Raw genomic sequence first — 72089 nt, 5'->3', positions numbered from 1 at the left:
TTATACATAATCAGTTATTAATGGAAACAGCTAAGGCAGGAGGGGTTGAGAAAAACCAACCCAGGGAGGGCCAGAGATAGAAAAGTAAGGACTGATAGGGACACACAGGGGTTGGGAGATACACAGAGAGACCCAGACTAAAACCAAAGTTAAGTCATGGTACAAAGATGGGAGGACAGGTAAGTGTGTGTGTGTGTGTGTGTGTGTGTTGGGGGGGTGGGGGGGAACAAGGGCAAGGGAAATATTCTAAGCCATGTCCTTTAAGCCCAAGGTCAATAAACTTTTTCTGTAAGCAGCCAGATGGTAAATATTTTGGGCTTTATGGACCATATGGTTCCTGTAGCAACTATTCAACACTGCTATTATAGGGCAAAAGCAGCCATAGACAATATGTAAAAGCTGGGGCATACTGTGTTCCAATAAAACTTTATTTACAAGAACAAATGGCAGGCCAGATTTGGCCCAGTGGCCATAGTTTGTGACTCCTGCTCTAAGCAGTCAATAAACAGTGATGTCTCTTCTGAGTCTTCACCATGTGTTTCTCTTAGGTACCTCTAAATATAGCTCTGTAAGTCCTACAAGGATCGGGGTAGGTCATCATGGGTAGATGGCTGCTGGGAAGTCTCTACCCTTAGGTCCTTTTGTCCAGACAACAAAAGCCAGCACCACTTCTACCAGAAGGAGGAGCCGGGAAGGACTGTTTTATCTTGGATAGGTGGTGGGTGAGGGGGTGGTGAATGCACACAGGCCACCCAGACCCAGGTAGCCAGCAAAGTGCAGGGCTGAAGCCCATGTCCAGAACTCACCGGGACTTCCAGTGCAAGTCTACTTTAGCCTCTGGCCCTGTCTTTTGTTGCAACATGTAACGATTCTGACCTCTGGCATTTCAAGAGTTGCTGTCTAAAAATGTGGTGCTCCAATCCATCCATTGTTGAAATGCTAGAAAGAGAAATAAATAATTTGAGGCACATGGTGTATACATCAAGTAAAGCCCTGAGAGAGAAGAGGCAGAAAGACAACAGAAGTGGAGAAGGGAAGAATGCTCTCAAGGAGTTATTTATCTCTTTGCCCTTCTTCCTGAGAGGGCCGGGGTGGGGGTGGGATCCATGGGTAGCCTGCTCCTGGAGGCTCTGAGACAGACCAGATGTGGGCTGACCTCATGGTTGTTTCTAGCTCCAGCTGTCTAAGATGTTTAACATTCCTGACATTTAGATTTATATAATGCTCTTCCCCTGCTGAGTTTAAGGCATTCAGTGTGATACACTGGAAAACACTGCGTTAATTGTTGGGGGATCTGGGACGTTATTGTGGTTCTGCTGGGCATTAGAGGCTGGGCTAGATCAGTGTTTCTGAATGTGCTCCGAGAATCTTGTAAGGAGAATACTGTGTCCAGTGAGCTTGGACAAAGGGGTGCTAAACCAATCAAACAAGTTTCTTTACTGCAGAACCTACCAGTCTTTAGGATGCCAATGTACTTGTGAATGACTGGTCATAACCACAGCAGTGTGCCTGTGATGCTGTCTCCCATCTCATCCTTTCCTGTACCTGTCATCTTTCCAGTGCCAGTGGCATCCCATTTCCTCTCCTCTTAGGCCATATTTTGCATCTTCTTTTTCTCTACTCGCCTTCTATTTATGGGAGTGACTAAGGTCCTGTGCTCTTCTCTGTATGCACTCTGTGCGTTTATCATTCTTGAGGTTTAAACAATGACTTCCACACAGTTTAGTTTATGTTGCTAGCCTTGACTTCTTACCAGGTCCTAGAATTCCAGGGGACATGTCCCTGTGTACATCCTTTTATCTTTCAATGATGAAATACCCAAACCCATCAACAATGAGATGCCAAAACCTGACTCAGCCTGTGCTCCTCTTCCTCTCCCTCCTCTCTGAAGACTCAGTCCCAAGCTCTGACTGCGTCATACCACACGTCCGCCCTTCCCCAGATGAGCCCCTTAGTTTAAGGCTTCCTAGTACATGGCTCCTACACTTACCCTTATTGAAATTTCCTTCCTAACGTTTCTTTAAAATATACCATGTCTTCCTTTTGCCTATGGAACCAAGGGTAAATTTCATGCTTGGCTTCTCCTAGTCTAGGACTCACATCATCTGAATCTCCATGTGGCCTCCAGACTGAGATAAGATCCCTCATTTTAGGACTTCAAAGCCCATTGTAAATCCCTCTTCCTTGAAGGATTTACATATGGGGTTACCCCTTCCCTGACCTTCCTGAGCGGGTTAGCACCACTACACAGTTGGACATGTCCATTGTCATCCGTGATGCTCCCAGCCCCTAACTACCTAATCAGTGAATAAGTATTTTGGTGGGGGATAAGGGCATCATAACTTCCACAGAGCCTTCATGTCCTTTATGGGGTCTAGCAAAGACAGAAACATCTTGGGCATCCAGTACATATTTTGAGTTTGAGTGATATGTTATTATGTCTAAGCAGCAGCAAGAGCTGCAGAATTAACAGACATCACCAATAGCATTCTGAGCATAAAAAATAGCCTGGCAAAGTTACTGCTGTGTCCCCTTAGGAAGGGCACTGTGTTAGGATAGATAGATAGATAAATAGATAGATATAGATATATTTTAAGGAATTGGCTTATGCGATTGTGGGGGCTGGTAAGTCTGAAATCCATGGGATAGGCCTGCAGACTAGAAATTCAGGGAAGAGCTGATGTACACTTGAGTTCAAGTTCCATAGAGCAGTTGGCTGGAAATTCAAGTAGAGTTCCTATGTTGCAGGTTTTTTTTTTTTTTTTTTTTTCCAGGAAACCTCAGTCTTTGCTCTTATGGCCTTCAATGATTACATGAGACCCATGCACATTATGGAGGGTAATCTGCTTTATTCACAGTCTACTGATTTAAATGTTAATAACATTAAAAAAAAATACCTTCACAGCAACACTTAGGCTGGTATTTGACCAAACAATTAGAACAAGAGCCTAGCCAAGATGAAGCATACAATTAACCATTGCAGGTACTTTGGGGAGTCCATTTGCTAATTGAAGCCATGTTATATGGCTTCCTTTTGGCTCAGACTGAACTGAGGAACACTTGATCAGAGGGAGCAGACTGGGGATCTAGGCCTGCTGCTTGTCACCCTGAGGAGTAAAGCACTGGCCTGGACTGTACCCCTGATGAATGGTGTGCCCCAATTTCTTTGTCCATAAAGGATGATAACTAAGATTCCTTTAGCTCTAACATTCCACACTGAGAATCAAGTAGTCCCTATGTCTGTAAAACGGGAGTCATAATACTAACACATAGCAAAATTTGACTGTACCAGGCACTGTTGAACCTGAATTTTTTTGTTTAGAGAGGGAGAGAGAGAGAGAGAGAGAGAGAGAATGAGAGAGGTGTGGGGGGGGGAGGGGCAGAGGGAGAGGCAGAGAGAGAATCTCAAGCAGGCTCCATGCCCAATGTGGAGCCCAATGTGGGGCTTGATCCCATGACCATGAGATCATGACTTGAGCCTAAATCAAGAGTTGGACGCTTAACCTACTGAGCCACCCAGGTGCCCTGAACGTGTTTTATTATCCCAATAATCCTATTAGATAGCAATTGTTTCTCTTCCCATTTTACAGATGAGGAAACTGAGGCTTAGAGAGATTAACTTTGCCTAAGGTCACACTGCTAGTCAGTGGCAGAGCCAGGCTTTGACTCTGTACAGTGTGGATCCACCACATGATGCTATCTCTTCAGACCACTTCACAGGGCTTTGGTGCCAAATGAATGAGGTACTGGATTTGCAAACACTCTGTGTACACTAAGGACCTAAGGGATCAAAACTATTAATGGTTTGTCCCTTGGGTACTTCCATGAACAACCCCTTTAGGATGGAGTCTCATAACTGAATTCCATCTGGCAGCCCTTAGCCTATTGTCAAGTACACAGCAAACCCAGTTTATGTGCAACTAGCACTGGGACAGGGTTGAATGAATCTAGGCTGTGCAAACAAACCACTCTGTGCTGAGATCTCAGTTTTGAGTCCATTTCCTGGTGAGTGTGGATGGAAGAAGTCAACCCTGTGCCCCTCTTACCTCTGTGAAAAGAATCAGAAGAACATCTCCCTGAAGTTCATATTTACCTGTTACGCTTCTCTGTCAATTTCTTGAAAAATAAAGCACTACTCGTGTTTTCTTTTCCCAGTGCACAAATACTTAAGGTGGTTCAGGAAGCAAGTCTCCCTAGTGACAGGAAGCCCAAATGCTGTTTGAGCCACTGGGCATGAGAATAGTAGGCTGTACAGTTGCTCCCACAACAAGAGAGAAGATGAGAGATGTAGGCTCCTCGACAAGACCTCCCACTGCGGCCCTTCCAGCCCCAAGATTGCCATGAGGAGCCCATTCCTGGACTTGCAGGCCTTTGCTTCAGACCTTATCCCAGCCACATAAGCGCTTTTGGTGCAAGGGTCTGAGGAGGCTAAGGGGAGGTTGGGGGGAATTTGAAGATCTGTTTAATGATCCTTTCACTTTGGTTTCTCTGTCTTTTTACTGTCTGTCATTCATGTCTTCCAAGGTGATGCACTTCCAGACCTGAAGCCCAACCCCGAGGACTTTCTCTAGGGAAAGAGGAAGTCTTATTGCCATGATATGCCAGCTCAGTCAGAATCTTCACCAGCTCTGCTTTCTTTCACTGGGACAAAAAAGGCCTCTATATGCTACTACAGCTGGGTTGGGGATACGACGTCCAGGATACAGTCTATGTTGCTTGCAGCCAGGGAAGATCTGTATGCTAAGATGTATAGATCTAAGCTTCTGGAATGCAGGGTTTATATCACGGCCTTGGTTGCTTCATTGCTCATTCCTTGCTGCTCATAGGCAACTGCACTAGATGCCTACCTATGCCTTGGCTGACATATTCTATTGGTTTTCTTATTTCTCATTTCTCTTGGCACTCTTGACTACTAGTTAACTAGTAGTCAAGATAACTAGACACTGCTAGTTATCTGCTCAACGTCCATCCTCTTCTTTTTCCTTACTGACAGGATCCCCATTTAGTGCAAGGCAGCAATGTGTCTAATTAGATATATCCCTTGTAGTTAGAGGTGGCCACGGACCCAGTTCTGGTAGATGAGATGTAAGCAGAGCCTATAGGTTGGGACTTTCAGGAAAGCTATTTTATTCCCAATCAATGGAGAAAACAATTCACCTTTCCCCTGTGCCATTTCCCTTCTTTCTGTCTGGAACACAGAGGTTGGGCTATTTCTTGTGACTATGAGGATGAAAATCACAAGCTGAAAGTAGAAGAGTAGAGAGCTGGAAGGAGCCTGAGTCCTTGAAAGCATCCTCAAGCTGTCACAGTAGCATTGGATCGCCTACTTTTGGACTCCTTGTTGCGTGAGAGGAGGGTTTCCATTGCATGCAGCCAAATGTAATCCAGACTGATACAATTTCTTAAGAAAGACAGTCTAAGAAAATCTCTCATCTTTCTTGTTCATAATGATGAATTCCTACCTGTCTGTCCTTGGCTAGCTCCTTTTCCTCCCGCTGCACTGTCTTCCCACTAGCATTGAGTGGGCCAAGTTAAGGCATCCCTGTTGCCCCAGCAGGCAGGCTGTCCCTTATTACCACAGTCACTTTTCCAGGCTTATATGTCTTGCCCTAATCTAGGAGGTGGTTTGTGGTGGCTCAAATATGTAGGAGACGACTGCATTCTATGAAGAGAAATAGCATCTCAGTCACGTGGATACCAGGAACCTCTGCACAGTTTGGCTACCTTGCTTTACCCAGAAAAGCAATCTTTTTTGAATTAGCTAAACTTCGAATTTTGAAGACACCTGTTCCGTGTCACTCTTCAGTGGTTTTGCATACTAGATTTGGTCACAATCTCTGGCTGTCCTAGGGCAAAAATGGCAAATACATGATTCTTTTGACACCATTCTTCCTTCTACTCCCTTGGTGGAAATTGTGACTCGATCACATTATTCTTTTATTTGCACATGTGTTTTGAGCCCAAAGCATTTCAGAATCTTGCTAGAAACCTTGCTTAAGAAAGCCATTCCTCTATCTCTGAGTCAACATGGAAAAAAAGACACTTGAATGCAGATTTCTGTTCCTCTTCAAAAGGATCTTAGGATTTCCTTAGGTCTGGAATGCCAGGATGCTAAGCCTTTGGGATGCTTCTTTTGGGATAAGACCCAAAAGTTGCTAGGCAGACCAAAGGAAATGAAGGGATAATGATATTCTCTTTTCCAACCATCCCTTTTAATCTTTATATCTAATCCTCCTAACCCCCCAGATTAAAGCATCTGTGTCCACTGTCCTGAGCAGAGGTAGGGAGACGAGCAGGACTGGAGCAGAGGGGGAGCTCGTCAGAGACAGCACATTCTGAAGATTGGCAAAAAAGAAGTGTGACAGCCAACTTCTTGGAAGGGGACTGAAGAACTGTAATTAAATTTTCTGATCTTGTTAGCCAATTTCTTCACTCACTGCCCCTGAACCAGAGAACGGGGAGGGAGGAAGGACACTGTTGCATCAGTGGCGGCGGGGAGGGAAATGAGCTTTTCACGGATTATTGGGTTAGTTCCACTTCTCCCACTTTTTAATTTATTTGTCTGCATGTTCTCTAGAGCTGAAAAGGCTCCAAGTCCTTTTCCATTTTCTTTTAATTAGATCTGATTTTGGAGTCTGAAAACTTGGGAGGGGTTCAGGTCACAATAGCAGGATGACAACAGTTGGAAGGCCCTCTTCTTCCCGTTAGATCTTTCTGAACTCTTTCTTCAGAATTTACGATTCCTAGTGATGAGTTCCTTTTTTCTTTGCATTTCGTTCTTTCTTTTCTTCTTTAACAGGTATGGTACTGTTTGCATTGTTTATCACCGTATCCCATTTTGCCATCTTATGGTTAAAAGTCATGAACATTTCTTACAAATTTGAAAAAAAAAGTATGCATGTATTTTTACAGGTCATTCCTTCACACCCCTTTTCTGTGCAATGGAACACAGGTGAGGGAGGCTTGTTCTGGTCCCTGTGGGTTTCCAAGAGGAGTAATACCAGCCCTACATTCTCTCTTCTTTGAAGCACAAAGAAAGAAAGGAAAAAAAAAAAAAAAAAACCTGACCAGAAAAAAGAGCCAAATGAGTCCATGGTGGGTAACTTGGTTTGCCACTTAAAATCACTAGTGACAACGTCCTGGGATTATGAGCACCTCAGGCCCCGAGAGGGAAACTGAAATGGAATACTTGGTGGCCTGTGAAGTAACAAGAACCCATTTATTGGCTGCAGCCTGAATATGCTGTATGGCAGCAGGTTTTCTTTCAGGTGGTTTGATGCCAAGATAGTACGTATGCCTGCGATCCACGGAGGCCTTCTGTGGGCCCTCAGCACCGGGAGCTCATTCACAATTCACCCAGGGCAAGAGGCATGCTCTCAAGTTCTGCATGGTGGCTTGGAATTTATGTTGCTACAGGGCATGTTTGGGATGGTTTAACCTAACATGTAGGCTACAGAATATATGCAGAGAGCACTTTGTGAAGCCAGATTTGGGCTCTTCGAATCGATGGGTAGCCGTCCTCCAGAGAAGCTGACATTGAGGTTCCAAAGAGGCCCCCACCACTGTCGACCAGGAGAGACAAGACCTATGTATTCAGCAATCGTGCACCAAGAGAAAGGATCCAAATAGGGGGCCAAATTGAAAGCCACAAAGGCCAAAACTGAATTATAGGTTTTATTTTGAAGTCAAGCTGCTTTGTAAATGGACGACACAAAGGGCCCTGCTATAAGACTAGTGGAGCAGGGGTTTAAAAAATTTTTTATTTTACAGATATTTCACAGGCTCCTGAGAACCCAGCTGGTATTCTTTGTAGCCTGTCATGCAAATGCCTACATGTCACATGTGAGGACAGCATGCAATTTAGCTCTGAGTCCACCAACCCAGCATCGGGCCTGACATGTATTGAAAGCAGAGCTTTCCCCAGGGAGTCTGGCAGAATCACAGGTGGTCTATGGAAGACAAAGCATTGACTTGGACCTTGAGGGATGAACAAAGTTGGGACTTGAGGATATGGGGCAGGAAGAAGGGCATTTTCAGCAGAAGGCACTCTGTAAGTAATGGCATGGAAGAACAAAAATATGATAGGTACCTGAAAAATCATAGGGAGAAAGAAAGTTAGCCAGAGAAACAGAAGGGTGCATGATGGGATGTAGTCGGGGGGATGTATTCGGGGGAGGGGCTGGAAAGGTAGGTCAGAGCTGAGTCACAGGGAACCCCAAATGTGACTTGCATTTGTCCTTTACTGCATTTGTAGGAAATGTGGATGTGGAAGGCTGGTTAGCAGGGAAGGATGGGAACAGTGCTTAAGGAAGAATAAACTCTCTGAACCTCAGTGTCTTTGTGAAATGAGGGTGCTGCTCCTATTTTTCTCTCTGATTCTTTTCTCTAAGCTTTACCTTAGCTGCTACAGAGAGAATGAATTCTGGCTACCCCTGTTCTAGACAACTCTCTGTCTTTCTCATTTTCCTTGGAATGGTGAGGTGTTGGGGAGAGGGGAGGCAGAGAGAGAGAACAAAGCAAAGGGGTTCTAGAATTCATAGTTTCATAGGTAAAGGACAAAAAGGTCAAACCTTAAAAAATTCTGTGGAAAACAAATCCTTAATTATTGTTGTTATTACTTTTGTTCATAAAACTCTTGCTGCTTCAGTGCTCTTGCTGAAAGAAAGCTAAATGAATCCTGGTATTTTGAAGGGAACTTTTGGAGAGCTGTATCTCCTGAAGCCCTGATCCAGAGGAACATCTGATGTGGTTGGGTTAAGATGCACAGGGAGGAACACAGTAAAGTGCCCACTGACGTAGAGCTCCTCCCTTCTCTTCTCACTAGAGCCACCCCTGCAGGCTCTCCAGGGGGGCTGCCTCCGCCCCAGCCTGCCCTCTCTTTCCTGAGAGGGAGAAGCGACAGAGAAACCTCTTCATCTCCCCTCGAATCACCAAGGCACAGCATTTTAAGGCTAAGAGGAAACTTAGAGAAAGCCTTCAGCTATTTTACAGATAACAAAATAGTCCCATGAATTCAAACTACGCTAGGAAAACTGGAACAGTGAGACCCATATAAGTGGGTCATATAACCATTGTGTGAGGCAGGAGGAATGCCTGGATGCTAATAAAAATGGATAAACCTTCCCCAAAGTGTTTTTCCATGGGATGCTGACCCTAACCCCCCTGCTTCCCCCACCACCAACCTCATGGTACAAATGGGCTTTGGGACTTGGAAACTGAGTGGATCTGAGACTCCGGCATGAAATACTGAAGGGAGATGTCACGTGGTCTCTCAAATCTGTCCAGTCCCTCCCTTAGACATGGACTACTGTGAGGGCAGTGAACTTGAAGGAGGGCATCCCTCCTCCTTTCTCAGAGCCTTCTCTCAGAGTGCCATGCTCCTCCAGGCAGGTGGCCTCATTGGCCTTGACCCACTTTGCTCTACCTGCCCCTAGACCTTGGCTGCCACTAATAGACAAAAGATCAAGGAGGCAAGGGCTAGAATCTCCTGACAGATCAGACCTGGCAATGGAGAGATGGCTCAACAAAGTTCCATGGCCTCCTGCCTGTGGCTACAACCCTTCACAACACCAGCCGAAGAACAGTAGAGAAAAACTTACTGAAACAAATGTGTGATATTGCCTATTGTTGGTATCAATCATTTATTATGCACATTAAACTGAATGAAAGCACAAGTGAAGGCAACAATGATTTTTGAACAAATATTAAATATGTAGTTTCTGATTTCAGATTGATATATTACAAAAGCAGTGCTCAGACCCTTCAGAGTTAATAAAGACATATCAGGCTTTCATTAGATCAGATATTAGAATAGAAGGAGAGCTCCACCACATTTTTATACAGTGAAATATAGTATGAGCAGTTCTTTCATTAGGGATGGGGAAATCAAATTTTAAAACCAATGTCTACTTAGAAGTTTTTCTACTGATCATCAATTCAGCACTCATTTCCAATATTAATAACTCAGCTAAGCACCTGGCAGGAGGCTTTTCTCTGTGGAGTTAATAAATTTTTCTGTGAGTCTTCATTTGATTGATTACATCATAGTAAGTGTGACCACCTAAGAAATTGCCCTGGAAATATGATTCTCTGAAGCAACAGTTAAAGAACAAAGAATTACTGCAGATGAACAAATTTTATTTTAGAATTGTGTATGACAGTTCTAAGAAGAAATCCAAATAGATTCAGGAAAAGTGGGGTTGGTGGTCATGTTTAACAAAAAATGGAAATTTTGAGGGTGAATATTACATATGTATTTTGGGGAGAATATTTTGACCTTAAAAATTCCAATAGGATATTATTATTTAGAAGGGAAAATAATTATAATAAGTTTAAGCAGCAAAGTTGAAGGTTAGGTAGATCAACTTCTTAGTTCTCCTTTCAGACCTATGGGTTTAGGAGTCAGATGCTGAAAATGACTCTGGGGTTCAAGCCTGAGGGAGGCAGGTGGTACCTAGCTGAAGATGTCCCCTGGAGGACGCCTGTATTTGTTCTTAGGAAATCAGTGAGGGCAACAGAGTTTTGGAATGTCCTTGTTGGGAGGAACCTTAGCATTTATTACTCCTCATTTTTCACTTCCCTGTATTATAATATAAACAGACTAGAGCCATATAATTTATAAGACTTCCAGAATGAAAATGCAGGGCAGGACTCCATATTCAAAAATTATTATGAGTTCAAGAAGGCAACATCGAGCATGAAACCAAGTGTGGGAGCCTTCTGACCATGGGGTCCTGCCAACTGCTCTGGTCACAAGCCCAAGAAACCAGCCCTGACTATAAATGGGGAAGCAGCGACCACAGTGGCTCGAAGCCGTCCTCCCATAGACTTCTTTACTCTTCCTACTGGTTATTATCAGCTCTTGGCGACAGGGGAAAGGAGGAGGAAGCGCATACAGAAATCACATCATGCCCGGTGGTCAGTCATGTCCTTCTTCCCTCTGGTTCTCCCTTAACTACTCATGCAGGAATCTCCTGTGACCCTGGGATCCTTTATTTATTTACATAATCTCCAACATCAAATGTATACAGTGCCAGGCATTGTGCCAAGGACCGAAGACCCAGAAATGAATAAGATGAGGTTATTTGTCCTTGGGAAGCTCCATTCGGTGATGAGATAACTTGACTTTTATCTGAGAAATGGCAGAGCTGCCTCTCATGAGAGGAAGTTGGGGAATGTGAGCTGTCATTTCCAGATCGAAGAAAATATCAGCTTGGTTGGCATCAGCTTATCAACTTTCCAGAGAGCAAGATCACATGGAAAGGCAAAATTCTTTAACAAATGAGCTGTGTTTATTTGCCAGTGGTTTGGGCTGGAAAGGGAAGAGTGAATTGATTTTAACAGGTCAAGACTATAGGTGGAATCTGCTGAGGAATGGGCTTGGTGACTTCCAGAACTTACTAGGTTAACTACCTTGACTGCTAACATTTTTACATGATGCTACTTGTGATATGATGCAAAGTGGACTGTTTAGTGTGGCCTGTCCCTCAGGGCAGTTGTCCTGGCACCGTGGGAAGGGATGTGAGGAAGGTGTTTGTATGTACACAGGTCTGCACGGAGAAATGGCCCAGTAAACTTGATCTCACTGTGTATGTCTGATAAGACATCTCAGAAGAGAACATCAGTCCATTTAATACCTTTAATCATGGGGCGCGTGGGTGATTCAGTTGGTTAAGTGTCTGACTTCGGTTCAGGTCATGATCTCACAGCTCGTGAGTTCAAGCCCCTCATTGGGCTTCCTGCTGTCAGCACAGAACCTGCTGTGGATCCTCTGTCTCCCTCTCTCTGCCCCTCCCCTTCTCTCTCTCTCTCTCTCTCTCTCTCTCTCTCTCTCAAAAATAAACATTAAGAAAATACCTTTAATCATGCCTTCAGTTCCTTTTATCCTAGGAAAGCTTTCCCGAGGAGGGGATGTTTCCTCAAGTCCATGAGGAATGAACTCAGGCTTGCTGGCTTCCGAACAGTATGTTTTTTGCTTTGTATTTAATTGTGACAGACTTTCTTTCCCCTTCTGTGAATCTTAACTAGAGCACAACAGATTTCTTTTGGGTACAGTTGAAACATTCTGATTTTCATCTTTTCTGTAAATATTTTGAAGGTGGGTAAAGACAATCTTTAAATGCTTCTCTTGGAAATACTAGTTTTCAAACTGTATTTACAACATATTAAGCAAAATAAACATTCTAAAGGCAAAGGTGTTTGTTTTTTCTATCTGAATAATGTCAAATAAATGGGCAAGTTGTAGGTTGGCAAAAAGCATATAGAGTTGGTTTGCTGCATGAGCTGGACTCAGTGGGGGTTCTAGAAGTAGACTCATCCTTCTACCTACAGGGCATCTCAATGCGGCATGCAGATGTGTTCTTCCTGGTCTTAGATGGAATTTGGGGTAAATTCATACATTTTTTTTTTAAGTTTATTTATTTTTGTGTGTGAGAGAGAAAGCATAAGCCAGGGAGGGGCAGGGAGGGAAAGAGAGATAATCCCAATAGGCTCCACACCACCACCACGGTGCCCAATGTGGGGCTCAAACTCACAAAGTGAGATTGTGACCTGAGCCAAAATCAAGAGTTGGATGCTTAACCGACTGAGCCACCCAGGTGCCCCAATTCATAACCTTTTTTAGGTCACTCTTAGGCAACAAAGTGTCTCCTGACCAGTTCTAGTTTCAAGAAAGTTCTCATTTTGACAAAATGTCCCATCCAGTGCTATAACTGTATCACTCCACGCTCTTACCAAGTTTAAAGCATTTCCTCTCTGTGAGTATTCCCAGGCGGTTTTGGGCTGGGAAGCCTGGCGTGGCAGAGGGGATATCAACTGCTTCTTTTCTCTTTGAATTATTGGATTGTTATTGTGATTTTTTGGATTGGTTATTGACCATAATTCTTTACTACCTCCCTGTGTCATGTGCTACTTCAATGCATTAGAATCGGTGAGGTGCACTTTGCTACCCCATTGATTTTGGACTTGGCCAATAAAAGATAGTACTTATTACACAAACAGAGCTTGATGAGTGCCTGCGTGGTTTGGCCTGGTCTCTTGTACTCATGTGATTGCAGGGAGAAGGTCATGCCTCAGGTAGCCACTGTCCCTTCAGCCAGAATGCAGGTAGGCCCCACTTAATGATACCTTACTACATCCTGTAAAAGCACTGGATGCCATCCTTTGGAGTGTGGGAATAACTGGCATTAAATGCTTTTATTTTTCATCTTTGGGACCTCAGAAGGAATTGAGACAAAAATAGTTCCATTTTTATATCCTGATACATGATATATATTTTCTATTGTGAAACTGAAAAAAAACCCACAGAGCCACACTGCATTGCAATTTATGTGAACCACTTTACATGCAAGCATTTTGCTTGGCATATGGTAGGCACTCAATGAATAGAAACTTATTGGTTATTAGTATTATTATTCAACATTTTTTTTTCTGCAGGAACTGATTCAACTTTTTTTTTTTCCTTTTCCTGTTGGAATCTAAGTACCCAAGGACTTCAAAATTACTGTTTGTGAGTAAAGAGGATGCCTAGGAGTTTCCTAGCTTTAGAAATTATTCTGGGCAACTCAAATGCTGCTGATTGCATTGCTCACTGGATATTAATCCAAGGCTTAGGACTGGAGAGATGGAAGGTATACAACCTACCTGTGGTCGATGCTACTACTCTAAGGGTTTATGTGTTATATCTGCGGGCTCTTCATTTATTCCCAAAACATTCATTAAGTGCTTGAGCTGGATATCTTCCATTTGCTTCTTCAAATTCACTCTCAATCCTTTTTAGCCTTTCTCTGGGCCCAGGGAGCCTGACTGGCATGGGCTGCATCAACTAGGCTCCCTCATCATTTGGCTATCAGTTGGGCTCAGCCAATGTGGATCACTAACGGGGGATCAAAGGCAGGAGGAGGGAGACATCTGAATGTTGAGTTTACTTCATCCTTCTACAAGAGACCACTGTCCTTGCCAGGCAGTTCTCTTTTCAGAGCTACTCTCACTATCTTCGTATAATCACCTGCTGTTGGTAGTCACAGGCTACTGCATTATGTCTTATGATTTCTCTGAACCAGTGATTCTCAATTTTGGTTGCACATTAGAACCATCTGGGGAGTTGTTAAAAAAAATCCAATATGATGCCAGGCTGTGCTCTGGACCAGTGCTGTCTGTCAGAATTAATTTAGCCATATATGTAATCTCAAATTTTCTAGTAGTCACATTATATTAAAAGTAAAAAAAAAAAAACAGATGAAGTTAATTTCTATATTTTGTCTATCCCAGTATTAAAATATTACCATTTCAATAAGAAATCACTCTGAAATATGATGAGTAAGATATTTCACATTCTTGTTTTTGGTACTAAGCCTTCAAAATCTGCTTGTCTTACATTTAAAACATCTCAATTTGGACCATCCACATTGCAAATGCACAGTAACCACATGTGGTTACCTTATGGGACAATACAACTCTAGACTAATTGCATCATATTCTCTGGGGAGGAGACCCAAGAAGCAGTGATTTCTAAGACTCTCTAGGACACTTAATGTGTAACAAGGTAGAGAGTCATCATCCTAAACCTTGCCCGTATCTTTGTGAATAGCCCTTTATCAGACGCTCTTCAAATTGCCTACTTTGAGAATGCCATCTATTTGGTGCTTGTGCTCAACCCTGGCTGGGAGTATGGAGATGCTTTGGGCAAAATGTCTGCCCTCTGGGAGCTTCCAGATCAGCAGGGAATAGCCATGTGAGGAGCCGGATGACCCCATAGCCAGATCAGGCGCACCGTTAGAATAGCAACAGAGGAGGTTATCAACAAAGTGAGAAAGCAGGATGCGAATTATATTGGAATTCCCTACATTTTATTTTTTGGAATTATATATGGTGTATATGTGTGCATTGCGGGGCAGAGGGGTGGATATCGTAATCATTTTAGTGCCTAAATCGTCTGACAGCTGTCAGAGCTCTGAAGGAGAGAAACTTATGGGAACTTAAAGGAGCAAAGGAAGACACTTTATCTCCATTTTCTCATTCACACCAGTCATCAGCTAGTTTTGGTTTATGGATTTCTTTCAGCCCCACCTGACCTCTGTGCTTCAAATGTATTCAATACAGAAAGAACCTCTCTGTCCCTCCCTGCAATCTTGCTATGTACTTTCTGGGCCTATCAGTTTCTTTTTTCTTTTTCTTTTTTTTAATGTCTATTTATTTTTGAGAGAGAGCACAAGCAGGGGAGGGGCAGAGAGAGAAAGGGAGACACAGAATCTGAAGCAGGCTCCAGGCTCTAAGCTGTCAGTACAGAGCCCGACACGGGGCTCAAATCCATGAACGGTGAGATCATGACCTGAGCTAAAGTTGGATGCTCAACCAACTGAGCCACCCAGGTGGCCCTGGGCTTATCAGTTTCTTAAAAATTTTTTTTAATGTTTATTTATTTTTGAGAGACCGAGAGAGACAGAGCGTGAGCGGGGGAGGGGCAGAGAGAGAGGGAGACACAGAATCCGAAGCAGCTCCAGGCTCTGAGCTGTCAGCATAGAGCCCAAGGCGGGGCTCGAACCCACAAGTCGTGAAATCATGACCTGAGCTGGAGTCGAACGCTTCACCGACTAAGTCAACCAGGTGCCCCTCAGTTTTTTAAAGATCAGTCTTGTTAGGATGTCCCTGGAAGGGGACGGCCCTCTCACCAGCGCACCGGAACAAACTGAAGGTCAGCCAATCACCGAGCAACAGCACAACATGGCACGAGAGAAAGACCCACCTGAGCCTAAACCCGGAACTGCTACAGCTTAAGAACCCTACCCCACCATACCCGGGGGCGACTTCCCTGACTCCCCCCTTGAGTCATGGAACCTCTCCTGGAACCTTAGTTCCCAATAAAGCCTTAAACTGCAGAAATTCTTTTTGACTCTAACTCCTATCTTTACCCCGCACAATGCCTGACACTAACAAGTCTGAGTCCTCCCAATCTCTTAGGTCTGTTATTTTCAACCTGACTTTTTGGATCACTTCTGGGTATAGTCCTTGGTTATTGAGTAGCAGGTATGTCTAAGCTATAGTGGCTTGTTAGGGTAGTCAACTTATCCTTGTTTGTCTGGGACTTTCCTATTTTAGCTCCGAAAGTCCTGTGTCCAGGGCATCTCATCAGTCCTAGGTGAGCTAGGACAGTTGGTTACCCTACGTGGAACCCACCTTCCGGCTGCACTTTCCTGCTTCATCTGCTGCAGTCAGAGGGGCCTGAGGTCTTGAGGTACGGTGAGAAGTGAGCAGAGAACAGAGGGCCTCTTGTGCAGTAGGTCAGACTTGAATGAGGAAGCATCCCAGGCTAAGAGCCATTGGGCCAGAGCTGCTGTAGACTCTGCTCAGTGTTGATTCTGCCCTCCCTGGATGGTTCCGATACTACCCCCACCTCCACTCCCACTCCCTTCTCCATGCTCCCTCACCTCATGCATGGCCACAGTGGGCAGGCAATGCTGCCATAGCTTGTTTCCCTCTGAGGCCCACACTGAGCAGCGAGTCCTGTGGAAAGACTGTGTGGTATCTCTTTCTCCTAGTTTTAAAAGACCAAGGATGAGGGAAGCTCCAGAGAATGTTCTCAGCCCTGGCTGCACATCTGACTTAGCTGGAAATTGTTAAAAAAAAATAAATAAATAAAAACAACTGTCAAAACTAGGGGGTGAAATTTTGATAGGATATTAACATAATCTTTAAGTATCTCCACAAGATACTTAGGATGATAAATGGAAAAATAGAAATGTTACATTGGAGATGCCTGGCAAACATCGTCTTAATGAGGTGATCAAAGTTAACATCTTGGAATGGGACACATTGACATCATGGGCCTCTTGATATGACACACTGAGCAGGACACAGAATCACTTCTGTAGTGTCTCTGCCCAAAATGTGTGATTTGGACTTAACGTTGGAGAACATTGAACCGGCCTTATTTTGAGGTATGTTCTGCAAGATAACTGGCCCATGGGTCTTAAAAATGTCAATGTCATGACAGACAGAAACAAGAAAATTGGGACTAAAGCATCTCTGGCTTAATCTATATGAGAAAGAGTGAAACTGGATGACTGATCCACAGTCCCCTGTGCAGGAGGGTGTCTCTGAATGTACAGGAGCAAAGAGTCCATGAGACTACCCTACTCCTGCCTCAGGGACTTTGCACTGGCTCTTCCTTCTGGTTGAAATGCACTTCTCTAGGCATCTGCACAGTCCTGTGTTTGATCCGTACTTCTCAGTGATGTCTTCTTTGGCCACCTCAGTGATATTTGAGCCCCTACTCTGACATTTCCTGTTCTCCTTTTGTGCTGTATTTTTTCCCCATGATACTAATCACCATCTGACATACTTCAGTTCTTGTTTATTTTATTTATTGTCAGTCTATCCTCATGAGGCTAGGGAATATCACTTTCTCCACCCACAGTGATCGGTTTAGAGATGGCCAAGTGACCCACACAGAGTCAGTAAGAAGAAACAAGATTTTGCTGGAATATTGGGGGAATCCACATTCTCTTTTTCAATTGGTCTTGAGCCTGTGAGGATGTCAGCCTGGGTTTGCTGAGTATTCTAATGCAGCTGTGTAGCAGAAGGCAGAGCCAAAAGGCGGAGAGGACCAGTCTGAAGGTATTATTTAAGCTCCTGGATCAAGATGGGCCTATAGCCAGACTTACACAAATGTGTGAACTTGCTCTCTTTGCTTTAGTCAGTTGAGTTGATTTTTGTCAGTGACAACTGAAAACATCCTACCTGATACATAGAGCAAACTTCTGGTTCTGATTTATCTTCTCATGTCCCTGCTTATAGAAAAAGAATGCTGACCCAAATGTCTGGGCCGTTGGTTCTATGCCAATGAATCAGTTGACTTTTGGTTAGTAAGAACTGAGGCTTTTGTAAGTTGGGTGGGGTCAGCCAGGCCCAAGATTACCTTTGCAGTGCTGACAAGATTGAGGTTGTGGTCCCACTAACAAAGCACAGACTCTGGGATGTGAGAATTATTTAAGCCCCATGGATGAATGTCACAATGGGAGGCCTTGAGTGGCCTTCTCTGTAGGCATCTTGAGATAACACCATTTATCCCTGGAATACACAGATGGTCTGTAGATGGATGCCAGGCTGCCTGTATTAGGCTCACCAGGGGACATATGTGGCAGATTGATTGCAAAAATGTTCTCAATTTTCATTTCTCCCAGTACCCATGCTTCTTGCTGTGGGACTTTGCAGCTTCTCCCATGAAGAGGTAGAGTCTGTTCCCTTTCCCCCCATGAATCTGGACTGGCCTTATGACTTGGTTTGGTCAGTGGAATGAGGTGAAAGTAACAATGTACCTATTCCAAGCTTAGGCAAGAAGTCTTGCTTGCTTTAGCTCTCTCTCAGAACTCCTATGAACAAGCCAGGCTAGCCTCCTGGAGGAGGAAAGACCATGTGGTTGGGGGCCCAGCAATCCCAGCCAAGCTCATCACAAACTAGCCTTCAGCCAGCTGACCCCCACACCCACTGGCAAAAGGGAGGGAGCCCAGCCTGGGTCAGTAGAATGGCCTACCCAAACTACAGGTGACCACAGATGCATGAATGAACCCAGCTGAGACCAGGAAAACTGCTCAGATGACCCATGGATTCATGGGAAATAATAAATGCTTACTGCTTTAAGCCACGGGTTTTGGGGTGGTTTGTTATGTAGTAATAGCTGACTAATATTACTTGGTTAAAAACCTCACATTTCCAGACCCTATTATCTGAGATTCTAATTCCATTAGCCCAGGGTGGGACTTTCGAATCTGTGTTTTTAAAAAGTTTTAGTTTTGTGGCCCACGCAGGCCCTAGAAGCAATTATTAATACTGCTCCTGCCCAGAAGTTCTGTAGCTGTGTTATCTACGCAGGCCCCCAGATTTTCAGCCAGCCCTTCAGTAACTCATCTTGGGCACTGCTTTAGAACAACTGGGAAGCTGCAGTAGCAGCAGACTTCACGGGTGAGGAGGTCCTGAGATGTGGGCGGGATGGGGGCCCAGGGAATCCCTTCAGCTGCTGCAGAAGGCATTGAAGAAATAAAAAAGCATCAAGGTTTCTGGACAGTCAATTTGAACTCTATTAAATGAAACACAGGCCCTTTGAGAGAAGTGTTTGTTCTGGATTCAGCTGTGCTCTGCTCAGAGAATGGCCTGTGGGGACAGATCTGTCACAGGCACACAGGTGTCTGGTTTGAGACGGAGGACTCCCTCCAGCCTGTTTGTGAGCCAGCCAATTCTGTAATTGAAGCTAAGCCCGACCTGAGCACTCCGGGAAGCTGCTCTGCCTGGCCTCTGTGTGAGCTCACCAGTGACAGTCTATCCCCTCTCCTGCATTCAGGCAGTGCTCCTTCCACTTTGGCCTCTTCCACTTGGCCCCATGGAGGGCCATGGGGTGATGTCAGTGTCCCCACATTCTGTGCAGTGACAAACAACCAACGGAGCGAAACACTAGTTTACAGAGGTTCACTGCTTGTCTCTCTGTGTGGCCTGGCATCCTGAAACAGTTCTGATCATGCAAAAGCTCTTTGTCCATTTGGTGGTAAAACACTGCAGAAGGTGATCCACGAAAGGTGTGAGGAAAAAAGATTCTCTGTGTTATTTTAGCATTGATCTAGAAGCAACAGCCAATGCAATTATAAGAAAAAAGAAATAAGTTCAATATTGGAGAGAATAAAACAAAATTAGCAGTATATGCAGTTGATACTTTCACATACAAACCAAGAGAATTGATGGAAAAAATATTAGAAACAATGAAAGAATAAGGTGGCTAGTTCTAAAATCAATATATAAAAATCAATAGCTTTTTTATCTTTAACTTCTTATTGTGAAATGCGTCATACATGCAAAAGTATATTTGTGTGTGTACATGTAATTAAAATGTATATATACAATTTAAAATTAAGGGCGTAACCAATGCTCTCTGATCACATCCCCTTATTCCCTCCAGAAATAATAATTAATAGTTAATAATATCCTTGCTTTATTTACTTCACAGTGTTGCCACAATTGCATGTATCCCTGATTAATATATTGCTAGTTTTGCTATTTTTGATTTGTTCCTTTCACTTATCATTATGTTCCTGAATCATCCATGCTGATGATGTTACTGTAGTTTATTCATTTTCTTTGCCCTGTAGTGTTTCATCAGGTGAATGTGTGTCGTCCTTTCTCTGAAATTCTGAAAGTAAAAAAATTTTGACTTGAACTGATGTTTACAGTATTTATTGATCCAGTTTAGTGTAACAACTTGTGCTTTTACTTCTGAAAATGTTACATGTTTGAATTTGGGGTGTTACATCATAGATATGTGTATGTATATACATGTAAACATACGTATATATGTGTGTGTTTATTCTTTGTATTTCTAAAATTAAAAAAAGAAAACCTGTCCTGAGTGTTTTGGATAAAAGGTGAATGGGTGATGGGCATTGAGGAGGGTGCTTTTTGGGATGAGCACTGGGTGTCATGTGTGAGCACTGAATCACTGGGTTGTACTCCTGAAGTCAAGACTACACTGTATGTTGACTAACTTGAATTCAAATTAAAAAAAATATTATTGATCTGTACTGTAGTTTATTCAGCCATTCCCAAACTAGTGCACATTTGCATGGTATACCAGCTGCGATGAATGTTCTTGCACATGGCTTCTGGTGCACATGTGCAAGAGTTTCTCTGGGGTACAGGTGTAGGAGGGGCACTGCTGGGTCATGAGATATGTACATGTTCAGTTTTACAAAAAAAATCCAGTTGTCAAAGATGGCTAAACAAATTTTATGTCTACTGAAAATATATGAGTGTTCCCTTTGTGTCGTATCCTCACCAGCATTTAGTGCTGTTAGACTTTGAAATTTTGTCAGTATGTCGAATGGATATTTGGGTACCCTTTTGGCTTAAAATTTTATTTCTCTTGTCACTAATGAGGTTGGGAATTTTCCACATGTTCATGGACTGTTCAGATTTCATTCTTTGTGAAGTGAAAGATGCATCTATTGCTCATTTTTCCATTAGGGTTTTTATTTTTTCTTAGTGATTTATAAGAGTATTTTATACATTGAATATACAAATCCTTTATTGGTGTATATATATTGCAAATATCTTTTTTCGTTTGTGGCTTATCATTTTCTCAATGCTGTATTTTGATTAACAGAATTTTGTATTTTAATTTAGTTGCATTTATTTCACTTTTTGTCTTTTCTTTCTTTTAATAAATCCATGCCTACCCTGAGGTCATAAAGACATTTTTCTAATAAAGTTTTATAGTTGAAACTTTTACATTTGGGATTTTAATTTACCTAGAAAATAAGTTTTGTATATGGTGTGAACTAGGTGTTACATTTCTTTCCTTTTTTTCTGTAAGGATAACCCATTGATCCAGCTCTATCGAAAAATCTTTACTTTCTCTGTCGATTTACAGTACCACCTCTGTCACAAAGTAAACATATATGAATGGGTCTATTTCCAGGTTTCTGTATTGTTTCATTAATCTGTCTTTTCCTGCGTCAGTACCATATTGTTATAATCATAGTTCCATAATAAATCTTGACGTTTGATTCTTCTTTATGTCTGTCGTGGATGTTCTTGGTTATTTGTACTTTTGTATACACTTTAGAGTCATTTGTTGATTTGCATACACACACAATGTGGAGAACTGACTTCTCTGCAGTGAGTCTTCCAACCTATGACAAAGTATCTGTCTTTGTTTATTTAAATCTTACTTACTGTCTTTCAGTAAAGTTTTGTAATTTTTAACACAGGTCCTACAATATTTTGTGATGTACCTGACTTTTTTATTGTTATTATAAGTGGTTGGTATTATTTAAAAATTTTGGTTTCTGTTTTCTGTAATTGCTGATGTACAGAAATGCAGTTGAGTTTGTAAATTATTTTTAAAACAAGTTTTATACTTGTTATACGTATTATAGATGTAGTTAGAATATACTTTTATACTTAGTATAGATGTAGTTAGAAACCTTTACCAATGAATGACAGACTGCATACTTTTCTCAAGCACACAGCATTTACAAATATTAACCATATTTTAGGTTGCAAAAAAAACTCTGAAATACCAAATAATATATGTCATACACTCTACATTATGTGTCCACAGTTTAAGGACAATTACAACCCCTCCACACATACCTACACACAAAACTTGGGATACAAACTCAAGTCTTTGGAAAACCTAAGGTATTTCTAAATTGATCAGAGGAAATACCATAAAGGGCAAGAAAATCAATACTCAGAATTAAATAGTAATGAAAACTGTATACCAAAATTGTGAGATAGCTCAGATGGTACTTAAAGAGGAATTACGTAAGTATTCTTTTTTTTTTTTTTTTCAACGTTTATTTATTTTTGGGACAGACAGAGACAGAGCATGAACGGGGGAGGGGCAGAGAGAGAGGGAGACACAGAATCAGAAACAGGCTCCAGGCTCTGAGCCATCAGCCCAGAGCCCGACGCGGGGCGCGAACTCACGGACCGCGACATCATGACCTGGCTGAAGTCGGACGCTTAACCGACTGCGCCACCCAGGTGCCCCGTAAGTATTCTTAAAAATTTAGAGGGGTTACTGGGTGGCTCAGTTGGTTAAGCACCTTGATTTTGGCTCAGGTCATGATCTCACTGTTCATGAGATTGAGTCCTTTGTTAGGCTCTGCACTGCCAGCATGGAGCCTGCTTTGGATTCTCTCTCCCTCTCTCTCTGCCCCTCCCCCACTCACATGCACATGCTCTGGCTCTCTCTCTCTCTCTCTCTCTCTCTCTCAAAATAAATAAACATTAAAAAGAAACCAATATTAGAAAAAAGGGCTGACATTTAATGGTCTAAGTGTTAAAGTTAAGGACTTAGAAAAAGAACAAAAGAAGAAATACAAAAAAACAAGTAATGAGTTAATAAAAATAAGAGCAGAAACTAAAGAAACAAAAAAGAAATATGTGATAAAGAAGATAAACATAACCAAGAATTGGTTCTTTGAAATGGACCCAAAAAATGATAAAGCTCAAGACACACACAAAGCATAGTTTTATAATATCATAATATTTTATGAAAATTATATTAATATTAATTAATAATATAATAATTATATTAATATTACATGTCATAATATTAAAAGATTTCTAAAAACATCTAGAAATATAAAAAAAACTAGATCAATGAAAACAGAAATAATCTTTCCACAAAATGTACAAACACATGTAGTTTTATAACCTTTAAAGTAACAGATGAGATTAATTTTATACAAAGCCTTCTAGATAATTGAAAACAATAGAATACTCCCCCATTCAATTTATAATACTGAAATAACCATAGTTCCAAAGTTAGAGTGAGTAAAAGAATAGTAAATTACAGGCAATTGCCTCATGAACCCAAAGTGCAAAAAATAAAACAAACTCCTCAACCAAAATATTGGCCACCTGAATCTAGACAATGTAAAATATCATAAAATAGATGATAACCAAATGTTATCTTCCAGGCATTCAAGGTTGGTTTAATGTTATAAATTCTATTGATGAATTCCCTACATTAATGATTCAGGGGGTAAAAACAAGAAGTGCCCCCTTCTTCACGGTTTCTCTTTCCACACTTGCAGTTACCTGTAGTCATCTGCAGTCTACAAGCAGATGATCCTCCTTTTGAGGTATGGTTAGGTCAGTAGTAATGCTCCAACACAAGGCCTATGTCACTCATGTCACTCCATCTCATCACGTGGGCATTTTATCATCTCACATCATCACAAGAAGAAGGATAAGTCCGTACAATAAAATATTTTGAGAGAGGGAAAGAGACCACATTCACTTAACTTTTATTAGATTATATTGTCATAGACATTCTATTTTATTATTAGTTATTGTTGGTGATCTCTTACTGTGCCCAATTTATAAACTAAACTTTATCTTAGGGATGTATGTATAGGAAAAAACAGCATGTATAGGGTTTGGAACTATCCATGGATTCAGGCCTCCACTGGGGGTCTTGGAATGTATCCCCTGCAGACAAGGGGGCACTATTGTAGTCTCAAAAGATGCAGAAAAATCATTTGATAGAATTCAAAATCCATTTATCATAAAAACTAAGTTAGGAATAGAGGGATAGTTCTCGTAGATACTGCAACTTCCATCTTTAAGACTTTTTAAATGTTTGTTTTTGAAAGGGTGGGGGAGAGGCAGAGAGAGGGGAGACTGACAACAGAAAGCCCAACATGGGGCTCGAACTCACGAACCCGTGAGACCATGACTTGAGCTAAAGTCAGACACTCAGCCAACTGAGCCATCCAGGCGGCCTGCAGCTTGAATCTTTAATTTACAAAAACCTAATATTAATTGGCACCCTTCTTTGTAAAATAGTGAAAGGAACTTAGGATACTTTAATTTTCATTTACCCTCTCTGACTTATAAATATGTTTTAATTTAAATGTACTTAAAGCCTCTTTGGACTTTAGTATCTGGTTTTATACTCAACATTCATATAGATTTATCCCCATTTTTGTTGATACTCATTCTCTGCTACATTTTTAACCTTCCACTAGAGATCATTCTTCTTCTGCCTCTAGGGCACTCATAATATTTTCATTTTTGAGAGTCTGCTGGTGATGAATTCTCCCAGATTTTTTTTTCTGTAAATATTTTATTATTTATTTTTATTTTTATTTTTGAAGGGTATTTTCACTGAAATTCTAGGTTGACAGTTTTTTCCTTACAGCACTTTTAAGAAAACATTCAGCTGAAGTTTGGCTTACACTGTTTCTGTTGAGAAATTAACTTGAGTTTTATTATTGCTCTTTAGAAGCTTATCTAACATTTTTCTCCAGCTGCTTTTAAGACTTCTTATTGTTTTTGCTTTGAGGTAGTTTTATGATGATGTGTCTAGTGTTTTCTTTTTGCTTCCTTTAGTTTGTGGTTCATAGGGCTTCTGGAACTTACTGATTGATGCCTTTCATATGTTTCACAAAGTTCTCAGCCACTTTTGCTTCAAATATTATGGTCTTTTGGAGTCTGGCCTCCTTCTGAGAATCCATTTTAACATAAATTAGGCTTTACACAATCTTCAATATCTTTCATCTTCTCTTCTGTTTTTTCCCCCCCATCCTTGGAGAGAATGGAGAGAAATCTCCATTCTTTATTCTGAATATTTTCTTCTAACTTATTACTTCCAAGTCACAAATTCACTCTTTAGCTGTTTACAGTCTTCACTTAAATCCATTGGGTAATTCATTATTTTTTATTGTATTATATTTTTTGGTGTTAGGATTTCCATCTGGTTACTTCTTATGGTTTCTAGTCCTCTTCTGAAATTCTCAATTTTGCCTTTTATTTCTTTGAGCATAAGTACAATTATCTCAAAGTCACTGTCCAATAACCCCCATGTTTGGAATCCTTATTATTCTGTCAGGAAAAAATCAGTGCCCAGGACTGGGCTAGCCTCCCTGGGCTTCTGTTCTCCAACCCCCATCCTAACTTGGTAATTATTCACTATTTTGTTAGTTTTCTAGTTGTAAGCAGGAGTTTTTTCATTAAAAAAGTTGGTTCAATTCTTTATTTTTTAAAAATTTTTATTTATTTATTTTATTGATTTGTTTTGAGAAAGAGTGTGCATGTGTGCACATGAGCAGGGGAGGGGTAGAAGGAAAGGGATAGAGAGAGAATCTTAAGCAGGCTCCACTATGTGGAGCCTGAGGTGGCATTTGGTCTCATGGCCATGTGATCATGACCTGAGCAGAAATCAAAATTTGGATGCTTAACCTACTGAGCCATCCAGGCAACCAGGTCCCAATTCTTATAGTATCTTAAGGGATGATTGATCTGAGTTACCTAATCTACCATTTTAGAAAGTGAAAGTAAGCTGATTTTGACTTTTTTTTTTAACCATGTGCACATATTACTTTTATAATTTCAAAATGTTACATTTTGAAAATGAGGTAGTTCTATATGCTCTGACATGGAAAGCTTTCTAAGACAAGAAGTGCAAAATAGGCCACAGAACAGTATGCATACAATATTAATAACAATAACTAACATTTATTGAGTGCTTATTATGTACCAGGAACTGTTCTAAGGACTTAACATGTGTTGGTTAATTCTCAGTAGATCCCTAAAGGGTATTAGCGCTGTTTTACGGATGAGGAAACTGAGAGGTTAATGAGCTTGCTTAAGATCACACATCTAGTATGCTTCAGACTCAGGGTTTGAATTCAGGCTATCTGATTCTACAGCCCATGCTGTAAGCCACTGATGCATTTATACATGATATATAGTGTACCTCCCCGAAATTATGCAAAGAATATTCCAAACTATTAACAATAGTTTCTTATAGGCTTTGAAGATGAATGTGATATTACTTTTTTATTCTGTATCTGTGCTATCCAATATGTTGCCACTAGCCACATGTGAGTGTTTAGACTCAAGTTAATTGAAATTAAATAAAAATGAAAATTAGTTCCTCAGTTTCAGTAGCTGCCTTTCTGGTGCGCTCAATAGCCACAGGTGGCTAATGGCTACTTTATTGAACAGTGTAGATATAGAACATTTCCATCATCACAGAAAGTTCTATTGGACAGTGTGCTCTGTAGAGTTCAATAGTGTTTGAATTTTTTATAATACGTATGTATTCATGATTTACTTTTTTAATTAAATAAGTAGGATCAATGATAGAAAAAGAAAACTGTTTATTCAAAGTGGAAGTCTCTCCCCCACCCCTGCCCTTTATTTGACCATACTGTTTTTTCTTCTACCCTCTGGAGTTCCTCATAATTTACTTCTCCTAATGATTGTCTCTTTGGGTATTTAAAAGCAACACAGTGCATAAATCAGTGAAAAGCTCATTAGAATAGAACCATGATGGGTTTCCTGGAAATGCAGTGGCATCTACAAAGGACTTCATTCCTCTTGACTGTTTGGAAGCATTTAAAATATTCATTGTTTTCAAGATATGTTAACCAAATCATGTGCATTTTAAGAAGTCTTTCTTGGAAGCATGTTGGCAAAATATTGCTAATTTATTTTACTAAGGGTCAAGCTCATTGATTGTGTGTTTCTGTGAATTTTAAAGCTGTAAAATGGGAAAACTTGTTTAAGAAGTGCCATTTCCATTTGCAGAATATATGAAGAGTCATGGTATTTTTGGACTATAAAGAGTACCTTCATTTGTTGTAAAGAGTCAGAATAGCTTCAGTGTCAACTTCTAAGAATTCCCACAATGTAAGAACTGGTAGTGTTTAGTGTGGACATGACTAAACTTCTAATAACTCAAGTTTAGTCCTGTGGAATCCAGAGTGCATTGATCTGGGTGGCTACAGGTGGCAGGAGTAGAACCAGTGGGGGAGAACCAAATGAAAAATATTTTAACAATTTGAATTCCAGCAATGAAGGGCACCTGGGTGGCTCAGTTGATTGAGCGTCCAACTTTGGCTCAGGTCATGATCTTGTTGTTTGTGAGTTTGAGCCCTGTGTTGGGCTCTGTGCTGACAGCTCAGATCCTGGAGCCTGCTTTGGATTCTGTGTCTCCCTCTCTCTCTGCCCCTTCCCTACTTTCTCTCTCTCTCTCTCAGAAATAAATAAACATTAAAAAATTGTTGAATTCCAGCAATGAAATAAACTCACACACAATCTGATGAGCTTCCTACCCTGGCACTAAGGAAGTTCAGACAAAATTTCAAAGGCCCAGGGTGCTGCTCAGAGGATTTCTCTGTGGAGAGGAGGCTAATAGGATGATGTTCTAACTGATGTATGCTCAAATCCTATGGCTTTTCTCGCATTGTATACCCATGGGACCATCCCCAGTCATATCTGTATGTCATTCAGCTTAGGCTAAATTACTGCCCAATAATAAGCAACCCTTGACTGGTGGTTTACAATAACAAGGTTTATTTCTCCATACATGGAGGTCAGTTCAATTGCAAGCTAACTCTAGCTCTGCTCCATGTTGCCTTCTTTTTCAGGAAGAAGAATCACCTTCTATCCAGGACATCACTGATCCTGTGGCAGAAAAAAAAAAAAAAAAAAAAAAGTGGAAATATGGCTGAACCACACAACAGCTTTGAGGCTTCAGCTCTAAAGTGTCATATGTCTCTTCCACTCACATTTAAGTGGACAAGGGAAGTCACACGGCCAAATCTGATGTCAGTGGCATGGGAACTATAAACCTCCTATAATGACGGGCAGCATATACTTGAGAGCTGTTATAAAATCTACCACACAAGTTAAAGGAAAGAAGTCAAATGGTAGCAGAAATGAACTGTGATGTAGGCTCAGAACAAATGAAACTGAATGCCAGGATCGTTCCCTCCCATTCTTCCTACCTTCCTCCTTCTCTTTCTCTTTCTTTCTTCCTTTCTTTCATGCTTCCTCTCTCATTCTTTACTCCCCCAAAGAGTATCTAGACACTGAGGTTGGTCTTCAGGATACAGAGATAAATAATATGAATACTTATCCTAGATGAATTCATAGTCTAGTGCAGAAAAAATAAGTAAACATATATTTATAACAAACTGTGTCAAGTGCTATAAAAGGCTAAATTCATAGTTCTCTAAGTATGCAGAAGAAAGGAATCTAATCCAGAATTTTGGAGAGGGATGAGTGGTTTATAGAAGGCTTCCCAGAAAAGACCTTAAGCTCAAACTGAGAGCAAAGAAGATCACATTCCATATGGAAGGAAGAGCAATGTAAAAGTACAGATGTGGGAGAGGGCGGGACTTTATCTGGAGATGTATCACTGGACACATGTAGCTAGTGACTATCGTAGTGGGCAGCATGGTACAAACTCAGTGTGGATAGAGCCTGGACAGAAGGAAGGAAGATTGAAGAAAGATGAGAACAGATGACGCTTTAAATTATGACAGTGTGAGGAGACATCAGCCATTGCACAAATGTTCCTAAATGTTCATTTGGGGTCAACCTGCTATTTACTAAGTAGCTGCTACGAGCACTGTGTGCAGTAAGGTCTGTTGGAAACACCAGTGATATAGACAATGAGGTGGTATTCATAAATGTTATATTGAGAAACTTCTTTGAAAGATGGCAGATTAAACATAAACACTGAGTTTTTATCTATACTGAAGTATCAGTTAAAAGACACTAAAGGGATCCTCAAAAGAAGAAAATATCCTTATAAGAACAAAGAGAACAGGAAAACTGCCTACAACAATAAGGCAGTTGGGAATCCGACTATGTTAGTGATAACTGATTTAGCAGCCAGGTCACAATATAGCTAAATCCTAAATCACAGTAGGGAAAGTCAAGAAATAACTCAATTTTTGTCCCAAAACTCTCCAAGTCTTTATAGTTGGTGGTACCATGTACCCTTGGAAGTGTGGCTGCCGGTAGAGTTAAAATAGAACTGGTTGAAAGTCTACTGTAATATGAGATTAGAAGCTGTATCCCTTGCCCTCCTCAATCCTCTCCACTATGGTGCACAGCCAGACAGCAGATTAGAGGGTTATGGATTTTCTCTTTGGACAGATGAAAAGCACAAAGTCTCTGACCTGGGATAACACCAGGCACAGTTGAATGTGGAGGTACCACTGTGAATGCAGGGTGATTAAGTGAATATTTGCATGTTGAATTTAGATATATCCCGGTATTCCCTCCCCCTGGAAGCCAGATTTATCCCTGCCCTCTCTGTTGATTCTCCTCATTCCAAGAGGAATGACCACAGACAGAAACATAAGAGGTACCCCAAAGAGTGGTCCGGCCAAGCTGTCATGGCTGGCTGGGCCCTCCCAGAACTTCCATTTGATTTCTGAGTGTTCCACTTCTGCTGAAATTTTAGTTTTGCTATCATTATGCTGTTACTGTGTTTTCCGAATGTCACTTTTTCACAGCTTCCTATTCTTCTTCTTGTCTCTGTGAGCATATTAGTAATAATTTTCCCCAAGTTTTCATTTTCCCAAATATTCTGTTCCCTCCTAGTAGTTTTAGGTTTATGTACTTTGGTCCTAGTCTGTCATGTTAGCTGCTTCCTCAGTTAACTGATATTTCTTAGCTGTCTGTTCATATTCATATCCCAGAACATAGAGCAAAAACACAACAGGATAGAAAATAAGAAAGAAAAAATAATAAGGTTAGAGGATAGTTCATAAGATACACCACCCAGACAACTAGAATTTCAGAAAGGAAGAATAGAGAATTGGCTGGAAAGAAATCATCAGAGGAATAATTTGAAAGTTTCCCAGAATGGATGGAGGTGAGTTTCCAGACTGAAAGGGCCTGCCTAGTGCCCTACCTATAGGATAGAAATTGATCCAAGTCAAGACACATGGTGAAATTTGAAAACACTAAGGAAAATGAAGATCATTTATCCTCCTGGGAGAAAAACATACAAACCCCCAAAATGATCAGGAATTAAAGTGGTGTCAGACTTTTCAACAGTAAGACTGACTGAAGAATGATAAAAGAAAATGACCTCAGACTTCCGAAGTAAAATAGTTTCCATCTATTAGTTCTACTCCTAGCCTAACACTAAATTATTGTCAGGATAGAATAAAGATATTTTCTGACATCCAGAGTCTCAAAAAATGTACCCCTTCTGTATTTTTTTTTCCTTGGGATGATAGTGGACTACATGACCCTTTAAAATTAAGAGTAAATAAGGAAACTGAATGACCTGGATCCTGGAAGTGGGGGATTGAGCATAGGATAGAGGCAAAGGACCGCTCTTACAGCAGCATGATGGCTGTGCAGCAGGCCTCGAGAGTGACCAGTTCAGATTGGAGCAGGTCAGCAGGTTCTTTTTTTTTTTTTTTTTTTTTTCAACGTTTTTTTTTTATTTTTATTTTTGGGACAGAGAGAGACAGAGCATGAACGGGGGAGGGGCAGAGAGAGAGGGAGACACAGAATCGGAAACAGGCTCCAGGCTCTGAGCCATCAGCCCAGAGCCCGACGCGGGGCTCGAACTCACGGACCGCGAGATCGTGACCTGGCTGAAGTCGGACGCTTAACCGACTGCGCCACCCAGGCGCCCCAAGGTCAGCAGGTTCTTAAAGCAGTATCTCCAAGTGGATAAACTTGATACTTTAACATGTTCAAGCAGATTTACACATCTGGTGAAGAATTTGTTAAGTTACACTAAGTACAAAGACATCGAAACAAACAAAAAAGGCAGTTGTAAATGCAAGTGAAGGCAAAGGTACGGGAAAGAAAAAGTACTCATAGTATACTATGTGGCTCAGTTGAGCATTGTGTTTAGATAGTGATAATAACGGACACCCTGGGGTTTGATCTGTCACCAAAATTCAGTGGAACTGTGTGGATAGGACGTGAAGACTGACACAGGTTGGCAAGATTTTTTGAAAAGAGCCAGATAGTGAATATTTTAGGCTTTGTGGGCCATATGGTCTCTGTCCCAAGTATTCACCTCTGCTGTTATAGCACTAAAGCAGCCATGGTCAACACATAAACAAGTGGCTGTGACTGTATTCCAATAACACTTTGTTTACAAACGCAGGTGGCAGCCAAGGGCCATTGTTGCTCCATTTGGACTGTAAGCATGTGTGGGTAGAGGAGGAGGTGAGGTGAAACAGAATGAAGCCTTCATATTTTATACAGGGAAGCCAAGAGTTAATGCCTGAAATTGAAAATAAAAAACCCCAAAGTCATAATCTAAACATATTTTTTCAAGACAGGGAGATACATACCAAAGGAAAATGGGAATGGTGAGGGGGGACTGTTTATTCTATGAATACAAGCTTTGTGGAACTGTTTGTCTCTTTCACCCATGTGTTTGTGTAATGGGTAAAAATAGCTAAATTAAAAAATAAAAATAATTAAAATTCATGCGGGCAGCAAACTGAAATCCATGTTTGCTTAGATAATAAAGATGTGGTCACTGAGTATATTGGGAGGAGGGGACTTGGGGAGAGTTTTTATTGTCTGCAGCTGCCCCCAGCACCCCAGCCGAGCACCCTAATGCATGTGGACAGAGTACACGTCTGCTCAGCTAGAAAACATCTATGCCTGTTAGCTTCCTAGAATTGGACTGTGTCAGCAGCTTCCAGGTCTGTGACCTGTCTTGGTGCTGTGGCACCTTGCATAAACCTCAGGATGGCCATCACTTGTGGGTGGGGTGGGCATCTGTGGTCCCTCGGAGCCCTCACAGTGCCCGGCCTTGGGATACCCTTCTGTTGTTGTATACAGGTAGGCCAGTTGCACAGCGGGTTGGGGAGGTTCCTACAGAGCAGAGCTGGGCGACCCAGAGGCAGGAAGTGGGGTGACCACAAGGCGTGGCTAGGTGGGAAGGCAGGGATGCAAGCTGGTCCTGCTGGAGCTTCATGTTGGCTAGGCTCAGGCAGGAGCAACAGTGATGCTGAGATTTGTGGGTCTGGGTACTCCTGAGGCTCTAAATCAAGCAGAGGGCTCACAGCAAATTAATGAAGCTAATTTCTGACTGAAACCAGCTTTGTGAATCATCATGTCTGTGCTCATTAAATAAATTATCAGTGTCTTCCCAGGCATTATGGATGCATTGTAAATGAGGGCTCTTCATAAATAATTTGTTTCTGCTTATGTTTAAAGGGATCTGGGATAGAGATGAAAGGGTGACCAATGACGAGAGGGGCCTGGAGGCCAGAGCTGAGGTGGGAGGGAGCAGGAGTGAGGGGTCAGGACTGAGGAGAAGGTGGTCTGCCTCTGGCCTGGCCTCCAGGTGAGCAGCTTCCCCTCCCCATACCCCAGAGCCCCTGCCACTGAATTCAGTATGTGGGGTACATTAGGTCTTCTAGATCTGCCACCTGCCACCAAGCAGGCAAAGACCCCCCTCAAGACTGGGCATAAGACCCCACACCCACCTCTTCCTGATCCCTCTATCCCAGGCCTTTGCTTCAAGCCCACTGGCAGCTAGGACCTATGAAGTAAGGATACCCTGGCTGACCTGCCAACCCCAGGGGTCTTAGAGGGGCTGCAAAAAACACCAGAGGAGGGCCGAGGGAGAATGAATAGGAGGCATAAAAAGTAAGTCAAAGCAAGGAGGGGCAGAGGATGAGGAAGCAAAGTCTCCTAGATTGGTTCTGGTCACGTGAAGAAAACCCCTTCGAATGGGGTCATTACTACTGGATATGTAGTGACAGGTGGCCCTCAAGACAGGCAAGATCCCTAGCGATGGAGAGACGGGCACTGGAGGCCACAGGTGCAGGATGACGTTCCTCACTTTGTTTTGCAGTCTCCTCTCATGTGGCCTCCTCCTCCTCCTCTTGTTACTCCAGGGGCCATTCCAGTAAATAGAAGATAATCATGAAAAGAGGGGGAAGAGTCAGGGGCTATGCAGACACTCCCCAAACTATTATGCTTCATAAGACAGAGCCTGAAAGGCAGAAAGGTCTGTAGGAAGGAAAAGCGGATTGTCCACACTCTTTATGACAAAGGTAAAATATGAAAATAGAGGACGTGAAGGATACTCAATGGGAAAGAAGGAAGGAGCCCCACAGCACTTCCTCCTCTGAGATGCATTATTAACAGGTATGGTGAGAAGACAGCAGCCCCTCAGTTGTCCTGTCAACGGGTTTTTGTGAGCCCAGAGTACTTGTTCCCATAAAAACAAAGTGGAGGATGGGTTCTAATGGCATCCTGCAAAAGACCAGTGGTCCCACCGTGGCCCAGGTAGCTGGTCTTTGGGAGCCACAGAAGATGTCTCTAGGCACCTAGAAAAGGGGCCACTGAGGCTATCTTGGAGAGATGTCTGAGGTCCACAGGGAGACCTGTGTAGGAAACAGAGTTGGCAAAGAAACTTCCTGGTCTTGACTGAACGTGTGGAACCCATGTCTAGAAAATGACCCAGCACTTAGGCTGGTTCCTGGTTAACAGTGCAGATGAAGAGGAGTGACAGACACCCACCCACCAGGGCCTATCCTGCTGCTGCCCTGCCTCCCCGACAGTCATCCTATCTGCCTCGTGTGTAGGGGTGCATGTATTGGGGCCAGGCACTGCATCCATAAAGCCTTCTTACTTAGACTTCCCACTTATCAAGCCAGCTTTTAGTAATGTGGCTTTCCACAGAAGGCTCTGCCCTGACCAGGGGTTCATGAGTATCTAGAGTTTAACAAGTTGACATCTGGCAACTTTATGAGTTTCTGGAGGTGTGGTTGGCATTCCCCAGGTCAGACCCAGGACCTGCCACTGGTGGGGTTTCCAAGCCCTCAGACAAGCTTGACTTCATGGGCCCTCTGTAAACTTCTTCACACTTGAACACCCACAGTACCAATGGCAAGGCTGTGTCCTGGAAGGGAGAGGGGGACAGGCCACAGAGTATAGGGAGCAGAATAAGGGAGATGGACCAGTTTCTTCTCCTTCTCAGGGTACAGGGCTGGTCTTGGTGGTGGCGGTGGATGGTGGAGCACCTTGCCCTGCAGTCACCTTCATTCACACCTGCATCTGCCCCACAATGTTTATTGAGCACTTACTGTGTGCTGGTAGCATTCTAGGTGGGGACATCATCCTTGTTCTCATGGAGTTTGCATCTAGTGCAGGTCTGTGAATGAGTGTGTGTGTGTGTGTGTGTGTGTGTGTGTGTGTTGGGTATACAGAAAATAAATAAGCAAATGAGAAAGTCTGACGAGTTTACATAGTGAAGAAAAGAAAGCAGGCAATGTGAAAGGCAGACAGCTGGGGTTTGGTTAGCAATGGCCCCTCAGAAAGGAGGCATTTAAGCAGAGACTGAGTGAGCCTGTCAAGGAAGATCGAGAGGCAGCGGTTTCCAGGCAGAAGGAACAGCAAATAAGGCAGGCAGAGAAAGCGCTCGGAGACAGGAGGCAGGTCAGCAGAGCTGGGGCTTGTGAGAACAGGAGTGGGATTTGGCGAGGCTGGGGGAGATTTTCCTGGGTCTTTTGGTCCAGATCAGGAATCCAGATTTTATTCTAAATGTACTGGGAAGGGAATTCTGTGACTTGATCTGCATTTGTGAGGGCTCCTCTAGCAGCTAAGTGGAGACTAGACCACAGGGGGTGAGGGAGGAAGTGAGAAGCAAAAGTTAGAAGGTTATTGCAGTGATCCTGGGGAGTCACTGAAGTATTCCCCCTTTTGCTCTCCTCTAACTTTTCCAAATAAAACCTCCGTTCTGTAAGCACTGTGCATCTCAGGTAAAGGTTCCAAGAGAAGAAAGCAATCTCCTTGAACACATTCTCCTCAGGGCTGGGCCATTAACCCACTCAGAGGTATTTGCCTTTTTAAAGCCTTGTTAACCACGATGGATTTCTGATTGGGAGAATCTCAGGCGGGGAAGGAAGGGAAAGCATTCTGCCTAAGTGGGGAGTATTTTGGCCAGGGCTGACATTCATAGCAATGCTTCTCAAACTTTACTGTGTTAAAATGCACATTCCTAGTCAGTAGGCCTGTGAAGGGGCCTGAGATTTTGCTTTCCTAACACATTCCCAGGTGACACCAATGCTGCTGGATCAGGGACCACTCTTTGAGTCCTAAGGTTTAAGATTTTGTTTCATATGCTAAAGGAAGCTCTGAGTGTTAAGTACAGCTTTCTGGATATTCATTCGTTTGTTCTAAAGGATATCAGAATGTCATCCCAAAATATGTCCCTTTGGCATAAAGATTTTTTTTAACCAGAGGGAACTGAAAAAAAGATATGGGAAGATTTCTCTGCCCTCCCCCGTCTGCCTAAAAGCAGGGCATACATTTCTCTTTGTGAAGGTGGTGAGTTCTGCCCCCCACTTCCTTCACCCAGATGAGGACAGTGACCCTTTACACTGGAGACAGAGGGTAGCACTGGGAAGAGTCTACATAAACAAACCCTCATCTACCTCTGCCTCCCCCCACCCACCCCGTGTATTTACTCCCATAGCTTATGTCCTTTACAAGCCCAAGCCCCCTTTCCTTTGTCTTGTCACTCCTCCACAGTTTATCACGCTTTGTTCAAATGGTACAAAAGCCCCTGAGTCTGTTCTTTTGGGGTTTTCTTTTCTTTTTTTCCTATGAAGCCCTTGTGCTTGTAAAAATATTAACATCACATAAAATGTATGTTCTTCTGTTAATTTGTCTTTTGTCAATTTAATTTGCATTCACCAGTTATAGAAATGAAAAGAGTTCGAGAAAAAGTGTTTTGTCATTCACAGTTTGTTCATTCACCTGCTTGTTGATAACTAGGGACCTTCCTATTCACAGAGGTGAAAGAGTTTTCTGAGGAGGGTGCCAAAACATGTTTTTATTGAGCCTTTGGAAAGCCAGATTTCTGGATTCTGGTATTCCTGATCTCCAGCCAGCGGTATGCTAGTGAAAGTTGTTTAAATACCATCTTTCTGAGAACAAAGAGGTCTTGATTTATAGCATTTATTGATTTCTGTGATGTAAATCTTTCACAAAGGCTGACTTTTGGCTACCAGCTTGACAACACTACACGTAAATAAAGATAATAACAGACACAATAGATAACCTCAAGAACATAGATTATAGTCAAATATAGTCAAATAACTAGGAAGTATTGAGCTTTCAGTATTTTGTACTTTTGTTTTTAATATGATTTACTGCACTATAAGTTTTATAATTTCATTTTTAATAATTAAAAATTAATTATTATGTATTTGATAACTGGCTCCGAAATTCCTGACAATTTAACAATTTCTCCCTCAGCCCATTCTTGTCCTCAAACTCCAAATAAAACCCTGTGCTGTAAACACTGCATCTCAGGTGGCGGTTTCCACAGGAAAGAAGCTGTCTTGAACACATTCTCTGCCTCTGCCTCAGGCCCCACCCACACCAGCCCTTCCTCGCATTCTTGCCATCAGGTGAGTCTTTGCTCTCAGAATTCTGACCCCTTTCAAATTCTTTTGGTGGGTGCCGCTAAGTGATAGCAGACCGGCCAGGGATGACAGAGGGTAGGGAAAATGAGGATGATCATGAAGGTAAATAGGGTGGGGAAAGGAACTATCTGAACTGCTTCAAGCCTTGTGCTTCTTGCTATCTTAAGTCTGTTGTCCTCTGGAAAGATGAGCAATCCAGAGAGGAGATGGCATTTGGTTAAGGTCACACAGCTAGAAAGTTCTAGGACTCAGATACAAATGTAGGTATCTCTGATGCCAAACTGGCCTGCTAAACAAAAATTTTATAGATAAAGGTATATATCTATATACATATATAAATAAATATGTAGACATAGATGTGTGTGGGGGTGGGTGGGTGTAAGAAAATGAACACTAAAGACATATAATGAAAAGGAGCAGTGTAGCACCCCATCCCCTCACACCCCATTGCCGAGTATGGGAAGGGGGACTTGGGCTCTGATTGAGCATGCCAACTGTCACTTAATTCCTCTGTTTTTACTGTAGCGCCCCCGCCCTCAGCCCTTCTAGTCCCCCAGTCCAGAAGCTGTCAGGTTACCCTCCACAGAGAATACACATTTCGTTTTCCACTATGGCAGAGGTAGGGAGGAGTGCCAGAATGCTTCTTATAAAGTTATTTAGCCCATCTTACTTTTTTCAACAGAAAAAGCTCTACCCACACCGCCATTTTCAGAGGGAGCTGAAATTCTTGAGCCTTTCTGTGTGTGAGTCTGCAGTGAAATCAGCTTCTCCTCCACTTTCTTTGCCACTGGATATATTCCAGCCTTCTCGATCACCACTCCCCTACCTCTTCTCCACATTTCCAGCTCTGAAAGAGCAGGTCCTCAAGAAGTACCTCTCTCCAGTTTGGGATCATTCTCAATCTCTGGGCTCCTGACGCTTCATTATTCTGGAAGTTCCCCAGAATCATCCATAAATTCACCTTTTTTTTTTTTTTTTTTGACTTAAGCTGGTTTAGAGTTAGGTTTCAATCACTACTTGAAGAGCCCTAACACAGGGCTAGTGGGACTGACCACTTGATTAAACAGACAATCTAATACCACATTGATCTTTTCCTTTAGAGTGAGTATCACAAGGATACATTAGAAGCTGTCTCTAAAACTGTGAATGGAGGGTTCTGAGTCGACCTCTGGCTTGGAGGACATCAGAACTTCCCTGACTGGTCCAGATGAAACCCCTGTGGGCTCAGTTCTCAGTCAGTCCTTCCTCTTCCCACTTCCTTGGCATTGAAGTGGCTCTACAGAGCCATGCTGTTGCCACAGCGTGTAACTCTTGATATGAGAGCATCTCATCTCCTCGGTTAATTCCTCCTTAGTCCGGCATATTCCTGTAAATTTATATAGCTTGTTCAGGATAAAAGAATGAATGAAGCCATTTATTTTGTTTGTGGTTTTCTATCCTGGATATGGAAGAGTTTCTCTGAATTCTTGCTCTTACTATATGTTTCTAGCATCTAAACCTTTTTGATAGTAAATAAGAATGATACTACTTAATGAGTTACTATGGCAGATCCCTTGATGTTTTACCTAATCTCTCCCAAGAAACCTCTGAGGTAGGCAATATTATTATTCCCATTTTATAGATGAGGTTAGGGAAGCTCAGAGAGGTTATCATGTATCCAGGTCATACTCTCAGAGAGTGGCAGAGTCAGGATTTGAACTCAGGCTGGTCAGACTCTAAAGCCTGAACTTTGCACCCCTACTTTATACTGTTTCTCAGATTTCCAGTTTACCTTCTGCCTGCTGCGGCTTTAACCCTTTGATTGCCGATTGCTTTCACCCCAAAGCAAAGCTTTCTGAGACTGTCTATATTTCATTTCAATCAAGCATTTAGCAAATTTCAAACCTATCAATTAGCCCCTCCAAAATAAGAAAGGATTACCAACTACATGCAGACAAGGCTGCTACAGCCAAGTGCCTCACTGAGAGAACACAGCAAGAGCTATTGGAGTCATTTTGGATGGTACAAGGAGCAGCTTATGAAATGGAGAAATTAGGATGGATCTTGGGTACACTTCCAAAGAATGAGATCCATTAGGATGGTTTCTCCCGGGGAGTTCTGTGATGGAAAGCTCATTGCTGGAGTTATTTAAAAATGAACCATCAAAACTCTTCAGGGACCAATCCTGTGCTGATAGGGGGTGGACAAGACACCTTAATAGGTCGTTTTAGTCTCTGATTTTTGTAAAAACTACTGTTCTTATGGTACATTGAGATTTTTGATGAATTTCAATTTCTGTCTAAGTACCCAAGAAGTTTCCCGGGCTGAGCTGCAAGTGAATGATGTGCCAGGCTCTGGAATAACTGGGGGAGGCTTTTCCTTGTGATTATGTTCCCGTGTGCTCTTCACCAGGGTTCTGTCAGTCGTTGGCCCCAAGGAGCCTGGGTCCTGACCATGGTAGCTTCTGGGTGTGCAACGCCATGAAAGCAGCCCCAGTCCCACCTGACTTTGCATGCTATCACTTGAGTACAGAAGCCTGTGGTCCCCAGCCAAGGCCCCAAGGCGGCTGGGAACAGTGACATATGCTAAATTGTCGGATTCCCAAAGAGCTGGAGTAGGCCTGCTGAGAGGCCCATAAAATCCCTGCCTGCAATTCCCTGTCTCCATATGCTCCAAGAGGTGTTTGTTCGGCTTAGGGCTTGTGGGTGCAGAGGGAGCTCTGCTAATGGTATTGTTTGCTGAGTTAATTGTTCTGTTTGATCTGAGGCTCTTCTAGGATGCAGAGGGAAAGGAAGTGTTTGGTCAGGGTTTTCCTCAAGCAAAGTTTACCTCACAAGTTGGACAGGGAAAGAAGGGGAAAGGAGCTGGTAGAAGGGAAGTGGCAACTTTGCTAGGCTATGTGCAGAGCTTACGGCTCACTTGTTATGAACAAATTAGCCGAGGCAGTAGGAAGGGTATGGAAACAAGTTAAAGCAGAGGTCTTCTCTGGCCGGAGAATATAGGAAAAGCAAAGTACCACATACCTCTATTCATTTATAATGTTTACGTCGTTTATTTCCAAAGAAGATTTTTATAGGTTATAACGAAGAGTGTATTTAAAATAAGACTACTGAAACAATAGATCAGACACTGCACTGAGGATGGGGAAAAAGAATCATGCCAAAACCCTAACCTCATTTGGCTATGAAAGACTAAGTGCTAAATTAGTCCTGGAGGTTTGGAAACTAAGCTAAGGCATAAATGGAAATACCTAGGAGATCTGATTTTCACTGTCTAATAAAGGATGCATATCAGATCAGGAGGAGAGAGAAATGATTTCCCAGTCCTTAATTCTGAGAGGACATATTGAGGGGATAATTTTCCTATTATCCCCACCTCATGGTGTTGCTGAAAAATATATAAAATTTCTTGTAAAAAATATTTTCTAGAATATAGCAAGCACAATGGTTACATGTATGGTGATCTTGTTATTGTTGGTAGTAGTTCCTTGAACAGAGATTTGGTTTCAGACTGGCTTCCCTAGGTAAATGAGGCAGGGTGAGGAATGCTTGGAATATCCATACCACCCTCTGAATTCCATCAGGAATCTAGGTTTTTTGTTGGGGAGCTGAAGCTTTTTGTGTAGATTTTAAGATCAAAAAACATGTTTCTGGAAGAATGTAACAGAGGGGATTCCATGAGGGGAAGAGGAAATGAGGATTCAGACAGGTAGCCCCGAACTCTAACTGGGAATGACTGTTCCAACCAAATGCTGTGCCTTCGTTCATAACCATCAAACTCTCATCACTTTTCTTTGCCTCTCATCCTTTGTCCAGAATAAATGGAAGCCAATGAGTCATTTACCAACTTTGCAAATAACATTTGTGCCCTGTGCTCCTATCAGTTTTGCCTCTGTGTGTAAGCCCACCAGTGGTTCTGATGCACAGACAGTTTGAGGACTGCTACCCTGTGTGCAATTTTAGAGCTGAGGGACAGGGATGCTAAACAGGATGTTAGAGACTGGAGATAAATGTAGGTATAGTTATAGTCTGAGTCTCATATGCCACTACATCCGTATTCTTTTGGGGGACCATAGAAGAACCAAAGCCAGTGTAACTTGCTCCTTGACTACTGTAAATCGTGACCTGCAACCTATTGCCACAGCCACGTGTTTGTATGAATTGTGTTCGTAAAGTCAAGCATGTTGAAGAAGATAGCAGGGGAAGATTCTTCTCCTGGATCTTATTGTTTTTGCCACGTAGTATCTGACTTCCTCCTGAGGATCCACTGTCAACTCCACTGTCCATCCATATGCAGTAGGGGGAGGTGAGTCATCTCTCTGTTCCAGGAGTGAGCTTTTGACTCATCTTGGGCACTCAAAGTATCATATTCATTGGTTCAGGGATGAGTATGTGATTCCATCAGAGCCAATCATGTACAATAATTGGGACTGCTGGGGTACAGTTATGTTTCTTGCTAGTTACTCCAGGCAGAAAGGATAACATGAACCTGTATCCTATGGGCAATTCCATGAACCCCCAGGATGAAGGTTCTGAAGCCACAATGGAAGGAAGAAGTGAGTCATGGAAAGAAACCAGGGCTTCACGATGTTGATTCCGGGGATCAAGCCATTCCTGAAGTTACACCTTCATCTGGATTTTTCTGTTTTGCAAATGTGAACCTTTCTGATCCCTGATTTCTTTGTGTGTAAACCAGTAAGGCACATAGTCACTTCATCAGGTTACTGAGAGGGTTGAATGAGAAAATAAATCTAGTACATGGTACATAGTGGATGTTCAATAACTGATAGTCTCCCCTCAATCTCCTCCTACCTTGCCAATTGATGAGAGCTTTAACACTTCATGATTTCATAGGTGTAGACAGACCAGTGACATTCAACTCAATTTAATCAAGTAGGTGTGCTCTGCCCTGAGCCATGAGGTGCTTCTTCCCCTCCTACCTGCTCCCCTGGCAACCTGATCACATCTCTATTAGTGCTCCTATCATATGTCCCATTTCTTTGCAGCTGATTGTCTCTCCCCCTGTGGGTATGTGCCCCAGGGCAGGGGTGGTATCTTCTTTAGCTCTACTCACTCACAGGCTCAGGACAGCGTCAAGCACCTACCAGTCACCAGAGACCGTGCTGGGCACACACATAGGTCATTGTATTCTACTCTCACAGTGATGCAGAGTGCCTTAGTTTGAGTTGAGAAATGCTTGAGCTTTAAGCCTGAGACTGTGCTCTTCCTTGGTGTATAGATCAGAATGCTTTTTGTGCAAGTGTCAGAAATGCTATCAACTTGCCTTAACCAACGGGGAAATTTACTGGCTCATGTAACTAAAAGGTTAGTGGTAGAGTTGGTGCTAAGCATGGTTCAATGCTAGTTCTCCCCCAGATTAGAAATTTGCATCTTTAACTCTTTTCACTCTGCTTTCCTCTTGGTTGGGTTCCTGGCATGAGGAGGCATGAGCCACCAGCCGCCCCAGGCTCTTACCCTGTCCCATAATGCGAGCAGAAAGAGAGCTTCCCCCCTAATTCCTCCTTCGATGCTCAAAGTCAGGCTTTGATGCTCATTGGTCTAGGATGGACCATATGCTCATCTCTGTGCCAGTCACTGTAGCCAGGGGTGTGAAACCCTTGACCTGGTTAGTCTTGGGTCAGGAGCCAGCTTCTGACTGAAGGGCAGCACCACCCAAACCCCAAGGATAGAGGTGAGAGAGTGCTGGAACAGGAGAGAGGGAAGGACACTCAAGTGCACACAAGACAGACTCTCTCTTCTCTGGCCTGGCCTCCTCACCCCTCCCCTCTGCCAGCTTGAAGTCTTCCCTTGGATTCGCTGCAGGCTGGTGGGCTCTACAGACGTTCACCTGCTACTTCAGAAGCTACAGCAGCTCCTGGGACTGCCATTTAGCTTTTCATGGAAGTGCTTTACCTTCTCAACCTTGCAGGGGCTCTTGGGGAAGGGATTTGCACAATGACATCTTAGAAGACACACAGTGCAGCATAAAACTTCTGAGTGTCCATAGAAATACTAAGGCTGGGTTAGCCACTTACCTTTCTGGACTCACTTACATGAAGCAGTCAGGGTAGCAAACAGAGCTTCTGGCCTACTCTTTCCTATACTCCTTCTCAGGTGGAATAGCTCAGAATCCTTCTTCCCCAAAGGATCCAGGTAGCTGCATTACCAGCATAAGACTTGGTACTTAAAGACTCTTGCCACCATTCCTGAACCATTTCATGAGAATGTTCTATGTCTCAACATGATTTCTTTTTAAAAAATATTTTTTAATGTTTATTTGTCTTTGAGAGAGAGAGAGAGAGAGAGAGAGAGAGAGAAGACAGACAGAGCATGAATCGGGGAGGGCCTTAGGGAGGGAGACAGAATCCAAAGCAGGCTCCAGGCTCTGAGCTGTCAGCACAGAGCCCAACATGGGGCTCGAACTCAGGAACCATGAGATCATGACCTGAGCCGAAGTCGGAGGCTTAACCAACTGAGCCACCCAGGTGCCCCAACAATGTGATTTCTTTAGTAAAGAATCTGCTGTCCAGACACCATGTATAAGATGTTCCAGAAATCTCCAGTTTGCATGAAAACCAGTTATGCCTTCATTCACAGTGCCCCAGTATCAAGAATCCAGTTGGGAAACTCCAATGAGACAATTTACAGAGCTTTTAATGCCCAGCAAATGAATCTGAATGCAACACTTGTTAGAACCCACCCCTGTGTCAGCCCCAGGGAAGGAGCCAGGGATCCCTACTTGCTCAGCAGTTCAAAGTAATGTTATCTGATGGGTCAATCCCAGTCCTCCCCCCAGGATTGCAAGCTGAAAGGCTTGGAAATAGAAACTGCAGCCTGCATGGGAAGCTTAGTCAAGTTTAGCCTGTGCCCGTGGTTATCTGAAAGCTTTGACACAGGCCAATTCTGCAAAGGGGAGATGATTGTCTTTGCTTTCTGCAAATCTTATCTTTATTTCTTTCCTAATAAGCGAAACTGGAACATATGGGTTATTATGGAGGACTGTGAGGCCAACCTGAGGAGAACAAAGCTTCTGATGGAGCAGTATCTCACCCACTGAGTGGAAACAGGGCTTGACATTATCCAGACAAAGTCTCCACTTGTGTTTCGGGGTTAAAGGGATGGAGAATTCTGCGGCTCTCTCTCAGCTGTCCTTGCAGTTTCAATTAATCTTGATGGTCCGTGGTTGTTCAGAAAGCCTCTGGTGTTATTTGTGCAATGCGCTGGCCCTCATCAAAGCCTACCTCCCATGCCACCGTGCCCACCACTGCTGGCTGGCCTGCAGCTCCTGCCCCAGCCAGTTCCAGGGCCTGAGTGAGCTGAGGATGTGGGAGAGAATGTGGTCCCTCAAGCATTCTTTTGATATGTGCCCTCATCTATCTCCAATCACAGAGGCACACTGGAGACCTGTGATCACAGGCAAGTGTCCCACCACATGCCATCTGCTTCCCACTGTTCTGTCCCCTAGCTGGGCCTTTATAGAAAATGTGCTCCTTAGGGCACAGGCATTTGGTGAGATGAGCAGATGCCAGTGTCTGAGCTTAGTGATGACAGGAAACATTAATGCCAGGCCCAGGGGTCTCGCTCTCAGCACATTTGGTGTCCCTTGCGGGTGAAGGGCAGGCTGCTGGGGAGTGAGAACAAGGCTCCTGCTGGCCCTGCTGTTTGTTTGGAAGCTAACTGGGAAGTCAGGGGCCCCACCATCACTCTCTGCAGGGCTGTGTGCTGTCCCCTCTGTCGGGACAAGCAGGCTCTGACACTGGAGCCGGTTCTTTCTCCCTGACAGTGTCCTTTCACTAGGTTGCTTTTGTTTTTGTTTTGAATATTTTTTCAGTTCTTACTGCAACACCCTGTAGCATTTTATACTGTTGACCACCTTGTTCCCCTTAACCTTCTTTTCCTGTGGTTTTTGGCTTTTATTCTGCTCCCTTCCTCCTAGGTGTCTGGGCTGAGTGACCCCAGGATCTGTCCTTGGACTCAATCTCTGCATTCTCACCACTGCTTTTGCGATCCTTTCTTTGAGGCAAGTGTCTTTAATTCTCAGACTAAACTCTTGAAACCAATAGCCCGTGGACCGTCTCTGTCCCCGGGTGCAGAGGTCCAAAGTCAGACTGTCACCTCTTACCCTGGACCTGCCCCTGACTCCCAGTGCTCATGTCTCAGGCTTGAGACCTGGGAGTCATGGCAGCTCTTCTCTGGTCCCTCCTTTCCCAGCTCATGTCTTCTGAAGTTGACATCAGCTATGTTGCTAGCAGTCACCTGCTGGACCTGCGTCAGGCTGCACTTCCCCATCGAGGCTACCTGCTGTTAAAACCTTCAAACTGGTTTCTCGGTCTTCAGTTTCCTCCCTCCTAATCCCTCCTTCATCTTGCTACCAGATTTATTTTACTAATACATAGCTTTGCCCATTTTTCACCCCAACATCCCAATCCCAACAGAACAAGGTTGAAAATTCTGTGGAGTGGCCTTGCAGATTCCCATGAACCTACTGAATGACTTTGTCTCAAGCCGGTCTTCATGCATCCTATGCACTTGCCTATAGGTCTCCAAGTGTGGCCCCTAACCAGCAGCATCAGCATCATCTGGGAACTTGTTGGAAATGTAAATTCTTAGGCCCCACTCAGACCTACTGAATCAGGAATCCCTGGGATGGGGCCCAGTGATATGTGGTTTAACAAGCTTTCCAGGTGATTCTCAAGCATTTAAATTTGAGGCCCCCTGTGGTAGCCTGGAGGTCGTTAAACCTAGCTTCACATTAGTTTCACCTGGGAACTGTTACTATTATTAATGCCCAGGTTTCACCCAAGACCAGTGATTCAGAATCTCTCAAAGCTGGACCTGGGTAGCAGCATTTTGATATCCTGTTACACAACAGAGGTGGAGAAACTCTACTGCCCCAGCCTGATGGGGGAGGCTCCCAGCACCCACCTGTGGGTAGGACCCCTCTCTGCCTTCCACCCATCAGTCAAAATCTTACTCCTTCTTCAAGGGGCAGGGTAAGTGCCACCTTCTCCATTAACTTCCCTGGATGGGAAGTGTTCACTTGCTTTGAGGTCCCTTGGCACTTTCCAAAAATAAGCATGTAAATGCTCTCACTGTAAACTCTCAAATATTAGTTAATATAATCATATGTAGCATGATATAAGGAATACTGAAGAATGTAATTATTATGGACTGAATGTTTGTGTTCCCTCCAAATTTGTATGCTGAAATCCTAACCCCCAAGATGATAGTATTTGGAGACGGGGCCACTGGGAGGTGATTAGGTCACGAGGGTGGAGCCTGCATGAGTGGGACTAGTAGTCTTATAAAAGGGACCCCAGAGAGCTCTCTGTTCTCTGCCACATGAGGATACAATGAGAAAATGGCTATCTGCCATGAGTGAGACAGTTCTCACCATAACCCAACCATGCTGGCACCCTGACCTTAGACTTCCAGCATTCAGAACTGAGAGAGAGAACTTTCTATTTATAAGCCACATAATCTATGAAACTCAGTTATAGCAGCCCAAACTAAGACAATGATACACTCCCCTTTTTACAAGAAAAAAAAAAATTGTTTGTTATTTTGAGAGAGAGTGCAAGCGGGGGAGGGGCAGAGAGAGAGAGGGAGACACAGAATCCAAAGCAGGCTCCAGATTCTGAGCTGTCAGCACACAGTCTGACCCGGGGCTTGAACCCACAGACTGTGGATTGTGAGATCATGACCTGACCTGAAGTCGGAGGCTTAACCAACTGAGCCACCCAGATGCCCTGATACACTCCTCTTTTGAATCCCATAGTAGTCATAGCTGGAATTTATGGAATGCTGACTGTGCCTGGCACTAAATGTTTTAAGTAGAGTAACTTACTTACTTTCCCCAAAACACTATGGGTGAAGAAACTAAGACACAGAAAAGTTCTTTAATTTGGCCAACGTTGCACAGCTAGAAAGTGGCAAACCTAGGATTTGAACCCTGGCCCACTAGGCTCTAGAATGCATGTCTTAACCTTTGAGCTCTAACATCTCAATATATAATATTACAGGTAATAATAATAGCTGTGGAATATCTCAAGTGCATACACAATGGCTCTTTTTAGTTTACAAAGTGCTTTTTCCTTGTGGGCAGTATCTCAGTTTTCCTCAACGACTTTATGAAGTGGGAGCTATTATTGCTGCCCCCGTGTTCTGGATGATGAGGCCCAGGCTTAGAGAGTTCTGTAACTCATCCTGAGCGTACACACCAGTAGAGGTTGGAACTGGGGTTTGAGCTCAAGGAGCTGGTTCCAAGTCCAAGTATGCTTGGCAGGACACCTCTCTAGGACTCTGTGCACCCTCACTCTGGACCTTTCTTTCTTGGGCTATCCTTTTTCCCAGCTGCACTGAGCAGCAAAGGAGGATGGTGGGGAGAACAGGGTCTCAGTCTGTAACTGAACGAGGCTGCAGACAGCTTGGATTGGGCAGGGTGCACAGCGGGTGGATCTCTGTTCAGAGCTATCTGGGCCATCTGGGCAGTTAGTGAGATGCCAGGAAGGGTTGCCGAGTGGTTCAGGTGGCAGAGGGGCCCCCAGGAGTGGGTGAGTACACAGGTGGGGAGGAACGAATGGACATTGGCCACAGCCTGCCGAGGGGTGTTTAGGGCTATGTCCATGGCAGGCTGAGTGAACCCATGGGTGGCCCTTTGGGCCCTCATTGTCCCAAGGGTCTGTCAAGTCCAGAACACAGTTCTCCATGCTCAGAGTGCCTCGGTGATAGTGTTGTCTAGTTGGAGAATATTGTATACAGTTCTGTTTCTTGGACCCATGTGTCATAGCATGGTGGAGTGCCCTTATACCTTGCTTAGCATAGGCACTGCTTGAAAAGTATTCTCTGTTCTTATGAAAATGGGGGAAGAAAGATGGAGAGAGGAAGGAATGGAAGAGAAGAAAGGAGGAAGGAAGGAAAAAAGGAGTCTGCCTGGGGATGAAGTAGACAAAGAAGTTGACATTTGAGTGGGGTTTTGCAGCATGGAAAGGAGTTTGCTGCTGGATAAGGAGGGGGAGGAATAGACTGGTATTCTAGGTACGTTACACATAAATGCTCTGTAAACTCTCAAATATTCCGTACTGTGATCATTAGGTAAGAGCATGGATGCCACCCCTTTCTACTTAATCATGATGATTTGCCTACATGCCACGTTCCCTGCATTAGACCGTAAGCCCCTCAAATGACATCCTGTCTTTTTCATCCCCGCAAGTTTGTCTAGTACCTTGCACGTAGTAAATACTCAATAAATATTTGTTGAAGTAATAAATTACTTTCTTTGAAAGGTAACATCCTTGACTGTGGGACGTGCTGCACATAAAATAGGTTGAGTAAATGACTTCTCATCATAAATACTGAGTGGGGGCTCATCTTTCTCCTGGAAAGATACAAGACTGCCCCATTCATGTGACGCTGCTGCTTTACTGTTTTCTTTAACCCACTAAATGCCTCTGTGCTATTCCGAGTCACAAATGGGACTATGAGAAGTGTTACCAAGGAAGAGGCGGGCTGTCCGCTCCAGGACATGGACCTTGGGTAATTTTTTTCTTGGTAATGAGGATGGGTTGTAGCATTAAGGTCAGAGGAGATTGGGTTTGCATGCAGGCTTTACGTATCACCGGCTGCATTGCTCAGTCTCTCTAGTCCCCCATGTCTCCATCTACAAATTGAGGGAGTTGTCTTTTCCTACTTCCTAAGAGCTATGACTCCATGGTCCTGTCTTCTGCTTGCTGGTATCTGTGTGTGTGATCAGTTCCTTTTACCTCAGTTATTGTCCCCTTTTTAAGTGAGGCAGCTAACTAACTGTAGAGATTTGGCATTCTGACACTGGGATCAGACAAACTACCTGGATTTGAATCTTGGTCCTGAGGCTGTATAACCTCAGACAAGTTACTTGACCTCTCTGTGCTTTAGTCTCTGCATCTGTAAAATGGGGATAATGGTAGTATTTGTCTCATGGGTTTGCTATGGGGCTTAAATGAGTCATAACAGTGCTTAGAACAGTGCCTGTGGTAAGCCCTGTATCATCCTTAGCTATTTCTCTTTTATTGATCACCTGAAGATGGGGCCAGTGCTGGGAGGATAGAAGCTCCTGGAAGAACACCACACCACCACATGGAGTGGGAGAGAGCTTCATCTGTATGTCAGTTTGCCTCATCATCTGGGGAGATCCTGGGAGCCATATTACTCTACAGGCGGGACATGGTTTGCCTGAGGCAGTTGCCGAAATGGAGAGAGAGTTCCTTCCTTCTTGGAGGGGAGGGAAGTGATAAGTAAATGTCTGTAGTGGGTGTTCAGAGATGCATTAAGAGGAGACATGTACTGGGATGACATTTCAAAACTTAACCGGGGGTGTTCCCTGGCCTTCCCATGTGTCCCTTGTCCCCATGGCCTCTCCCCAGTCAAGCTAGGCTATGCCAGGTTTATTTTCTAAGGAGAAAGCTTTCGTAATGTCAAAAGAGAAAACAAGATCCACTTCTGGTTTTTAGGTTTTAAAAGTGAGTCCTCAGTAGGGCCCAGAAAGAACTCTAGGAGGCTGGAGGTGTTCTGGAAGCTTCTGCCTGACTCAGGGCAGACAGAAATCCCCCCTCCTGGGCAAGGTAGGAGCTGAGGGAGACTGTGCCGGTGTGGGGGGCACCCCTGTGGAGGCGCGAAGCCATGGAGGTGTGCCTTTGGGCTTTCCCTTCTGCAAAGAGCCTGCCCTCCAGCTGGGAGGAGCATTGTCAGCTGGGAGCCCAGCAGCAGCACCTTCAGGATTCACCACGGCATTTGTGCTGAGCCCACACTCTTCCTGGGCAGCTTTAGCAAATCATGACTGAGTTGGGGAACCAGGGCCTGGTCTTTCATGCCCATTGTGAGATCCTTCTGCTGGGCAGTCTTTGCTCTGGAGCCCCATGGGTGGGTGGGGACTATAGATCTTCATGGCAGTGGAAGTTCTCCTGTCCTATCCTGGTTGCTCCCCCTTCATCTTTCACAGGTGTTCATACCCCACCTGCAACAACCCTCTCAAACTCCTAACTTCACCTCAGGGTCTGCTTCCAGGGCACCAACTGACACAGCCCCTGAGAAAGGTGTGGCCCAAGGAGGGAATGATAACCCCCCAGAGAGGTTTGGGGAATCCAAAGCAGAGGGAACTTGTCCCCCATGCCTTGTCAGAACCCCCCTGAGTCCTCCAGGTCCCAGAGGCACCCGGGGACTCAGCTTCATGGAGCTTCTCTCAGTCCTGTGTGGTCTGGGATAGAAGGGGCATGGCGGTAGTGGAGACAGAGCTGGATCTGAGGAGGCCTCAGGGTCAGGAATGAGGGGTGACCTGAAGCAACCTGCATGAACAAATGACCAAAGGCCAGATGGCATGATGATAGCTTAGCAGATGCCAGCAAGGAGACAGGAGGATTTCTTCCACCATTACCTCGGCACTACATAAGGAAACCCCACAACCCTGCTCAGGAGGGGCCCCATTATAACTAAGATGGTTTCTATCCCCCAGGGAGTTGGGAGCTTGAAATAGTAATAAAATTCTGTTTTAGAAAAATAAAGGAGATTAAGAGATTACATTCATATCTTGTCCACTCGAACATTTGGCCTGAGGCTCTCAGTCTAAATAAGATCATCCGAGGGACAGAAGACAGCACCTGAAGAACCAGGAGGATTTTCAAGACCAAGGGCACTCCTCTTCCCTCCGTTTCCCATTTAGGACACATGGCACCTCACCGGTCCTTCCCAAGGGGCTCCACCCACCTCTTAGCTGGCCCTGGAGAGGTCCTCCCCTCTGCTGCGCCTTGGGGCCCACAGTGGGAATGGCTGCTGCCTGGAGGCTGGTTTATGCTGTGGCAGATTGTGAGCGGGCAAGCCAAAACCCAGGTTGGTGGGAAGCTCAAGGACGCAGCGGCAGGACCTGGAGCAATTGACTTTATTTAGGAATCAGAGGGAGCGGCAGGCGGCCAGGAGCAGAGATAGGAGGGCAGAATGTGGGCTGGGTGGGAAGCGGCTTCAGCAGGTCTTGTCTGTTGGCCAGACCACGGCCACACCAGCCCCACCAGCCACGAATGAGAAGGATGCACAGCCCTGGCCAGCTCCAGGCTCTTGTTGTCCTACGGTAGGCAGAAAACATCTGGATACAGAAGGGATGTCCCTCTCCTAACCCTGGATGACAACAGCTTTGGAGTCCTCAACTTCTCTGTTGAAGGAGGTGGGGTAAAAATATGACAGGTGCATATACGAACAGTATCCCTTTCAGTTTATCCTTCTGGTTATTTCGTGGGTAGTTTCCCTAAATCTCTCCTTCTATTGTGTCACACCCCTGTTTGAACAATTCCAATGGTGCTTTTTACTTCAAAGTTACAAGTCCAGGCTTCATCAGCCTGGCACCCAAGGACCCTCAGGGTCTGGCCCCTGCCTCCTTCCCCACCATTACTGTTCAATTCCTGTCAAAATGATCTATGAGTCAGTCCTCAGACAGGTATGGCCCATTCCCAATCCCGTGTTCTTGGTCAAGGTGTTCAACGGCTGACCTCCTCCATCTCGGCCAGACAAGTTGTGATAAGCCAGGGTTTTATCTCCACCCTGAAGCTCCATGCCTCCAGCTGAACTTCCCATCCTTCCTCACTCCCCCTCCTTCCCTACCTCCAGACATAAGTGAACAAGCGGTTCCTCCTCCCTGACCCTGAAGGGACATGAATGTAATCATCCTCCATACCTCAATGCACCTCCTTGGTTTTTGCCCCCAATTAATAACAGTGTAATAACCACTAAATAGTAAACTTTGATCACCACTGAAAACATTTCAAATTTTGAATTTTAAGATTTTTTGAAATAGAAGTTCTAACCACAGGGATAGAGAAAAGTCACCTTCATCAGGAATTAGTGTGCATTTGGTCATTTTTCCTCGTCTCATTTGCAAACACTCCCATGGGGATAGAGGAGATGTTCTTTGCATTTATACTGTACTGGATGGCCATTTGTAACATCTGCAAAGACATCTGGATAATTTCATTTTCATAAGCATTGAGATGTTTGTGGCTCTTTGGACACATTCAAGATGAGGGAGGAAAGTGCATCACCATGAGTTCACATAAAAACAGTTTGTATAAGTAGCAGGGTTATTGGTTTTGATGATGTTCTTTTGGAGCCCCAGGCCAGGGCTGGGCAGGGATGACAAGGCTGAGTGGTGGGCAGGGTGCAGAGACTAGGGACTGGGGGTGTTCCAATTCGAGGGAGGAGGCATTTGTTCTGGACCCATTGTGCTGGATGTAAGAAGCCTTAGCCCTTATGTTATAGGTGTGATACCAAGTTAGAATGGCAGGGATCTGCAGGAGACCTCTGCTCTTCACAGGGAGGTGACAGCATGGTGGGGTTTGCTCACATAGAGACCCTATAGCTTCTGGAAAGGATGATGCTTGGTGGAGTGGAAAATGTGTGGGATTTGGAGCTGGACAGATCTGAGTTCAAAATAGATTCTGCTCCGCCAGCCATATGGTTCGGGGCATATCACTTCACCTTTTGGAGTACCAGCACGGTTTCCTGGACTCTAAAATGAGAATCACAATGTTCCCCACTATGCCTCACACAGTTCCTGACCCTTACTGGAAACTCAATGAAAGACCCACCTTTGGCAGCAGGACTGGACAACACAGGCTGTGGGATCCAGCTCAGCACATGGCGCATAGACTGTTGGTGAAGGAGAGGCCGACTTGATGAGAGGAGCTGGGAGGCCATGAGAGTCCATCTAGGCAGGGGGATGTTGGGCCTCTGGCTCTGACAAAACTTTGTTATTTGGAAACCAGAACCTTCCTGCCATTTTGCCAAGAGCCATGCTGGGTTCCTAGATAGAGTTGTCTAGTTCCTTGCCTATTAGTGTGTTGTTTGTCAGCATGGGGCCGAGGTAGCAGAATCCAGCGACAGCTTTCACCTCCTGCCTGCCAGGAAAGGCAGCCACTTCACCTGCGTGTGCTCTGCAGCCGGATCTGAGGCAACCTGCTTACCTTCGCCACAAGAGACATTGGAATCTTTACCAAGAATCCACAGGCCAAGACATTTCCCAGTGTTGGTCAGTAAAAGCTAGTTATATTTCATCCAGGTGAGAAGAAAAAAATTGCCACGTAACACATTTATAGACCTAAGGCTCTGAGTGGTCAAATTTTTATGGTATAACTTTGATCCAGAAAAGTGAAATCTGAAAAATCTGTATTTTAAATTCAAAATGTTGATTCCTTTTTTAATTATAAAACTGGAATGGTTCCGCTCGGGGAAATGACCCCAAGGCATAATAAAAATACATTAAAAATGTAGTAAACCTAGAGAAATTAATCTAATTAAAATCAAAGGTTTTAGTCTCCAATAAAATTATTGGAGTGTTGCTGGAATAAGCATTGCTAAATATGGATTCTAGTGTATCAGATTGTTCAGCGTGTGGTGTGAATATGTGCCTTCTCTGTCCCTGAGCACAGCACGACCCACTCACCTCACTCTCACGCAGGCCTGGAAACAACCTATGGACTCACTCTGGTATTATAGTCACCCCTTCCCTCTCCTCTCACCCCTCAAGACCCTCCTCCCTGGGACCACATACATTCTAAATTTAGGTAAAATCTCTTCTCAGTTGTGAACTTTGAGCTCCGTGACTGATCTCTGCCCCAATTTTCTAGGGCCTTTGTTCCTTCAGATTTGGAGTTTGGCCTTCATGTTTCCAGCGAGGCTTGGCTCATTGCTGGGTTTCTTGCTTACTTGGGCAGTCGTCAGAGAAGCTCCGTCTACTGCCCTCTGAAACTCAGTGCTCATCCTGATGAAGCTCCTAAATATTACTGCATTGAGACAAAACCACACTGAATAAATCAGGGCTTCTTGGCCACTCTGTCTGGTATCAGTGCCTGGTATCAGTGGATGGCAGGGGTCAAGGGTTAGGAAAAGGCCAGCAGATGCTAAGGGCCCAGGGAGGGACAGTGACTGGCAGGGATGGATGGCTTCAATATGAGAAGCGAGTACCATAACTGGGCAGACAAGCAGACCTGAATGCCAGCAGGCCTGTGAGTCTGGCAGAGCTGGGCCCAGTCTAAGGGGAGTGGCCAGAGCTGGGCAGCCAGTATACCTGGAAGTGATAGGGCACAGCAGGGACCAAGGAGATGACAGCAGACCCCTGAGGTAGCCTTGAGCTCCTGCTTTTGGGCCTTCTCGGACTTCTCTGGGCAGAGAATAGTTCTGGAAGCCTAGTTTGGAAATAGCCTGTGTGATCTGGGAAGGGGAGCCTGGGCTATGGGTCAATAGTTGCTTTTGGCGACCCCTAAGACACCCTAGGAATGTAACAAAAGCAAATAGACAAGCTTTGAATGCTAATTAAATATGCATTACCATTGTGGGCAAAAGATGGGAAAATATGGTTTTTCTAACACTTTCGGGTCTAAAATACAATCCAAAAAGCCCATACTATGCCAAGCCCCTCAGAATCCTGTATGAAAATATAATTTTATTTTAAAAACAAACTTTATGAATTTATGCTGATATAATACACAGGGAATTTCTTATAGTCTGAGATAAATTACTAAAGAAGAGGGAAAAGAACATGGGTCTGGGTGTTAAGAAATTATCTCATTGTCTTAGGGCCTCATCTCATTCATTTCTGACTTGTAAAATTCCAATATTTATTATTCCTTGAAATTCTCTGAAGGCAAATGCAAGTCAGATAAGCAAACTCATGTGGCAGGGTTTAGAGCAATATTTTTGTAGGTAAGCATGGGCTTGACTTTCAGACACTGGTAGAGTTTCTTGAAAATCATTTTATTTTTATGAAAAGAAATAAAATTATTCTCAAATACTCCCCGGGTAACCTATAAAAATCACCCTTGCTGTTCTGGTTTGGGGTCAAAACCACAAGGGGGAAACATTTTAAATCTATCCCTGCTCTGGAACCTACATCATGATGTCATAAAAGTGCCTTGCAGAGTTCCCTAATTCTTTCTGTTCTCACATGGGGCCAGCCCTGGGGGGGGGGGGGGGGGGCGGGGGGGCGGGGCAGTTGGGGGGGGACGGCTGTGCAGCATGAACCTTCCCCACAAATGGGATGTTATCAGGGGAATGGGGAGGTCGCTCTGCTGCTGGTGCCTCAACATTGTTAGGAAGGAAGTGAGAAGCCATTAGCTTCAAATGTGTCCAGTTCCATTTTACTGCACAACGAGTGTTTGGCAGAGAAAAAGGCCCAGTCCGTTTAGGAATTAGCTGCATCTAATAAATCCTAGTATATAAAGTAACTGAAAGTAGAGAACGTAGCAAAATAGAACTGATGCGCTTTAGCTATTTTGCCAATGTGGTTTCCAAAGGGACAAGATTAAGTCTGAGAAATGGCTCTGATGGGCACAAATACACCGACTGGGAAGAAACCACTGTGGGGGATTCCTATGCTGGAGGCACACTAAGTGTGCTTTTATTTCCTCCTGCCAGCAGAAATGGAGTAAATGGATCATGTAAGAAAGTAAATATAAAACCCTTCCCACAAAGAAGGCAGCTCTAATGGGAGGTGTGGGCTTCAACTGACCTTGTCTTTGGCTCAGTCGAGCCAGTTTGCTGAGGTGGTTGCCTGCTTCTGAACAGACAGCAGAATGTGGTCTGGAGGCAAAATACAGAGGTCTGGGTAGACTTAAATCCCCAAAGGGAAGCAAGGGAGCTACCTGTGCAACAGAAGCCGTCAGTCCTGCAAACCACCCCTGCTGGCCACTGTATGTGGCATGTGACTTCTACAGGTGGGTGGGTTATTTGGATTTGGAATAGTTTTCTCTCTCTTCCCTTCATACTTCCTGCTTTTATCTCCAACTTAAACCAGGAATGATGCTGCACTTAGTGGTAAGGCCTCACCCCCAGCTACCGGTGCAAACCCAGAGGAAGAATTTGACAATTATGTTTCCACTTCTTTCTTTGAGTTCATATTTAAGACCACTGAGATATTTTTGAATCTCAATTCTATAATCTAATTATCATAAAGCCCTCTTAGCTTTGTGTCATCCACAAATGTAATAACTATGCCTACTCTTGCTTCATTGGAGTTATCTGGTAACCATACCAAACACACTGGAGACCTTTATGGCGGCATCTGTGGAGGCCTTCCTCCACGTGAAAAGGGGTGATCTTTGGGGTGATTTCACCCAGCTGCTATTGTTCAAGCTTCATTTTTCCATATTTACAAGAGTCTTTTTCAGAGCTCTTGAAGGAAACCATGTACCTTGAGTATGTTGTTTGTTGAACTTTGCTCAATTTTGGTATTCCTGGTGAGCCACTAGTGACCTCTGCCTTGATCATTCTCACTAGGGATAAATAGGCTCCGTTTCTTTGTCCTTAGAGAAGGAGACACGGGCATTTCCATAGGTTCTGGATATTGCTTTCTGTCTGTTGTTTATTGAGCACCAGCTGCATTCTAGGCGATTTGCGTTATTTTATCTCTAGTCCCCTCATCAATTCCGGAGAAAAAATACGAAGTCCCTCTCTTCCCCTATTCCACCCTTACATCTAACCTTTAATTCTAGGAAATGAGACTCAAATTGCTCAAATGACTTTCCTCAAACCACACAGTTGACCAGTGGCTGTACCATGATCTGAACCTAGAACCATCAGGTTCCAAACTAATCGTAGTGCCTTCATTTTCCAAGTCCATAGAAAACTGGAGGACAGCTTCATGATCACTGGTTTGCACATTTTTTCAGGGCCTTTGGGTGTGGTTCATCTGCTCCTGATTATCTGAACTCACATGATAGAGTGGGCTGCTACCTGAGAAGTTCTTTTTCTCTCTGTGATTTTAAGCCCCTGTTGCCCAGTAAGCACACGTTCTGGTGCTCAGGGCAGACCAGGACTGCCAAATGCATGCTGCTCTGGGGGGAGGGGGGGCGGGGGTGGGGGGGCCTAGGAGGCCAGTGTCTGCAGAGCCTGGGGCTAGGACTGCAGTAGAGGCAGCAGGAGAGCTATGGCCCCCCCAGGAGCCTGCCCTGCCCTACCCTACCTGGCTAGTGCGGTGGGCTGCAGGGGGTTCCCATACTTCCTTCTCCCTGGCACACTCCTCTTTCTCCTTCCATGGGTAAGACTCATGTCAAGAGCCACTGCATCTTGGTCGTAGCCTCATGAAGACTTTTCTTCTGAGTCAGTGGCTGAAATTATCGTACCTCTCCTCCAAGTGGGTGAAACCCAGTTTCAAATTTCTTAGCTGTTTCCAGAATCCTAGCATATTTTACTGCTGGGAGGACAGATGCCTGCTCAAGTGTCTGATGAAAACACTTAAGTTTTATTGTTATTTGACATTCATTAGGGAACCATCTTCCGTAGGCAAAATACAAGACATTTCTTTAGACAGGAGGCATAAAAGGACTAATGGTGGGTCATAGGCCAGATGGTATGGAAGCAAGATGAACTGAGCCCTCGAGCCATGCCAGCTCGGTCCTGCACTGCCTTTGAGAACTGAGAGTGGTGTAGAGAAGAAAGAAACTGACGATTCCAGGGCAGCAGTGAAGGTGCCATTGCACAAAGAACGCCATGCATTGTAGGAACAGTGACAGTATCATCCAGTGTCCTTTCCTGGCTGAGATTCTAAAGAAGCACTTATTGAATTAATGTTTACCAGAGACCAATTACATGTTGGATTCTCCCAGTAAACCTGAAGATGAAGGCTGCTGGTTCTGGCTTGCAGGGGAGGAAGGGGAGGCTGAGAGAAATGAACCTTACCCAGGACATGTGCTTGTCCATGGTGTTGTCACGATCTGAATCCAGGTCTATCAGACTATCAAGTCCACACTTCCCTTCACTTACAGAATCCTGAGTCCAGATACTCGTTTTCCCTCCAAACAAGGAGCAGAATGTGGACAGAACATGGAGGGAAAAGGAATCAAGCACTCATGACTACAGGGTAGGGAAAAAGGACCTGAAGTCACACTCCCTTTGCTATAGGAATCCCAAGATTCTCTTCTTCCTGTCTCCTAACTGACTTTTGAGGTGTTGGTGGGGAACAATCAAGAAGGTGAGAAGACAGGGACAAGATATCTTCAAGCACTGGTTCAGAATCCAGGGGAACAGTCTCTCCTCCACAGCTTCCGCTGAGATGAAGGCAAGAGGAGATGAGATTGACTTGCCATGGGGTGTTTTTACATTAGATATATGGATGGAAGACTTACAGTGAGGGTTCCTTCCCAATTAAATGTCCTGATTAAATGTCGCTGGTTCCTTTAATCACATCTCCTTGGAAAGTTTCTCTTGCTTCTCCAAATGAGATCGTAGAATTCTGCAACAGGAAAATGCCTATTAATCAGTCTAATATAACTTTGGGGCAGTTTGGCTTAAAGGTGGGGCTTTCTTGGCAAGATTTCTCCAAATGTTCCCCTGCCAGCATTTTTTTTGCATTGACCCAAGTATTTTCTAACCTTTTCTGCCTACTTGCTACTGCCTACTTACTCTTTTTTTTTTTTGAATGTTTATTTTTTTGAGAGAAAGAGACAGAGCATGAACATGGGAGGGCAGAGAGAGAGAGAATTCAAAGTAGGCTCCAGGCTCTGAGCTGTCAGCACAGAGCCCGACACAGGGCTCAAACTCACAAACCCTGAGATCATAACCTGAGCTGAAGTCACACGCATAATTGACTGAGTCACCCAGGTGCTCCAGCCTACTTATTCCTTATACCTGAAACTTCTTTTCTTCTCCCCAATCCCAGGACCCCCTGTCCCTTCACCCCTCTTATGGTATGCCTGCTCTTATGTGAAAGGAAGCTCCCTCATGTTCAGAAATTTATTTCAAGTTTCTGGGGCCATTCTACTTCCTTCACTGGGAAGAAGTGAAGGAAAACGCCCTCTCTGGTACCCTTCCAGAGAGGAGGCTGCTGTATTCTAAGACTCATTAAACTCCATCTGGTGGGTATGTCTTGATGAGTTTTTCCTACAGGAGAGTTTTACCTTGGTGCCTGTTGAGGGTTTGCCGTGTTTTTGGGGCATAAGCCTCACATTATAAAATGTGGGGATCACCTGCTGCTCTCTGTCCATAAAGCCATGCTGTCAAATTAAGGAAATAAGCCAAGCAGATGTGAGTGAACCCACAACCTCAGCATGGTTTCATTTTAATGCTAACTGTCCTATTTGGAGCAAGAGTAATTAGAAAATCAGCAGCAAGTTAGGGGAAAAAAATTGCTGAGCTTTATAATTACTTGGGGTGGAAAGAAAATCTGGGATCCATTTACTGAAGGTCTCATTAACTTCCCCATTATGAGAGTCAAGCTGCAGCAGCCAGAGCTGCACAAGAAGGGAAGGAGGCAGCTGTGGAGGAAGGAAGCTAGGGATGGGGCCCATGGTCACCTTCACTTTGCCACAGAAGTCTGAGGCTCTTTGTGCTTTTCGTGTGTTCTGCTAACACGGTCACTTCTGTGCTGTGCTTGGCCAGAGACTGAAGAGGAGTTCCCAGGTAGGTGTTCCCATCTACCCTGTTCACTTCTGCCCCCTACCCTTCCTTTCCTCATTGGTTCTCTTTCCACAGTCCCCACTAATGCACTCTGCCTCATTCCACCCCTCCCTTCTCCCGGCTATACGTTTCCTGGATTTGGACATCTGTATCATGGAGTCCTCAGGGACACAATGCCCTTCCCACATGCAGGTTGACTTGTGTCCCCTGGAAAGGTATGCTGAAGTCCTACCCTTCAGTACCTCTGAATGGGACCTTTTGGGAAATAGACTCATTTAAGATATAGTGTGAAGGAGAGATCATCCCCCATTTAGGTGACTCGTATGGTTATAAGCAGAGATAGGCACCAACATGTGAGAGGAGAAGGCCATGTGATGACAGAAACAGAGAGTGAGGTGCTGCAGCTGAAGCAGCAAGCCAAGAAACACTGAGACTGGTGGCCACCACCAGAAGGCCAAGGCCACAGGTCTCAGAGGGAGCACACAGCTCCACTGACACCTTGACTTTCAACTTCTAGCCTCCAGAACTGTGGGATGATAGTTTTCTTTGTTTTGGACCACCTGTTTGTGGTACTTTGTTACAGCAGCCCTAGGATACTGATACACAAATATACACGCCTTTAACAAACATCCAATAGAGGACTTCTATGGGAAAGGCTCTGGATTAGACTAGCCACAGAGAGGGTGCAGGGATGAGCCAGGTAAGGCTCCTGACCTTTTAGCAACTCCTAGTTTCATGGGGGAGACTGACGATCATAATTCACACTCATCCATGGAAGATATAAACATACATTGTAACAGAGGGACAGATAGACCAAGAGGGGAGGTTTTGGGGAGGAGTGAGGATTTGAGTTGGGTTTTGAGGATACATGGGCTTTATTAGGAAAATCAGGATAGAAGGATAATGTTAGGATAGAATAGCTTGTGCGAAGACTGGAGTCTGGAAGGAACAGAGCACATACCGAAAATGGCAAGTGGGCTGCTGTGGTGGATGGGTGTGTAACCTGGTGAGGACCCTGGACATACATTTCAGCAGGAGAATGCAAAAGGCAAGGGTAGTAAAGGCCTGGAATGCCCATCCCCTTTCATGGTAAGGGATCTGGGGCAGATCTTAGGATCTCCATGGTCATCTTCCCAGAGAGAAAGAAGCACAGAACATCTGGGAGCTGTCCAGATCCCTGGCGGCAAGTTGAGCAGAATGTACCAGAAGGTGAGTTCAGGATCTGGGCCACTGTATCTCCACTGTACCATCACTTGACCCACTCCCAGGAAGGAAGACCTTTATCATAATCTCTCCACCCAGTTTCTCTCCCAAGGCTTGATATCACGCTGGGCATCAGTGTAGGGCAGTAGTCTCACTGTTCTGCCATTGTTCTCCACCCAGACACCACCCAATCCCTGCAGAGAGAGGCCTGGGTTCTTGCCTTTCTAATGAGTCTCTCCTACCCTTCTAGCCCTCTCATGTACCCACTTTCTGGCTGACAACCAAGCTGTGCTCCTGACTGCCCCACATCTTCCCATCACTTTGGAATTCCTTGTTGAGTAATCTTGTCTCTCGTTGCTCTGTAGCTGTCTTGTCTAGCTCATTTGTTCAGAGAGCCACCCCATTCATCCTTAGCCCTAGATCCTGTGTTTACCTTCAAGGACCAGTATAACAACTGTTTATTGATTTTTTCATTCAATTTGAACACCTACTATGGTATACTTACTATGACAAATATACCATGCATATTTACCATTATACAATGGTAAACACAGCAGTAGTCCTGGTCCAGTGTGGATACAGAAGAGTCAATTGTCACTTGCATAATTAAGAATTGTCATAAATGCTGAGAAGGGAAAGAACAGGCAACTGTGAGAGGGGATAATGAGGAAGGTGACTTAGACTGGAGCCTTGGAGCAGAAAGGAAAGCATGGGAAGATGCTCTTGGTAAGATGTGGAGGAAGGATATTCCAAAAAGAGTGAGTGAGAGCATGTGCAAAAGCTTTAAGAAGGGAAAGACTTTTGTTGATATCAAGGAACTGAAGCCTAGTGAGTAGGGGGGGAGTTATGTGAAGAAGTAGATGGATGTAGGTAATGCAGACCGATGGGCCTATTAAAAAAAGAAGAAAAATGTGCTCTCATAACAATAGGAAGTCATTTAAAAGTTTTACATAACTGTATGTACCATTGCCTGGTGAGGTCAGAGGGGAATGTTTGTGATAGGGATGTTGTTGTTGGAAGGTAGGTCAGTAGTCCAGGCCACAGGCAGGAGGTGGCTGTAGAGATGGAGATAAGTGAGTGGGATGGAGGTATGTTTTGGAATCAGAGTCACAGGACTTGTGTATGAGTTTGTGGGGCAAGGTGCTGATGGTGAAGGAGGAACACAGGATTATAGCTTGGACAACAACTTAGAGACTGCTGTGGGAGGAATGTGTTTGGGGATGGAAGTTTAGAGTGCAGTGATGAGCATGGGGATTTTGAAATGCTTGAGAGATTTCTGAATATAGAAGTCAAGCATGCGGTTGAATTTATGAGCGTAGACCTCTAAGGAGAGATCCGGATCGGTTACAGATGGTGTGGAAAGTCAGGGGACTGGACAAGGTTCTCAGAGACAAGAGGGCAGGGCAAGGAGAAGGCAGGGAGTAGAGCCAGGCTCTGGGTAGAAGAGGAGGAGTTGGCAGAGGATATTGAGAAGCAGCAGCCAGAGAGGTAGAAGGTTACCCAGAAGTGTGTGGTGCTGTGGAGTTACAGGGAAGAGTCTGCTTCAAGAGGGAGGGAGCATCAAGAATATCAAATATTGCTGAAAAGTCAAGTAAGGTGAGGACTCCAAATGTCCATGGGGTCTGGCAATATGACAAGCTGGGTAGACTTTCACAAGAGAAGTTTCTTTGGCTTTTGCTTCATCATTCTATTTTCCATCTTTAGTAATGTTTGTTGAGGCTTACTGTGTACCCAACATGTATTCATCATTAGTCCATTGAGTCCTCACAACAGCCTGCCAGGTTGATATTGGTGGTATTGTTATCACTTCTCTGTTTGTATACAGAAGGAAATAGGCACACAGAGGTTAAACATCTTGCTGTAGGTCTTATGTCCCCATTTCACAAGTCTTTCCCATAATCCTCTGTTATGCAATCAGGGAGGTTTATATCTGGAACTTGTAAATGTTCTAGTCTCCTCTCATTTTTTAATGAAGCAACAGACCCCAGAGATGGGAAGAGTTCATGTTTATTGACTACCTCTTATCCCTATGCTAGGGATCATGTGCCTATTTCTCACGTAGTCTTGCCAGAACCTTATGGGAATTTTCCAATGAGAAAAGCAGTGCTCTGAAAAATGAGATCCGTGTTCAAGTTATAGTGCTAATAAGCAGTGGAGTCAGGATTTGAACCCATGACTTGCTGGTTCCAAAACTTCTCTCAGCCTTCTATGCCACATGACCTCCCAAGGTCACAGAAGAACAGGAGCAAGAACCAGGCTCCTTGTTCCTGACCTCTCCAAGTCAATAGATTGTCAAAGCCCCCATTCCATCTGCATTTTAACACAGGCATCTTAGGGCCTCATCTACGTCATTCTTCAACATGTGCAACCCCTTTGCATGTGGGAACATCTCACAGATGGACAGACCTTTAATTTTGTCTGGTTTGGACCTGAATTTCCTGTTCCACCTTAGCTGACTGAAGCCTCAGATGCCCCATCCCACTGTTTTGGGTCTCATCTGTAAGTTGTAATCACTCATCCCAGCTGGCCTGCCTCCCACCTCCCTCATTTTCTGGCTTAGACTGTTCCTCATTATAGCTCATGTTTGCTTAAGATCATCCTTAAATTCTTTTTATCTCTGCTATGAACTCCTTAAAAAAATCTTCCTAGAACTTTGATTGGTTGTTGTTTGATGCTTTTTTTCAAAGGCAGCTTTACTAAGTCTTTTCTAAGCTTTTTTGGTCCTGTTCAATTAGAGAGAAGGATTCAGCCAGCCATCTCGTTTCTGATTTGAGGTCACTCAATGTGTACATTTATACCCCTAACTCATATATTTCTTTACTCTTGGCTTATTGAGTCTACTTGCCTCAGAAATATAGCATTCACTTTTTTCAGCAAAAAATATATCTTTAATATCATTATGGGTGAGCATTGGAGACTCACAATGATAAACCCTAGGCAGCCCAGGTGCCTATGATATCTTGACTGGCTAGGAGGTCACTTGGGCCTCCTGGGGAGGTGGGGGTGGGGTCAGGGTCCTGTGTGTGGATAGCCTTTGTGACCTCACCCTATTCCCCACTTTTCCTTGATTTCTTCTCTTTCACTTACTTCTTCTCCATTTGGGTTTTCACTCCCTTCCTGTTTGCCCCAAAGTTCAACGACACTCCTCAACTGCCTTCTGCCCCTACACAACTAATCTTTTCTGTAGTCACCCATATGACGTGATGCAGTGGGGGTAGAGTGGGCTCAGTGTTAGTGTGGCTGTTTCTCTGGTAGGGAAAACAGGGAGCATGGGGTGGAGTAAGGAATGGAACTTGGGCCTGGAACTAGTCTCTTCTTGTACTTTCCACTTCTGTAACTAAGACAAAATGGATGCTTCCAGTGTGAGGATTCATTTCTTTCTGAAACCTCTCCCTGACCTTCTTGGGTCTATAAAAGAAATTCATATTCTACATATTAGCCCAAATTTGATTCTACTTCTTGCCAACTAATTCCGTGGCCTTCTTATGCTAATAATGTCCACCCCTTCCTTATATGGATTATCACAAAGAATTCTGCATTAACTTGACAAGAAACAGCTTAGGGTTCAAACTTGCTTCTCTCTAATTCTTGGATGGGTGTGTGGGGAGTGAATAATAAAGTTTTATTTTATCATGCCACATAATAAAATGAAGTTGGCATAAATATGATGAAATCAATTCAAATAACATATTGTGTGGGTACCAGGCCTATGCTAGATAGTGAGGATTTAGAGAGAAAAGAGATTCAGTCCTCATGTCAAGAAGCTCAGAGTTTACTGAAAACAAAACAAAACAAAACAAAAGAATTGGAGTCCCAGCAGGATCAGTACTGAGGTTCAGGTATGCCAGCCCATGGGGTTAGGGGAACCTTCTATAATCAAGCCATCTCTTCTGATTTACAGGTGACCCAGAAGCACAGAACTTGAATATTGTTCACATTATGGTTCAGACACCTGCACACAAGTTTGTTTGGGCCCCAGTGTATGCCAAGTATGGACAACAAGCTCTCTGAGCAAAGGAGTGGCCAGCACAGGTGTTGGGCCCGGCAGCAGAGACTGAGTATGGCAGGGGGCAAACTGTTTAGGTATATGTGAGGCTGTATCTGAACCCATTCCAATCTACCTCCTGGGTGGGAGGGGAGGAATGGGCATCAAAACTGAAAATCGTGTTGTGCTCACATCACAGAATTAAATATTAAACTAAAAATTGGACATATACATAATATATATAAGGGGCTTGATGATTAGTAATTTTAGGAAGGCAAGGGAGGTGAAATAGATCAGTATAAATAAAAAAAAAGGTGATCTAGTGCCTAATGTGAGTGTCAGCTATATCTTGTTTCCAAGACACCTATAGATGTTTAGTTAGCACGTGAAGCTAATATAAAAAGGGCCACCATAAAAGGAAATAGTTTGATTTGCATGGACATTTAACTGGAGTATGTATATTTGTACCTCCTAAATCCAGCACTACATTTGACCAACTTGGGTTCATAAGAAAAAAAAATTGGCATCAGAGAACTGCAGTCAGCTTTTATTCAGCATGAGCGAAAAAGAGAGAGAGAAAAAGAAATATTTGTCCGACACCACGGAACTATTGAAGAGATATGTATATTTAAAAATGGGCAGATGGGGGCGCCTGGGTGGCGCAGTCGGTTAAGCGTCCGACTTCAGCCAGGTCACGATCTTGCGGTCTGTGAGTTCGAGCCCCGCGTCAGGCTCTGGGCTGATGGCTCAGAGCCTGGAGCCTGTTTCCGATTCTGTGTCTCTCTCTCTCTCTGCCCCTCCCCCATTCATGCTCTGTCTCTCTCTGTCCCAAAAAATAAATAAATGTTGAAAAAAAAAATTTAATAAAAAAAAATGGGCAAATGGACTGCATACTTTGTAGGTTTCGTGTTCTCTATTGTGCAAACATATTAAATTAATAAGAAAAGTCTCTTTTGAGAGGGAAACAAATAAAATAAAACCAAACTTGGGGGCCCAGAGCAAGTATCCCTCTTGCCATGGTGCCCTCTGCCTTCAAAAGTAGTGCTTGGAATTCAAGAAGAATACAGATTTTCTCTAGTGGAAAAGTGCGAGGCCAGTAAATCATGGGATCAGTAATGGACTTTAATAGGTAGAACTATTTATGCCTCAGAGATCAAGGAGGGGTATTCAACCGGATGTGACAGAGAACTTGGCCAGAGCATCAGGAAGCTAAGAAAGGGTGACCCAGAGGAGGAGGCAGCAGCCTGAACCATGCATGTGACCCCTCCTTCCCCACCCACCAGGGCCTTCCCCAGAGAGATAGGAGAGAGGGAGGACTGAGAAAACCTAACATTTGATGAGTGGGGGCCATTGATTTGACAGATCAGGGCCACAGTGTTAAAGTGACCTTACCTTGGCCAGGATCTATAAGTGGTCAGCCCAGGGGACATTCAGCTTATATGTGAGAAAAATAATAGTATCATCATATTAGCTTAATAATAATTAATCGCTTAAGACATGGAAAAAGGTCTATGTCAGCTCATGAGTAAACGTCCAATGAATATATCTTAAAATAAGGGTTGAGAGGAGGGAGAAGTCCTGTGGGCTGGCCTGATATGTTTGAAAGAGAGGAAAGATGGAGTAGGGCTTGCAGGTTGGGAGACGGGTGAGGTGAGCAGGCGAGGAAAGGCACTCTCGATGACAAGAGAGAGAATTTCCAGTTTCAGTCCTGACATTTAAAGGGCTCGAGGGGCGCCTGGGTGGCTCAGTCGGTTAAACGTCCGACTTCAGCTCAGGTCACGATCTCGCGGTCCGTGGGTTCGAGCCCCGCGTCGGGCTCTGGGCTGATGGCTCAGAGCCTGGTGCCTGCTTCCGATTCTGTGTCTCCCTCTGTCTCTGCCCCTTCCCCGTTCATGCTCTGTCTCTCTCTGTCTCAAAAATAAATAAAACGTCAAAAAAAATTAAAAAAAAATAAATAAAGGGCTCGAAAGTCATCAGTCCCGTCCTCATGGAACAAGAAACAGCTAGACAAACTGAAAATCAACTTTTCTTGGACTCATTAAGAACTGTCTGTGGTTACAAGGCAAACTAGCACTCTAAAATCTAGAGAGACAGGAGCATCCAGAGATGCTCATCAGAGAAGAAGCCACTGGAGCCACACACTTGTAGGAACGTTTTTTTTTCTTAAACGTTTATTTATTTTTGAGGGGGGGGGGGAGCACAAGCGGGGAGGGGCAGAGAGAGTGAGAGAGAGAGAGGGAGAGAGGGAGGGAGACAGAGTCCAAAGCAGGCTCCAGGCTCTGAGCTGTCAGCACAGAGCCCGATGTAGGGCTTGAACTCACAAGCTGTGAGATCATGACCTGAGCTGAAGTCGGACATTCAACCGACTGAGCCACCCCAGGTGCCCCTTGTGGGAACATTTTAATGGTAATTTTGGTCATTTGCTGGAGGCTGAGTGTCTACTAGTGTGACAGTGACAGACCCTTATGGGCCACTGTCTTAGGTGATCCCCCACAGTTTTATAGACTTTCACACCAGTAATCCCAACATATTTTCACAGTGAGGATGGTAGAGAGATCTCTCATGGCTCTGGCAGGGGAAAGGAGCAATCGTGAAACCTGCCCAGAACCTTCCTGTAGCAAAAGCTACTCTGTATGAGAAAGGGCTTTGCTGGAGCACAATACGAGAAACTTATCCAGCTGAGGGAAAGGAATTTCTCTCCAGCCTTCCCATCTTACCTGAGGGAGAGAAAGCCACAAAGTCAATGGAAGACAGAGCGTTAAGGAAATAGATTTGCAGTGCTACCAGGGAAGGGTGTAGGGCAAAAGATGCTAACCTCAGTAACTTTGGAAATGACTTTAGTCACTGTTTAAGACTAAAGTCAAAGGATTCAAGACTAAAAACAAAAGGAACTATGCACACAGTACTGTAGCTGGCGAAGGTGTTTCCCGTGTGAGTATAGGTTAGCAATTCTGAAACCACCATACACTCTCTGATGGAGTGGTAGGTCATAGACAAGGGGAGGCTAGAATGACCCATGTGGTACCAGGTTAGAATAGGAGACATTGATCTATGATCTTGTTGAGTTTACTATAGGTACAAATGAATATATAGAGAAATATTTTTAGATACATATATGTAAATGGGTTATGTATGCACATATATTTTCTTGTTCTGTCAGGTGAAGAGGGCCAAGACACAAGGACACTGAAGGAGCAATGAGTGTCCCCAGAGTCTAATCTTGCTTTCTAATGCCATTCTCCGATAAAAGAAACCAGGCTTTGGAGAAATAGTTTATTATAAGGCTGGAGCAGGGAATACACAGGATGAGCCTGGAGAATCATGTAGTGCCAGAAAATAAGAAAGTGTTCAAAAACACAATAATGGAGTATGTCACAGGGACACAGGAGCTGGCTAAAAGAGCTCCCAGTGGCCAAAGCACAGCTTGCATTGCTTGACAATGCAGGATGGAGGGAGCAGGTTTAACAGAGAAGGGATATATCAAGAGAGGCCAAAACTTAAGGCCCATGAGAATGATGTCCAAGATCTTCTGTGTCCACATACATTAGTAGGCTTCAGAAGACAGGTAGGGGTTGCACTCCACATAGAGGGCCCAGGGAAGATGTCTCTGGAAACACCATCATCTTCACCGTGGCTAGAGCATCAGGGAGCAGTTAACTCTGCCAATGGGCAGCCAGAAGGCTTTCCACTGACTTTGTTCAAAGAGTCAATAGGCTACCTTCAGGATTGTGATTAGCAAAGAGTCATCCTGTGTCATGACCCTGCAGTGTGGTGATGACGATGTGATTTTAGGTTTCAACAGATGCAGATACCCTGGAGACATTATTGCTCTTCCTTGAGAAATAATACTGCATAAGAGTTTTGGGGATTAAATTATGAGCTGTGGCAGTAACCACATTTAATATGGATATTTGCTCGTGTTTTTACCATTTTGTGGGACAGAACTGGTGAAGTAGTATTCTTTCTTATATATCCCTGGTAATTTCCTAGATTTTTTTCAAGTTTTTATTTAAATTCCAATTAGATAACATAGAGTGCAATATTAATTTCAGGTGTAGACTTTAGTGATTCAACACTTACATACAACACCTGGTGCTCATCACAACAAGTGCCCTCCTTAATTCTCATCACCTATTCAACCTATCCCCCCACCAGACATACGAAAAGATGTTCAACATCAATCTCCTAGATTTTTGAGGAAATGGAACACATGGGAGACTGAGTGGGAAGGTGGAGAAGGAAGTGTATCCTCATTCCCAGGGGAAGGTGCAACAGATTACAGCTGCTGAAGAAAGAACCCAGAGATAGTTCTGCCTTGAGTGTTACCACTCTGGCTTGGATGAGCCAAAAGGAAAGCAAGTGGTCAAAGAAAGGTTTCTGCATATATTTAAAAATTTTAACAATGGCAACAGGGGATAGGAAATTGATTTCTTTACATTTTGGATTTTTCTGCATCAACAAGGGATGGACTTGGAAAAAAGAGAAGGAAAACAATGTTAAATTTTATGGGCCAGTTTGGGGCATTTTATTTTGCAAGCATTGTGTTCTTTGGACTATGTAGTTATCATCTGCTGCATATTGTTTAACACTGTCTGGCAGGCTTGGTTGGATGACATGGCTGGACATTATTTAAGATGGGAAACAGGATAGCAGTGACTCCTTGGACTACTGCCTGATGATGTAGTTGAGGTTCCTTGGCATGATTGGCAAATTGGAGGGGTTTTCCTGCCAGATAGCTGTGTGTAATGGAGACTGATGAGCCTCCTGTGTGAACTCACCCTGATGGGAGAAGGAGCCAGACATAGTTCATGTATCCAGAACAAAAGCCTTAGTTGTTGGCAGAGTACTCATATTTTCTCCTAGCCCAGTTACCATTGGACTCATACATTCGTCCAAAACACTTTTATTGAGGCATTAATATGTACTTGTCACTGTGTTATGTGTGGAATTGCAGCAGTGAACAGTACAGAGACAATGAGTGTGCATATCCTAAGGACATTAGGGTGGCTGAGAGTAAATTTTGAAGGAGTTGGTGCTCTAAACCGTCTGGCAGACATTGGAGCATACGCAGTTCACTTTATAACCAGGTGTCAAATGGAGAATGGCCTCCCCATAATTTGGACCTTACTACTATGACACTTTGGCACCATGAGGGCTTGGGGGGTATTGGTGGCACTTTCCAGGTGGGGGCATGAGGGGGAGGTTATATCCAACCAAGCAGAAATCTCTGGGCCCAGAAGAGCAGAAATGAGACCACAGTGCCTGTTGGGGTGGTGACAGAGATCGTGATGTTCAACAGAGATGCAGATGAAAATATGGGCCCAGCAGAGCATGATGGGGAAGATGCAGGGTTTGCAATGCTCTGAGGGGTAGTGAGAAGAACCAAGATGAATAGTCAGGAAGAACGGTGTTAATGGAAGAATGCTTCTTTGTGAGTACATTCCTGAATTTCTCTGGAGCCACCCAGAGATACTGGTTTTGCAGGAGAGGTTTTGCGGGACAGAAATCTGTTTTTTGCTACTAATATCACCTCATACATACTTATACGCTGTTGAGTTCTGGGGAAACTTTATTACAATAATCATAATGAGGACATCAACAATAATACCATCCTCCACCACCACCACCACAACCATCATTACTGCCATTATTGAATGCTTACAAGAGGCCGGAAACTGGGCTATGAACCTCAAATATATTGCTACTAGTTTTTAGAAGGATTACAAAGGACTTTTACTTTGGGCCAAGATGGAATAAAAGGGACCCGATTTACCCAGCTACCTGAAATAACAACAACAAAAAATTGACAAAATGTAAAAAAGAATGGTTTTTAAGATACGGATATCAGGCAACAGAGGGCAATGATCCTTGAAAGGTAAGTGAACAAGGTGAGTCTATAATTGCCTCAGCTTACCAACCATGGTATAGGGAAGCGGTACCCAGGCAGAGCCCAGCAGACACCCCAAGTTAAGGAGACTGAAATTCTGGAGAGACCAAGACAACTAGAATTTATAGGACGTAGTACCAACAAGGAGAGACATGCACAAGGAAAGAAGTCTCAAGATCTGCAGAGTCTCTCTCAACTACTGATCAGTGCATGAATGTAAGGAAAATAACCAGGCCTAGGAAAAGAATCACTCAAAAGGATTAGCATTAACAGTGCCCAGTGCTCATACAGAATGGGGAATATGCCTGTTCCCAATGGTCAGAATGGAAAATATCATGGTGTGCAGGGTATTAGATATAGATTTCAGAAGGATCTTTCCTCAGTAGTAAGAATAATCAGTCCTAGATACCTATGTCCCACTTAACACATCTTTAAAATAAGATGTGAAGGGATCAAACAATTTCTAAGCAACTTAATTGATCCTAAGGCAAATCTCAAGAATATTTATAAGAATACAAAAATATTCAGTACCCAGCAAGGTAATTGCAATGTCCAGCATCAAATAAAAAAATTGCCTGACATACAAAGAAGCTGGAAACTACGAACCATAATGAGAAGAAAAATTTATCAACTGAAACCAATTCAGAACTAACACTGACAAGGACAAAAAGTGTAGTAGAGACATAGAAAATATTAGAAAGATTGAAATTGAACTAAAAACTATAATGTGTGAGATGAAAAATTCACTGATGGGATTAAAGACAGATTGGACATTGCAGAAGAAAAGATCAGTGAACGTGAACACTAGAAATGATCTAAAATGAAACATAGAGACTACTGAAGCAAGGCATTATTGATACACACTACAACATGATGAATCTCAAAATAATTACACTGAGCAAAAGGAATCATACACAAACACGAATACATACTGCATGACTCCATTTATATAAAATCCTGAAAATGCATAATAATCTTTGGAAAGCAGATCACCAGTTGCTTGGGGATGGGGAGGGCAGGAAAGGGTAGGAGGAAGAGGGGAAGAATAAACCTTTGGGAGTGAGGTATATGTTTATTACCTTGATTTTGGTGGTAGCTTTATGAGTATACACACGTCAAAACTCATCAAACTGTATACTTTAAATATTGGAAGTCTGTTGTATGATAATTATACCTCAATAAAGCTGTCAAAAAAATTAGAGGGTATTGCCACACCTATTTTAAAGCTGAGAGAACTGATAACCAGGGAAGTTAAGTGACTTGCCTAAGACTGAGCATTTCATAAGAGAGTGACCCCAAAAAGAGTCTGTGCCTTTTAGTGGCAACAGATGGTAACATCAAAGCTAATATTCCTCGAACATGCTTTTTGAAGGGATTGTATTTTTAAAAAATATCTATAGTAAATAGTGAGCATTTGTTAATGGACCCTCTCTAATATATACAGTACTGACCACCATCTTACACATTATAAATATATTATTTAAGTTGTGACATTTCACACCTTCTTGCCAGTATAAAGTAAGCTCTTGAGAGCAGGCATTTTGTCTTATACACTATTTGTATCGAGTATTTCTTACATGGCTTCTTTGTCTCTTGTGCTAGTTGTCACTTTGGTGACTAAACATGCATGGGCTCCACTGGATTTTACAGAAAAGTAACCTGTCAGTGTCCTGTCTCATGCCTGCATCTGGTCCCTCATGTCCTAGGGTTTTTACTTTTAGTGCTGCTGCAAGATCCCCATCAACCAGCATATGCTAAGTGGAAGTGCAGGTTTTCCTTATGAGATGAACCTTTTCTAATGGGAGGTGGGATCCAGTGGGTCAATTCTGCCTCTTTTTGCTTCCTGGTATGTGGCTCTTGTGCTGCTTCGCAGGGATGGGGGTGCAGGATCAAGCAGCTAG

The sequence above is a fragment of the Lynx canadensis genome, chromosome C2 (assembly GCF_007474595.2).
Source record: "Lynx canadensis isolate LIC74 chromosome C2, mLynCan4.pri.v2, whole genome shotgun sequence".
Lineage (NCBI taxonomy): Eukaryota > Metazoa > Chordata > Mammalia > Carnivora > Felidae > Lynx > Lynx canadensis.
This window is presented reverse-complemented; position numbering follows the sequence as displayed.